The sequence below is a fragment of the Carassius auratus genome, chromosome 10 (assembly GCF_003368295.1).
Source record: "Carassius auratus strain Wakin chromosome 10, ASM336829v1, whole genome shotgun sequence".
NCBI lineage: Eukaryota > Metazoa > Chordata > Actinopteri > Cypriniformes > Cyprinidae > Carassius > Carassius auratus.
In genome coordinates, this window is record NC_039252.1 from 11,318,189 (window position 1) to 11,390,277 (window position 72,089).

At 37.8% G+C, this 72,089-nt stretch overlaps 2 protein-coding genes across 5 annotated transcripts in view; both read left to right on the forward strand.

Annotated features, from left to right (window-relative positions):
• The first annotated feature begins 1,026 nt into the window (after positions 1-1,026).
• LOC113109853 (T-lymphoma invasion and metastasis-inducing protein 1-like) lies at positions 1,027-50,516 on the forward strand. Of its 2 annotated transcripts, none has more exons than XM_026273658.1 (27): positions 1,027-1,256; positions 18,596-18,688; positions 19,866-20,808; positions 21,643-22,123; positions 22,641-22,813; positions 23,326-23,550; positions 24,216-24,401; positions 26,431-26,577; positions 26,735-26,809; positions 28,291-28,461; positions 30,157-30,261; positions 30,963-31,044; positions 31,131-31,217; positions 34,859-35,065; positions 35,985-36,112; positions 42,427-42,654; positions 42,818-42,886; positions 43,020-43,145; positions 43,281-43,389; positions 44,008-44,187; positions 45,023-45,141; positions 45,300-45,408; positions 45,802-45,860; positions 46,251-46,347; positions 46,723-46,810; positions 48,375-48,547; positions 48,853-50,516. In XM_026273658.1, the coding sequence occupies exons 3-27, from the start codon at positions 19,876-19,878 to the stop codon at positions 49,368-49,370; spliced, it is 4,875 nt and encodes a 1,624-aa protein (XP_026129443.1). In that variant the 5' UTR covers positions 1,027-1,256; positions 18,596-18,688; positions 19,866-19,875; the 3' UTR covers positions 49,371-50,516. The 2 variants fall into 2 exon arrangements, with proteins under 2 accessions (XP_026129443.1, XP_026129442.1); XM_026273657.1 differs by having other exon boundaries at positions 1,028-1,256; positions 34,859-35,071.
• A 2,403-nt stretch (positions 50,517-52,919) lies between these two features.
• Positions 52,920-72,089, forward strand: part of grik1a (glutamate receptor, ionotropic, kainate 1a) — a 51,284-nt gene continuing 32,114 nt past the window's right edge. For all 3 annotated transcript variants that reach the window (XM_026273659.1, XM_026273661.1, XM_026273660.1), the window contains exons 1-3: positions 52,920-53,506; positions 69,351-69,518; positions 69,980-70,237. In XM_026273659.1, coding sequence (XP_026129444.1) covers positions 53,422-53,506; positions 69,351-69,518; positions 69,980-70,237 — 511 coding nt within the window. In that variant the 5' untranslated portion in view covers positions 52,920-53,421. The remainder of the gene's footprint in view (positions 53,507-69,350; positions 69,519-69,979; positions 70,238-72,089) is intronic.

Genomic DNA, 72,089 nt, shown 5'->3' on the forward strand with positions numbered 1-72,089 from the left:
AGGAAGTTTCTCTCTATAGGCCTGATCTGTAATGCGTGTTATGGACTTTGGACAGGCTAGACACCTTTAATTTTACACAAATGAAAATGCGGTTTTGAGTGAGAGGTCCATTTTTTCAGTAGAATACATTGTTCTATATCTTAGTATTGATTGTTCAGTGCAACATTGAAAATACTTGTCTTTGTATAATCTGACCATTAAAAAAAAACAAAAACATTTTTTTTTTTTTATATAGATTAGACATAGACATGGGAATACTTTATTGACATTATTTTTCCACATACAGCTTTCCCAAGCATCAGTACACATACATAAAAACACGTTGCATTACAATTTAAAACTTTAACCTTTGATTTTATACTAAGCTGTACTGAAACAAATGAACAAATATTTTAAAAATGTTTGACTTTTATTTTACATTTTTTGTTATCTTTTAAAATCTTTTCTTTTTTCTTTTGTTATCTTTCAGATAATACCACAACATAATGTGTATACCTTTTTATTTGACTATTTTATATAATTCTACTCTTATTTTACCACAACATAACACACACACACACACACACACATATATATATATATATATATATATATATATATATATATATATATATATATATATATATATATATAATGTATTTTAATTTATTTTACATACATAATACCACAACTTTTTTAACAGTCATTTTAAAGTTTTTTATTTATTTATACTTTATAGTAAAATAATTAACTGCATGACATACATATATTATGTTGTGGTATTATGTGTATATGTTCTTGTGTGGGTCTTGTGTAAACAAGTATGTTATCTTAGGGGCTCACAGGCAAGCAATTTAAAAGGAAACGGGGGGTGTCTCAAAGCTTAGGGGCAAAGACCCGGGCTGCGTGCTGGCAGAGACTCTGTTGATCCAGAGGAGGTGAAATGAGAGAGAGAAGGAGAGGGGGAAGAGCGAGGGGGGAGGTGAGAAGGAGAGGGGGAGGAGAAGCAAATGGAAGAACGGGGAGGGTTGTGCAAATGGGTGAGAAAGAGAGCGGTAGAGAGTGCACACACACCCCTTTCTGCGATCTCAGCGGACAGACTCATCCTCACAGTGTGTTGTGGAGTTGTGATAGACAAGAGACACAGAGACGTGCAGGATTACAGCCAGTACTTGGAGGAAACATTACCTGTATGAACTGCACTAGAAGACATTCAAACTCCTGATATTTAGATACTTTACTAAGGAACAAAAACGGACCTAGGATTTACCTCTGAGGTATGCCACACTGCCAACTGTATTTCCATGCTGTTTTACTGTCTGGACATTTATGTCTGTCCTTTGGACTTTCTATGGGTCCCCTGGGACTGTAATCGAGTGGACGGATGACAGTGATAAATACCACACTGCTTGGTTGATAAGGTTTACTTGCCTTTGAGGCTTTAAAAGTCTGTCTTGTGTGCCTTTGTTGGACAATCAATATGCCGAGTGTATTTAGGTGTGTTTGTGCGGTTTGTTTTGAGAGGTCTCAAAAACAAACAGTTCTGTGGTCATAAAAACCCCTCATCTAGATAGAAATGCTTGTAAGCTAAGGAGGAGGATCCGTCAGGGTATTCTCTCTCACATGCTGCCTTTGTGTGTGCGTGTGAATTTTCTCACTGTACGCAGTAAATCTCCCAAGTTTGCTCTATATTTTTGCTGTTGTGCCACAAATTGCCTTCAGTGTTAATATTTTTTTGTAAGTAGAAATCTTAAGTTGACAACATGCTTTTAAAGAATATACTGTATTTGCAGTTCTGTCAACAGATCTGTGTGTAAGAGTCTGTCTGAAGTGTTTTGCAGCCTGTTTAAGTTCTTCTGTGTTATCTCATGAATAATGTGCCTCATTTAAAAGTTTTACTGTAAACCACCAGAGCAGCTCCCAGATAGTTCAGTGTGTGTTTTGTGTAGGAGTGTGTGTGTGTGTATGTGTGTGTGTGTATGTGTGTGTGTGGTCTACAGTCTACAGTGATTTATTGTGATGAGAAGACTGAAAAACCAACTGAGCTGCGATGCTGAGAAAAGATACAAAAGAGAACAGACAGCAAAGTGAAATACAAATAAGATAAAAGATGGCATTCCTTTGTATAGAAACCTAAAACGTTTTTAAGGAAGGTAAAGAGACAATCAAACCTGAAAGGAAGACCTAGATGCAGTCTGTCTGGGCTCTGGGGGTCACTGTTGCAGGTCTCAGCTGTTCAGTGTCAGACAGAAATGGCACACGGGGTGCCAGATTCCTTGGTCTCCTCAGGTCTTCCATCGGTGTAGTGGCTTTATGAATGAACTACTGTAGAGTGCACTGTGGAGGAACTCAGATTGGCCAAACAAAGACTCCTGCATACTTCAGTCTAGGAGCAAACAATGAACCCCTCTCTACCTACAACATTGTATCACTGACGTCCCTCTCAGAAACAGACTGGACAGAGACTATCTGTCTCTTCTAAGAGCTAATATCTGGACTTTATCATGCGCGTCTGTCTTGCTCCGATCAGACACTGTTTAATCTATCGATTTGACTCAATAAACACACTCCTTCCTTTAAAAAGGGTTCTCACACAGTCAAATTGATTTCCGAGCCCAGTAGTTTGGGTCTATAAGTAGCAGACAGGATTGTTCCTCAAATACTAGGCATAAGAACTGTAAAATACAGGAGATTCTCTGGGAATTGCAGACCTTGCGGTAGTTGCTGGTTATTCAAGTGAAATGGGACACGTGTGTTCAAGCATGTCAGTATCCATGTGCTTGTATTTTAAACACTTTATTAGTCTAATACTGTATTTGTGTGTTTGTGTATGTATATGAAGGCTTAGGAAGGTAATCATGTTGTTCTGCTTTGCTCTGTAAGTGTGTTAAGTGGAACTAAGTAACAGAATGGTTTCACTGTGACCCTCCAGGCTTTTCTTCCTCCTTCTGCCCCACTGAAGCAGAGGGCATCAGCATGAAACATGGGGGGTAGAGAAGCTATATGTGTGTGGGGGGTAGGAAATATAGTTTAAATGGGTCACAGCACTGCCACAGCATGTTTAGAGTATACATTAACAAAGCTAATGATTAGCTAGAGATGAGGAGATAAAGAGAGAAAGGCGAGTTTTGGTCTTCATAAAAGTGTCTGAACAAAAAAAAGGAGGGAGGTAGAGCACTACAATTTAAAAGTTTGAGTAAGATTTTTTTTTTTTGGTTTGGAAAGAAAATACTTTTTTATTTAGCAAGGCCGCATTACATTAATCAAAAGTGGAAAACAACAAACAATTAAAGTTTCAGCAAATAGAAAAAGGCATTAAGTTAACTTTGACTGGTTTCTGTTGCACCTGCATTTGTTCTTTTTTAAATAGGTTAGGAAATTGTTTTGAGAGCTTTTTTCAAGGCGTTTATCTCTAAACTTGTTACAGATACTATAAAGTAGTTTCATACTGTTTTTCTTTTCATGCTGCGATCAAACACACACAGTCATTGTTCTCACTGACAGCTCATGAATACATATAACCTAGAAACCAAATGACAGAAAGAATCAAACAAGAAATGCAGAACCATTATGGATTATCTGTGATGTTGTGTCCTCTGTAAACCCATAAGGAATAGTCTGTATTGAATGAGATATTATAATCCTTGTGTTAGATGTGTATGTGCTAGACCTGACAGATATTCCCCGTTGTCTCTTTCTAATGTCTGTTTCTTAATGCAGCGTGTCCTCCATCCATTCAGCATGTCCTCCTCTTTCAATATTAGCACTTGACTGGTTGTTTAAGCGTAGACGCACAGGAGGTGATGAGGAGGGGGTAATGGGAGACACAATGAATTAGAAACATACATTTGTGGCTTTATTTCACTAATTCTGTGTGTGTGTGGGCAGTGTAGGTTTCTAAAAATTTACAAGAAGAAAACAAAACATTAATGATGTTACCATATTTCCCATAAGGTCACAATATCTGACCTTTTACCTTTAACTTCTATAAAAGGCTGGAGAGCAATAGAACATTATTGAGTGAAGTATTTTTTTCCCCTCTAAGTACTGTAATTTTTAATAAATGCTTAAATTAAGGGTGTGTGTAAATGGTCTTTCTGACGTTTGTATATGTCATGCTTTTTATAAAGATACAAGAAACATCTCTTCTGGTCTAAATCCTGTAGAACCAGTGAAATTACATTTCTTACCCCATGGCAGGAAGACTCACACACAAATGCACTGTTTTAGAAGTCCCATTCCATAAGGAAGTGATTCCTGCAAAACCAAAAGAAAAACAAAGTGGCGGTGCAAGTTTGGATAAAGGAACTGGAAGTACGTCCATGTGTGTGTTTAAACTCTAGTAAGGTGATATTTGTGTGAGAGAGCAGGGTGCAGGAAGTTGATAATGGACTGTTAACACCTATATCAAGCATCTTTAAGACAAACAATTATATATTGAGGAAAATCCACATCTGACACATTTCAGATCACTTTAATCTTCAAAGATCTTAGGACCACAAGCCTGTTGAGACGGGCCACACAGCTGCAGGCAAACCACAGATTACTTACTCATTCACTTAATGACTTTAGTTAAACTATTGACAAGAATAATGTTACGCTTTTACGCTCAGGTAAATTTGTGTGAGTCTGAGAGTCTCAAAGAAAAGAGACACTCAGTTCTTGAAAGGACAGTTCACCCAAAAGTGAAAATTCTGTTATCATTTACCTATCCTCATGTTATTTCAAACCTGTATGACTTTCTTTCTTCTGGAGATCAGAATCAGAATCAGAATCAGAATCAGAATCAGAATGAGCTTTATTGCCAGGTATGTTTACACATACGAGGAATTTGTTTTCGTGACAGAAGCTCCGCAGTACAACAGAATGACAGCGACAGAACATAAAACACATAATAAAAGAATAAAAAATACAAATATGTAGACAGTGAATGACAATATACAAATGACAATTGTAGGCAGGTATATTACAAAGTGAAGTTATGTATGTACATATATATTGTGTGCAAAATTTAAGTGTATACTAAGTATGTGTGTTAGATAAATAAAGTGTGTGTGTATATAAATATAAAGTGTAGTGTGTTCGCCATTATTGTCAGCTGTTCATAAGATGGATTGCCTGAGGGAAGAAACTGGTCCTGTGTCTGGTCGTTCTAGTGCTCAGTGCTCTGTAGTGTCGACCAGATGGCAACAGTTCAAAGAGGGAGTGTGCTGGATGTGAGGGGTCCAGAGTGATTTTGTCAGCCCTTTTTCTCACTCTGGATAAGTACAGTTCTTGAATAGATGGGAGAGTTGAACCGATGATTCGCTCAGCAGTCCGGACTACTCTCTGTAGTCTTCTGAGGTCAGATTTAGAAGCTGAGCTGAACCAGACAGTTACTGAAGTGCAGAGGATGGATTCAATGATGGTGGAGTAGAACTGTTTCAGCAGCTCCTGTGGCAGGTTTAACTTCCTCAGCTGGCGGAGAAAGTACAACCTCTGCTGGGCCTTTTTTACGATGGAGTCAATGTGAATGTCCCACTTCAGGTCCTGAGAGATGGTGGTTCCCAGGAACCTGAATGACTCCACTGCAGTCACAGGGCTGTTCATGATGGTGAGTGGGGGGAGTGCAGGGGGGTTTCTCCTGAAGTCCACGATCATCTCCACTGTTTTGAGCGTGTTAAGCTCCAGGTTGTTGAGACTGCACCAGACAGCCAGCTCTTTTACCTCCTGTCTGTAAGCAGACTCTTCACCGTCCTGAATGAGGCCGATGAGTGTGGTGTCATCTGCAAACTTCAGGAGCTTGACAGAGGGGTCCTTCTGAAAATAAATATTATAGCCAGGATCACAAAGGAAGATCTCAGCAAAAGCTTTAAGAAGACCACTTTTATGATACTTTTGTAGTTTTATTTTTCTATTCAGTTTGGATCTTGACAGCTCTGGACTTTATTAACATTTATTGTATCAAAAGGTGTTCCATGTAAATGATGACATAATTTTAATATGAATTATCACTTTAATGCTGCTTAATCTACTTTGTTTCCATCTCTGTTTGTGACTAACATCCTTTTAGTATGAGCACAAAAGAGACTCCCTTTCAGCACAGGTTATCAACAAGAAAAGATCGGCTCTCTCAATATCCTCCACTGACCTGGAAGAGATCTGATCTCGATCTGAAAGGAGATAATGCTGTTGCATGCTGGTCTATTTTACTTTCCAAATTAGCTTTCTTTTAAGCAGAGACCTGAGTGTCTTCATTCGTGCCTTGTGGCATGTGGGTGCAGGTCTTGTTGAGCTTCTTCCACTTGTTTGTTTGGAGAGGTTATGTGGATAAAAGCAGCATCTTGCTTTCAGCAAAAGCTTTTTCTGTGATTCCAGCTCTATGCAGCACAAGTACACATGCTGGGAAGCTTCACTGTGGCTTTTACATATAGCAGGGTCAGAGGATTACAATAATATAAAGTCACACACTTGCTGCCTGGGGCATTGTGGTCCCGTTCGAGGAAGATTACACTCTTCGAAGTGAGACACACATTTTCTCTTTGTTAGCTTGATGGTGTAAGGATCCTCCAGGCAATGTGGCGTTAAAAATATCACAGATGCAATCTCTGAATCCTGGCTATAATATTTATTTTCAGCTGGACCATAACTATAACTAAGTCTATATATTCTGCTGTAGAATTTAACCCCCCACCCCCCCCCCCCCAACCGCTCCATGAGGTTCACTTATGACCAAAAGTTTAGTGAACCAAAGTAGAAATAGTAGGTTGTGACTCATTATCACTTGCGGCATACCTCATGGCTCTGTTTTGGGGCCTTTTTAGTTATTTATAGATGCTCATTTGAGAGGATCAGTTGTTTAAGCCCAAGACACACCAAGCCGATGGTCAGCCATCAGCTGCCGTCGGTGGGCGTCTGTCGGGCTAATTTGTTAGGTGTGCTCCACACATCGGCTCTCATCAGGCTCACGTCAGCAGAAGTTTGCCCGATTCAACATGGAGGTTCAGTTTAGCAAAAGAGTTACTGTCCGAGATTTAAAGCAAAAGTGAAAACAAGCATGTAAATGAAGGCGATACAAACTGAATAGAAGAAGAGTTCATATGTTAATGTTCTCCTAGATAGGGCATTAGTATTATAGCAATATCGAAATGACTAATTTTTATAAGTAATTTATGTGGACTGGGAAAGGACATTTGTACTTCTGGTGTATATTAAATGCTTAGATATGATCCTATCAATGCAAACTTCTGTTTCATGAATTGCAGGATTTTGGCAGAATGAGCAGCCTTCTCATTAGCAGTCTGGTAAAGTGTGTTCACTGCTGACGCACTTTGATGAGACACCTTCTGTGGGACATCACAGCCTGCTGAGGGGGAGAAAGTGAGATCTACAGTGTATATGGTTGGATATGTGAGTGTGAGTGGTTTTTTTTGGCTGTGTGCTGGCAGGACATGTGTGAGATGGAGGTGGATTTTAAAGGACAGGTTGGTCAGCAGCAGTAAGTCTAGTTCTGAATTGAGCCTAAATAGTGTCTGGCACTGATGTGGTAATGGGGTATTGATCTGTAGAGGTTTGGCCGATGGTGTGCTTGTGCTTCAGAAATAGCTCTATTGTGTCTTTGTGGTAAAAGGCTGAGTCTCACTAGCACACACACACAGACACACACACACACACATACAAAATATCATGATGAAGAGATAAGATTAATTGCCTTCCAACCGTGTAGAAATCATCCAGCACTGGGATCTAGCTTTTTTCACCCATAACCACAAGCCAGTATACATTCATGGAGGGCTTGGATAGTTCCTCTAAAGATAGTTCTACTTCTTGTAAAAGAGAATAGAACAATGTAGCAAAAATAACCGTATTTTCTATATTTTGCATTCAAACAATACGAATATACAATATAAGGTATAAAGAATAACTTTTTTTTTGTTTTGAACAGATCTCTCTTGGCTTTATCCAGCACTACTGGTTAGCCTCTGACTTTTAATTTGACTTTAAATTTTAGAGAGATACATAAATTGAAAAAAAGAAAGAAATGAATGAATAGTCGGAAAGCTATTCTTCTAAAGAGCTTTTATTCTGTCTTTGCTTTTGTAGTTTTTCTGTCTGTCTTCTGTTTGCGTGTGACATTCCTGTCCTTTCAGGGCCCAAAGCAAAAGCTCAAGTCTTTCAACTCCCTGCCCTTTTTTTCTCTCCCTTCATTTCTTGAAGGTGCACTTTGTTTGTGAGGTTCTGCTTGTTGACGCAGGTGCAAAAAAATGAAGCTAGAGAATAAGAGAGTGGCAGAATGAGAGAATTACAGAACCCCTGCACTCAAGATTACCCCTCCTTTCCAAATGAAGTCTCTTAAGGTCCTAAAAGATGGCTTGAGGCCTTATGAACACACTTATTTCCTTTCTCCAGACCTGTCAGGGCTTGTAGGTTGTTTTCATCAGCTGTTGAAGTTTCTGTCCGCTGGTCTCAGGTGTGCTGAGAAGGGGCTGTAGAGTACCTTGTGTGTGGCTTTCAGTGCTTCCTCCACCCCTCTTTTCCTTTCCACTGGGGCTTCCTGCCAGACGAGAAGAGCTGTTGGCTTCGAGCCAAAGTCTTATCCTACCTCTCATTCACCGTCAGCAGCAGGAATCCCAAAGCTATGAGTATGTGTGCTCGTTCTGGATGTGTGAACTGCCAGCATTAGTGGCCATTCTCTCACACAACACTTGATACAAGATACCCATGTGTGTGCTGAGAATTAGTTCAGCCTGAGCTTGCCATGGACCTACAGACTGGACATTAAGAAAACTGTGATCTTTACAATTCTTTCCACTCTGAGATATGACTTGGTGTCTTGGCATTTCAGTTAGCGGTTTGAGTCCCCGTCCACACGGAGACGGAGCTTACCCCAATCCGATCTTTTTTTTTCCTCGTCTCAAGAAATATCCGCGTCCACACGAAACCGCATAATGATGTAGTATACATGCCAGACCAGTATGTGGCGCTGTAATTCTGCCACAGAGATACACTAAAAACAGAGAAGAAGACTTGGACTATGCTCATTAACCTTGCGCGTGGTACACAAACGAACATGGAACAATACATTTATTAATCAGTGTTAATGTTAGTTAATAAAAAGACAATCGTTCAGTGTTTGTTCATGTTTTTGTTGCTGTTACGTGACGTAGAGGTGTCTGACTAGGGGGGAGACGTTGGCTGATGACGTCATCGTCTCAGAAAATATACGGATTAGCCGTCCAGACGAAAAGCAAAGACGGCGTTTTCAAATTTATCCACTCTGGGACCCGGTTTCAAAAAATAGCGGTTTCACCTGATGAAAACGCCGGATCAGTGTGGACGAAACGCCTATCCGATAAAAAATTTATTCACAGAAAATGTGGATGGGGCCTCAATCTGACCGTAGTACTCTTTTTGTAATAAAAAGCATCTTTATACATCTAATGCATTTTTTGGATGTGGTAGAAATCTGGAAAAAAATTATTTTTATTTCTTGTAGTGAATCATTTTATTTTATTGTTTTATTTTTTATTTTGTTACAGTGAACCAGTTTTTTTTGTTTTGTTTTTTTTGTTTTTTACAATAAACCATTTTTTCTTTTGTTTTGTTAGATTTCTCATTATATGTTGCAATCAATTATTTATTCAGCCTTTTTGATTTTATCATTTTATTTTGAATTTATTAAATATTTTATCCTTATTTTTTATCATGTTGCAATGAGAAATGTGAGAATTTGAGTAATGTGCATCAGTCTCAATGATCTGATCTGAAGTATTTTTTTTGTTGTTGTTAATCAGTTCATGAAGTGTATGTAAAATCACACATAAGTATCTGCAGCTGTGAACAAATCCACTATTTTCGCTCCGTCTTTCCCCATATAATGAGTTATGGGAAATTCACTTTTGTTGGAAACACTGATAGTCTGGCACAGTATATATATATGGCTGTACAAAATGCCTTGGACATTTATGATGTCTGATATGCCTCATGATTATTTTATTATATATATTAGAGTTGAAGAACATATTAGGGCTTTTCCCAGGATGACCTCAACATACATTTTAAAAACTGTCTCTTTCTATTTTGATATTTTAGCTTTGAAAAAGAAAAGAAAACACAGCAGAATCAGACATGCTCATCCACATTCATGCTTTTGTCTCTTGCCCTGTCGATTTCTCCATCTCTCTCTCTCTTTCCCCCAGACTGGCACTCTTTGTTCAAGCGTGTCATTGGAAGTGTGTAAATCGTGAGCCCTTCAGCCAAACATTTCTCCCCTCTGATCAGCGAGAGGACCCATCTGCAGCCCTCCTCCCCCTCTTCTCTTCCTGCATGTCATCACTCCATTTTCCCCAGACAGAGGACACAAATTAGCCCCATTTACACTCCATTTCCCCCAACTTCACTGCCTCTAACCTGATAATGACTGGTGCATCTAGATGAATTAGGATGATGGCGATGAATTGTGTGCTGGTGTGGTATCAGAATATAGACATGAGTGTGACCATAATGATGAATCTCACACACACCTGAAAAAATGAAGCAAAATGCCAGGAGAGGCCATGCGTTACAGTGATTTCACTGTGGGTAAGCGGTGATGTTATGAAGTGGAGGTAAAACCACTGTAACACATGGTCTCAAATGACTTGCTGCTTTGTAGAAAATGTCAGCACCTGCAAAAGGATTATAAAACACAGATGTTCTGTTAATACTGTTTACTGATGCCCAGCAACATAGCAACTCGCATTAATATGGAACTATGAATATATGGAATTTTGTAAATAACAGTCACTATATTCCCATCATATATCATATCGGTGATTTTAATTGAATAGAAAAAAACAACTATAATTATAAAGTTCCATTTATAAAATAAAATAAAAAATAAAATACAAATTCATAATAAAAATACAAAATAAAAATACATTTAAAATAAAATAAAATAACGTATTAATATCTCAGCACTTTTGCTTGAACGCTTTGCAAATGACTTTTCACTAATGCACTGTCAACAAAAGCCCAGATCAGAGAGATGAATGTGACTTCAGACATTGAGAGAAAGTGTTTTTGGGTCCCCTGAGAGTGTATGTGCTCCCCACAGTGGGTCTCGGTTAGCTTATTTTACCGGAATAATTCTGGAACAGCAGAGTCTGTCTCCCCCTCAGAGAGGTTTAAATGGGTTGAATGAGAGCAGCAGACGAGATGTGCTAAGCTCTGTGTTGGAGATGAGAAAGCCTTTGAGGAGCAGACAGTATGACCGCTGCACTTAGAGAGGGGTTTATATGAGACACGATAGGGCTAGTCCTGAGCCAACTTCATCCCCAGGTCAGCAGCCTTCTGAAAGAGAAAGATATAAAAGATACCCCCTAAGGATTTCGAAAGGAACTTAGCCACATATTATATGATGTCAACCTGAGGTTTACATTTGTAGATTACAGTACACATGTGAACCAATCCATGAACCTTTTTTTTTTTTTTTTTTACAGACTTTGATTTTAACACACCTGATCCACTTTTTGAAATCCACATTCTTTTTCATTCTTTTTCATTTTTTTTTTAATGTATTTAAAATTTAACTTTAATTTATTTATTTTTCTTTTCTTTATCTACCTTTTTTTGACAACCTGATGTCAAACTGATCAGCATGGGATGTCACTCTGCTATATTATCATTCTTTCCTCTTTGTTCATTCATCATCACTCTATCATTAACACGTCTGAAAGGCAGAGATAACATGGTGTTCCAGGTCATGGTGCGTTATTGAACAAAAGAGAGGAAACCGGTCTGGTGGTCCCAGAGGAAGCCACAATCCTCCTCCGCTCTGACCGATGGCAGACAGATTATCTATGAAGTCACATTATAGATTTAAAGCTATGAACCAATTTACTTTTTTATATAATGTTTACCACTGGCTTAAAAAAGTGTTTGCCATATTTGTTGTTGTACTTATAAAAGAAGCAATCACATTATAACATAAAAAATGACAATGCCACATTAGAAACAAACAGATGGATTGTCTGAGGTAGATGGGGGGGGGGGGGGGGCTGTCAGAGTCACAGGCGTCCGCCTCTCATTACAGGTTCATTGAGCTCTGCGGAGCACAGACACGGTCAAGAGCCGAGGGACATGATGGAGGAGTCCTGTCCTTTCATTTGGATTAATGGACAGTTCATATCTCCTGTCGTTTGGTGGTCTTAAGAACTAGTCCTATGGAAATGGTTACCGATGCTGTCATGCTGAAGGCTATACAATAGGACTTCCTTTTTTCGCTAATTGGAGAAACGTTCAACCTTTTTTGTTGTAGTTTGACATGAATGATTGAGCTATTGTAGGTATATCGGACTTTAAGGATGTTGAATATGAGATGGGTGTTAGAACTGAAAAAAAAAAAAGATTATTACATTTCGGGGGCCTTTGTGACACTGTTATGGATAGGAAAGAGGTGACAGGAAAGAATGAGGAGCAGAGGGGGGATGTGAGGAGGAAATGACCCCCGGGTCAGGCAGACGGAAGTGCCACAATTCAATAGCACTGCATTAAAAAAAAAATTCTACAAAAATGTACATATTCACTTCTCTTCAGTTTTATTTAGATATATTGTTTATGTAATATAGGATAATATACTAAATATTAAATTATGGATTTAAAAAATGGTAATCTATTTTTTCATTAAAATACAAAAACATTTGATAAATTTAAATATATCATCAATATATATAAATGTTTTAATAAACGTTTAATATTATTTAGAAATTATTATAATATAATATAACAAATAGGTATTATATTATATTATATTATATTATATTATATTATATTATATTATATTATATTATATTATATTATATTATATTATATTATATTATATTATATTATATTAATGTTTCATTGTAATATATTTTTAAAATAGAAGTTTATATAAACTTTATCAAGACGTTATTCAACACTATTTTCACGTTGAACCGATGTGAATATTTCTTGGTGCTTGTTTTTCTCCCTCTTTCCTTGAAAACGATGTTAATCTTTCCATCCTGGTGTGGATAAGGTTTCCATGCGTTGATACAAGTATCAAAACTATGTGAAGTGTACTTCGGTTCCTGTGGTGATAAGCTTCTTATGAAGTCTCCTCTTTAAACTCTTCTTAACCCCTCTCACTGTCAGGCTCTCTCTTGTTCTCTGTCACTCCTTTTTCTTTTCCATTATTCCTAAGAGTGTTTCATCGTGGCTTTCAAGTCCCTCTCATCTCAAGCTAAGTTGCTCATTCCCTGTCAGGAATCCGTGGAAAAATGTGTGAAATGGGGATAGTAGCCCGTGGGCAGGGTGGGTTTCTGGGTGCTCAGAATTTCGGGTATTGTTTAAAGAGACATACGCCAATTAGCAGTGAATGTGGATGGACTATTAGAGGGATCTTAAATTGGTTTCCCAGGCACAAAGAAAAAGGTCAACACTATTACAGCGGGAATGGATTTATGGAGCTCCCGTGAAACGCTCGAAGCACTGTTTGGAAAATGACCTGCTGGGTTTTCATCTCAAGTTCTGTTCAACATGTTTTTGTAAAATAGTTCTTAGGCGTGTTGACTAAGCAGAACTACACTTGTTATGAACAGAAAACAAAGCAGAGGAGCAGAGGGGAAGAGAGAGAATGTGTTTCCCTTGTTCAAACAAAGGTGGTTAAAGGATAAAAGAGAAAGAATAAAAGAAGTCCACCTATAGATCACACCACACAAAGGAAAAAAGAAAAAAGATGTCAGTGCAGAAATAGAGGACTTAAGGGAAAGAGGCATTATTATCTGACACCTGAGAATTTTTGTGTGTTGTTGGGTGTTGGAGGGAAGTGTGTATGGGTGGGGACTGTGTTAAAAGTGTCAAATATTTGGTGGCCGTTGTGGCAGGAACAAACAAGCTATTTTCTCTCCTATTGCTAGTCAGTCAGAAGAGACATGGTGATTGTAAATACAAACAAAACAAAGCAAAAGTTTTTGTGCTGGTGACATTCTATACTATTTTGGGATTCATTCAGCTCACAATTTCATTACAGCATTTACATGAAAACTGTGACCACAATATTCAGCGAAAACCTCTGTGGATTTCTGTAGAATATATAAAATAACTGGTCATGATTTTCGTATAATTGCATGCTGTTAGTATAGCTGTCAGTTTGAGTCGGGGGAATATGTATACATAAGATGTAGCCAGTAAAATTCTAAAATGTTTTTGAAAGAAGTTTGCTCAACAAGGTTGAGGATGAAATTATTTGATCAAAAACACCATAAATGTTTTTTTTTTTTTTAAATGTGATTAATCCAGTCATCAGTGGAACATGGTCCTTCGGAAGTCATTAATATGCTGACTCAATTATAAAGAAACATTTCTTATTATTATCATCAGTGTTGAAAACAGCTGCTTAGTATTTTTGTGGAAACAATTATATATATTTTTTCAATTGTATATATTTTTTGATCAATTTAATGCATCCTTGCTGAATAAATGTATTTAAAAAACATTACTCTATGCATCAATATCACATAACAACTCAAATCATAAAAAAAGATGTGAAAGAACTGATGAATCAAACTTTCACAAAAATATTGGAATATTTGCTACTTTTGTTGCTACTGAGATGGTCTTTAGAAAACAAATGGCCAAGTAACATCTAGTATATTATCATAGCAAAGCTGTGCTGTACTGTACGGGCCAGCACTAGTATCTATGGGGTAATCAGTCAGCAGAGACAGACAAAGAGAGTGTGGGCAGTGATTATTCTTGTGTCTTTGTCTGCGCTCTCTCAATTATACTAACAAGAGTAGATTGTGCACATGCAAAATGACAGATTCCATCTGAGGGAACAATGGAGCATTTCTAATCCAGTCTCTCCTGTGCTCTCGCTCTCCTTTTGTCTGTCTGGGTGTGCAGTTAAAAGCCCCGTAGTCTCCCTCAACTCAGCGCAGCAGTGCTGGGCTTTGGGGAGATTTTAAGCCTTGCTCTTCTGCCCCAGGCCTTAAAGACAAGCAGGAGAAACAAAAAGACTAAGTGAGAGCCTAATGGGACTAATGGGAGCAGGTTTGTGTTTGCTTCGCCCTCACTTACATTAGTCTTCACCCATTGCTTATCTTTGTCTAGTGAGCATCTTCTCTTCCATAATAAATGTCTAAGAAGAGCCTCCCAGTGCTTTTTTATATTTATATAAGAATATCTGACTGAATTAAGTTAATTAAGGCTGGGATTTGGCTGTAGTTGTTCTCAAGCTGGCCTGTCTGTGCTTTAATAATTTATAATGTGATAAAAGGAGACATTTCAGATGATTATACTTCAGTAATTGTATATTTTTTATCCACTTTTGAATTTTGTTTCAAAGAGTTTTATCCGTTTCACACCCACTTATACCTTCCTACCATCTGTCCACTCCAGGCTTACTGTGCGCTACTATAAACTGCTTTATTAGCTGCCATATTCCTCATAAAGATTGGGAGTGTGTTGTCACCTGTAGGACTGTATTGGCGAGAAGTAGCTGGAGAAAGCTAAAGACAGTAAAGCTGTGATAACATGCTTTTTTAACAGTCGACTCGTGCTGGTGATCTATTCTACAGCCTCTCTTTCTCCTCAAACAAAAGAGTGTCTGAGGGAAGAAAGCGGGACGTTCGGTAGAGTCAGTCCGTTTCATTATTCCATTACAATGCACGCCCTCCTCACGGTGTGTGTTTGTGTGTGTGTGCTTTAATAACGCAGCTCAGGCTAGCACATCCTTCACAGTGAGGGACGTGAAGTGGAGGAGGTGTCCTCCTAAGTGCCTGTGATTAAAGTTTCACAGTGAGACACTGCAAAGCCCAGCAGGCCGTTCCACCACCACACACCCTTCCTCCATCCTCTCCACCTGCCTGCGCCCTGCAGGAGACGTCCGGCTCCGAGACAAACAAAACATCTAACGCATTCACAAACAACAACAACAACACATACGAGCATCTTATCTCACGTTTTTTTTGAGTTTTACGTAGTAATCGTCACATTGTGTTTGTGCTAGCAGAGAGTATATTGTCGTCACCCTGAGATTTATCACATATTATTACCGCTGAATCCCAGCATCACGTAGGTGAGGAGAAGGAGAGAGGGAGAGAGAGTGGGTAGCAGGTCACTCGGTTCATTCGCTGACTCACGTTTGCCACTCCGCTCATCGGGATCACGGATTTCTCATCGATTTTCACTAACCTTTTGGTTATGACTGCACTGACATTTTAACTGTAGATCCCTGCTGAGATATTCCATCTGGAGTATGTTTTCAAAGCCGAAGATTCTATATTTAATGGAATCAGATCATATGGTAATAGATCTGTGTTTGATTAGCGCACATATGCGTATATACTATCACAGCCCACATTAAAAGGGGAAACAGACAGTGGAAAGGGAAGTTGGCGGCCATCATGAGCAGCTATTTCCATTTAAATACAGCTTTGATTTTCCAGAATGACTGGAATCATCAAAAAAATGCATGAAAAGTTGAATGCACATGAATGCCACCACAATGTCATAATTACAAATTTTCTTTGAGCCAGGGTTTCCAAATTGGGGGCATTTCAGTGAGAAAATATAGCAGCTAGTTTTAGATGCTGCATCTATTGTGTCTAAGTTGGATGTGCAAATAACGACAGAATTTAATAAAAACTAGTGCTGCAAAAACAATTAATCGCAATTAATCGTATTCAAAATTAAAGTTTATGTTTACATACTATATGTGTGTGAACTGTGTGTATTTATTATGTATATATAAATACACACACACACACACACACACACAGAGAGACACACATATATTTATAAAAAACATGTTAGATTAATATATAAAATATTTTTATTTATATATTATATAAATTAAATACAAGTATAAATATATACTTTTTAATATATATGTATGTGTGTGTATTTATATATACATAATAAATGTACACAGTACACACACATATAGTAGTATGTAAACAAACTTTTAGTTTGAATGCGATTAATCGCAATTAACCATTCTGCAGCCCTAATAAAACATCAAAAGGGCAAAAACATTTCACACAATTAATTTATCATTCTATTTAAGTATAGTTAAATAAAAACCTTGTTGTACATCGCCATCTTGCTCTGACCAAAGTGATTTAAACACTCCTGACCTCATAATCACAGCTTCTCAACTCATAAATACCAACTTCCCATGAGAATTTGATTGCACCCATATGCTTGCATTTCATAAAATGTGACCCAAAAAGGTCTCAAGTTGTTCTTTTTAGCTCAAATGTGGTTAAAAGACTCTGTATATTGTCATGCTAGGAAAAGGGGAACATTAAACAGTTTATGAGTAACAAAGCAGATATTGTGCAAGAAAGCATTTCCTGTAAAATATATATTTTAAATAAGGCTGACAGGATAGCAGATTTACGTAATACATGCAACTCTAAGAATAGCATGAAATGGGAGCTTAAAGCTATTGAAAAACCCATTAACTTTCCTTCGCTATTGAAGATGTTTTTTTCCACCGCAAAGTTTTACATCACACTTGAATCGCTGATATAAAGGCTTAAATATCATGTGGAGGGCAAATCTAATGGTAGCAGCATGAAGGATGAGGCTTGGATCAGGAAGAAGAGAAGGGAGGCCGGAGCTGTGAAACAAGTGAACTACAGCGAAAAATGGGGTCAACTCTAGTTTATGTAACTCTATAGCAAGGTTAAGTAGACTGCAGTGCAGTCCTGAGTTTTTCTACCACTACTTTCATGTATACAAACAAACATACACACAACAGCCAGTTGTCGTCCTGAGGATAGACATCATCAGATGGGTCTCTATCTTTCACGTTATTGGCCTTAAGGTCTTGTTGACCCTTACTGCTGGAGCTGGATGTGATCCAGAAACACACACTGACCCCAACAAACACATGCACACATGCTTCTGTTACACACAATGCTTTGAATGACAAACCCTCTGGCAGTCAGTAAAAACCAGGTTTGTGTGGTTTTTATGCATGTAAACGTTGCTAGATTTTTGCCAACGCTGTCTTAGTCAAAAGAGCTCATCTCATGATTCTAGATATGGCTTGAATATGTCCTTCTATACAAGTCCAATGTTTTGTAATGACAGGGAATCCTTTTCCTTTTTTTCTATCTCCTGCTTAGTGGAACAGTGACCGTGCCATTCTGAGACTAATCCATAAAGTGTGCTTCAAGTGTGTAGTCTGAACCATCGTCTCATATTTATACCTGCTGCAGTATGGATATGAGACTTTCTCTCTGCTCTTCTCTCTGGATTAGACTAAATTAGGTCAGACTAGCATTGAAGAACATATAACTGGGTTCAGCTTTAAGAATTCTGCTGGGAAGCCATAATTACTGTATTGTTGGCTAAAGGAAATGAGACGAATCTCAGAAAATGATTCCTCTTGTTCAGCAGAGAGGGTGTGAGAAGTATTGTTGTATTAATGTTATGCATGTTTTTGTGACCGCACCTTGGAACAGGTGAGCTGTCATGTTCTCATATGTGTCTTGTAATCCACCCTTTGCATACTTAGAAACCCAAAACTTTATTTATGAACAGCTATCCAAGCTATCCTTGTGTCTAGACTTAATCTTCCACTGTTCCTTTGTTTAAAATCTGTGTTATGTTTCTTTTCCAGAGAAAACTGCCTTAAGGCTGATCAGGACCATGAGGTCAATAAATAGGAACATGGCTGTCTTGAAATGCATCTGATCCACTGGTTCTGCCTCAGGTACTACTGCCGATCTTATATACAATGATGTCATGTACTAACACAATGGAATCATGGTTTTGAGGCAGCTCAAAAACTTGTGAGCTACCTCGCTGCCAACTGCAGCAATTTAGTTCATTAGCATGTTGCTAAGTTAACGATATGATATTCTAAAAAGCACTCATAAATATTGGGCAAAATGATCCAATTAATTACTACTTTCAGTAACATAATTTGGTTAAAACATCATTGAATCAAGTATTTAAAGTTATTAGTAATCAGTGTTTCTCTCACCTAGCTTAGCATCTGGAATAATTTTTTTTCCCAAACTCATCACAGTGGGAATTAGAACAAGAACATTGTGGGATTGGCTGTTATTGCTTGTGCAAACTAGGTATCGTGAGAAATTACGAGGCCGGATGATTAACTCTGGGCAGCTTTCATGTCAGGAGTGTGCCCACGATGCCTAAAAATGCTGCTTCTAAAAGTTTTGGAACAGACCAAATATCTTTCATGACTATTTTTTTTTTTTTTACGTGCCACAGTGATTTAATAAAAATAACGCTATAAACTGTACACAGTGGATTTCTATAATGATTTCCTGTTTCTTTCTTAGGACTAATTTGTCTGAATGTTGCCCTAATTGAACCGTTCCAACAATTTCAAGAGGTTATAGCTGAGATACACAAATGGTGAACTCTCTAATGGAGGTCATTTTAAAAATCCTCTGATGCTCCCACCACAGGGGGTTGAGAGGTTTCACATCTCACTCCTTTACTCACTCTCTCGCTTTGTGTCTTTGTGTGCGTCAGAGATATTTCTGGCATTAGGCTCTGGGCACATGCTATTCAGCTCTCACTTTTAGAGATGGTGAGACTAAATTTCTCTTCTGTAGGCAGATCAGCTTTTATTTGGTTACTTTGTCTTTCAGCAATGTAAATACATTTACCCCCTTATATGAACTTAGCAGGTATGTTGCTTTGGAGCTGCATGAGTCTTTTATGGTCTCTAAAGTAAAAAGCATATCTGGAAGTATGTGGTGTTTGCTGGTCTGTCAGGTTTGAGAGCCCCAATACTTGCTAATCTATCTTTTAAATGTCACACAGGCATGTACAGGCATCTTGCTAGTGATTGGTAGTTCTTCATCTGTGTAGACAGTGACATGTCCTGTTTCTAACCCATGTTGTGTCTTCCACAGACGTTAAACAATGGGAAACATAGAGAGCCAAAATGGTGACCACGCCTACTACGGTGAGGGGCAGGGCCATCTCTCACGAAAGCACATGACCCGATCACTTCGCATCTCTAACAAGCAGTCTCGACGATCACGTCATGCCTCATCCAGCAAGGCTGAACACCGCAACTCTGAGACCAGCACAAAATCAAGCAGCACCCCTTCCATTCCACAATCCCTGAGTGAAAATGGCCTGGAGCCTTTCAATGAGAAGAATGCGTTGGAGGGCTATAGAGGCACCATTTGGGTGGATAAGATGGCCATGAACTTGCGGCCGATGTCCTTCCACGACAACATGGGGGATCCTACCACCACACCAGGCTCTGAAGACGGAGTGGAGTTGGACACAGTGGTGGCAGACAATTGTGATTATGAAGGACTTTTCACAGGTGAGGACACGTATCTTCAGAGGACCAGAGATGGTCCTCGGGAAGGCGGCAGCTTTATGAAGAAGCGCTCCAAATCTGCTGACATGTGGAGAGAGGATTCCATGGAGTTTTCCTTGTCGGATCTAAGCCAAGAGCATCTGACAAGCACAGAGGAGATTATAGGGACAAATGAGGAAGAAGACAAAGGCTTCACCAACTGTGGAGGTCGCCGTCGCACCTCCAGCCCACGGACACTTGAGAGTCACTCAGGAGAGAGAGCCAACTCTTTAGACGAACTTTGCACACAGAGGCTACCTCCTCTTCGGGGCTCCCACCATCTCTATAATGGTCACAATCCTGAGAGGAAGCAGGGGGGTGTAATGAACGGTGAGATCTTGTCTCCTGCGGAGGAGGAAGGGAACGCATATGGAGCATACACTCTTCCTTGTCGTCGTTCTCACTGCCTGTCGGAAGGACGGTCCAATCACCAGATTACCATCTGCTCACGTATGCAGGGACGGCGGGCACAAACAACACATGTGAGTTATGCTCTGACTCATGGTTTTTCCAAATCATCTGAAAATAAAGACAGGCAGTGATTTATCTGCAGTACCTCCAGATTATTAAGAATCATGTTTTTTGACCACTTTGCCTACTTCCGAGCTTCTCAATTTATCTATTGTCGTCCATTTATTTTAGAACCTAGTTGGTAGTTTTTAAGTAGCTAACCCAACAAATGGACAAAGAGCAATAGAATTATGGGATTCTCTAAGAAAACTCTTTTAATTTAAAATCTCCTCTACTTTTAGCTCTAATAAAATGTGAAAGATAAAACCCTCTAGGGTCTCTAAAACTAAATTCAGATAGCTTTTAACTTTCGTGATTTTGCATTATTGATGTGATCTGAACTGTCTGTGTTTGCCAAAGAGCTTCCGACTTTGAATGGTCTCACAGGACAATTCAGATGTTCCCTGAGTCATGTTCATACCTTTTGACAGCTACATTGGACACCTGCTCAGTGTTTTTAAAATATGATACTCTGCATGATCTACCTGTGAGGAACTTCAGTGTTTCTGTGTCGGCAAAGGGAAGCTGCACTTTCTGGTCTTCCTCTTTCTGTTCCTCTTTTATGCACAGGTAAACAAGTAGAGAAAAGTACAGATTAGTTTCTTTCTTTGTACCTGTCAAAAGAAGAAAGAAAAAGAGCCATTTAGCAGCTCAATGGAAGATAGTTTCCATTACAGTTTTTATGAAATGTCACACTATTGTTTAGGGTGAAATTCTGAGAGGGAATTCTTGTTTGGAGGATGTAGCCGTAACTGTAGAGGGAGTGACGTCTTTCATCTCCAGTAACCTATTCTGTTTGCATGAAGGATATCACGGCCGGTGAGGGCAGCGAGTATGGAGACAGCGGTATTGACGGTGGCGCAGCTGAAGTCGAGCATTCCTCACGCCGTTGCAAGGCTATGTCTGCGTCCTTCTCTGTCTACTCTACTGCTAGCGGAAGCATCTTTGCGGGAAGTGACAGCGGCAGTAGCAGCGGAGGTGGAGGAGACCGGGAACGTCAACCGGGTGGAGATCAAGGCGTTTACGAGAACTTCCGTCAGGAGCTGGACTTGAACTCCCGGCAGACGTGGGATTGCCTCGAAGAGGCAGTTTCGGCTGCTAGCGATGAGAGGAGCAGTGGAACGCTAAGCTCCATTTACCCCTCAGACATTCTAATTAGCACGGTGCAGGGCACTGTGCGGAAGGCTGGCCTGCTGGCTGTGAAGAACTTCCTGGGCCACAAAAAGAATAAGAGGGTGGAGCCAGCAGCGAAAAGGAAATGGAAACAGTACTGGGTATCACTCAAAGGTGATATGTTTGGAATAGCATAGTGCTACTCTTGCTATTTCTGATTTATCCTTAAAGTCTTTCCATGTTACTCAGAAAAAGGTGGAAATAATGAATACGTTGTGCATTGTTAACCTGGATGGCCTCTTACATTTGAATGTGATGCATTTTACATTTTGCAACTCCTTGACCCCGCACCAGTTACAAAATATCATGCACCTGCTATTTCTCATCAGGGTAAACACATCAAACCCTAATACATTTATTTTCATATTCTGAGCTTTTGATTCAGACGGTTTGATGTTCGTAGTCTTGCCATGGGTATTCAATCACAATCTAATTTTATGCTCTGGGCAGTTTCTTACTGAAATTGTTAATGTAAAAAGAACACAGAATAGCATCTGAGACAATACAGTTTACAAAAAATTTGTCATCAAACTTTCCTATTTTTATTGGTGTAGATTAATCAAATCCTTAAACTTGTTTTACATTCACAGTTCCATGTTTTCTTATCTTCCTTTTCACTTTATCCTCCAAGGATGCACTCTGTTTTTTTACGAAACGGATGGACGTTCAGGGATTGACCACAACAGCATCCACAAACATGCAGTCTGGGTGGAGAACAGCATTGTTCAGGCTGTCCCAGAACATCCCAAGAAAGACTTTGTGTTTTGTCTGAGCAATGCACTGGGAGATGCCTTCCTCTTCCAGGTAGGACAGTCTGAATCTCGAAAGATTAATATTAAAGTGATTCCAGTGACTCCTATCAACTTGAATTCTTCAGGGCAGCATTTAAAGCCATTGATTATTTTTTTGTCCTCACATTTATGACAACAGTTGATATAGAATTGTACCGCACCAATGCTCATGGTCCAATGTATCATTCAAAACTGCTGAACAGTGTTTCTGAATTTCTGTGTGTCTCAGTGACATTTTATTCTGTGACAGCTGACAACATCCTGCTTACCAGGTGACATTCTTAAAGGTTAACGCGTCAGGCCCAACAGTCAAATCTACGTGATTGTCATTTGGTGCTGAAAGAATCTCCGTGTTGCTATTTTGTTTAAATTATATTATATTAATAGTGATGTTTATAACCTTACGTATATATAAGGAGTACCAGTTTTTAAATACTTTGCCTTCACGTTTTGCTCATTGTGGACAAACTTCCATTGGGCATTCTATAGTGATAAGAACTAATGTTCTCTTTCACTTCTTTTTAGACATCAGGTCAAACCGAGCTGGAAAACTGGATAACCGCGATCCACTCAGCCTGCGCCGCAGCCGTCGCCCGTCAGCACCACCGCGAGGACACCGTACGATTGCTGCGCTCAGAGATCAAGAAGCTTGAACAAAAGATCGACATGGATGAGAAAATGAAGAAGATGGGCGAAATGCAGCTCTCTGCCGTCACTGATGGGAAGAAGAGGAAGACTATCCTAGAGCAGGTATGAACATGCTGCATATGCATTTCTGATTTTCTGATGATTTTAAATCGTGCTCATTATCAGAGAGTCAGTGGTGTCTAGAATTATGTTTAAGTACTGGTGAGACTTGTTTGCCACTGGTTCCTCCAAAAATAATGCCATAAATAAAGCAAGCTTTGCCTTAGGACTTTTAACTTATTCAACTTCACCTATAAACACACCCTGATGAAATTGTCATTCAATAATTGCTTAATTTGTTTACTAGGACACGTCTCACAGATTTGGTGTTTCTGACATGTCTGATGCTACCGTGTATTTTTGCATTGTCTGTTTAATCTCTAACTGACGTGATTTGATTGATATTACATAAAAGTTGAGTGTAAGTATGTGTCTGTTCACTTATTGTGTATGTGATGTACTCGTCTGTTTGTGCGGAGGTGGGCTTACTCCTCCATGGTCTCTGAATAGACTCAGGTCATGCTGGCTTGGAGGAGGCCTGCTGACTAATGATTTATCCCAGCGTCCTCCACCAGTAAACAAAACTGTATTAAAAACACTGCCCACACTCTAATAGTCAGCAGCTTTGGGGCCGTCATCAGTGTGCGAACGCAGAAAACAACAAGTGCAGAGCATGTTAAAATACTGACAAAACAGACGATTTTAGATCTTTCTTTCTTGTTGTTCAGATATTCCTCTGGGAGCAGAATTTGGAGCAGTTTCATATGGACTTGTTCCGGTATCGCTGTTACCTGTCCAGCCTGCAAGGCGGCGAGCTTCCAAATCCAAAACGCCTACTCGCCGTTGCTTCCCGCCCCACCAAACTGTCCATGGGTCGTCTTGGCATTTTTTCAGTATCATCATTCCATGCCCTGGTATGAAATACACACATACATACAAACCTCCACGCTCTCAAAACACTCAATATCAGTGCATTATTCCCTATTTCTCTCTGTTTCGCACACTTACTCCTTTCATTCACACTCTCAAGCATGTTTAGTTAATATCCACTTCATTTTAATCCACTCCACGAGAACCGGGTGAGCTTTGAGCCGCCTGCCAGCCTGTTCTTGGCCTGAGTCCTAACAGAAACTGCATAACAAAACATGCTGTCACCATCGTGTTTTTCTCATTCCTGTGGTTCAGCAGAGAATGTACAGAATGGCGTAATATGCAGCCAGAGGAGTGCAACTGTCACCTCGAGAGTCACAGTGAGGCGTGGAAATAAAACTTCCATTTAATTGCGTAACTCATTGAGTTCCAAAAATCAAAACCAAGATTGACGGAAAATCTTTGACGTTTTAAGTCATGAAAAAGGGAGTGTTTCGTCAATGGCACTCAAGCAGTTCAATAACTGTCTTTGTGAAACTTCCTTTTAGCTATTTTGACACTTAGTCACTAACCTTAAACATTAAATGTCTTTATAAAAGTTCATTTCTATTTTCTTCTGTGTTCTAAAATATAATACAATTCACAGAGTTTTGTCTTGTTCTGCAGATGTCCCCTAAACTTTTAAGATTTTATGTCTATGCAAACATGTGGTCTGATTACTAAGGATATCCTTTATGAATTTTGTGGCACTAACATTTATTATCCCAGAAATGAGAATGTGGTTTCATGTTGGCATGTGAACAGAACATTTTCACACCATGGCAGTTGAGAAGCAGTATACTGCTTCTGAAATGAGTCATGGGGTCTGACCCCATCTTTCCCATCACTGATCTTTATTTGAAACCTAAAGGCAAAGGGATGTATTTCCCCCCTTCTCTTTCCTGATCTTTTCTCACAGTGTCACTGAGGGCATTTGTAATCAATGAAAGCTAAAACCTCTAAGCATAATAAAGGTCTGTTCACAACAACAACAATAACTATAATTGTATCAGCATCTACACCACTGTGAGCTGCAGTTATGAGAAAAACATTGATGAAAAAAAAAAAAACATTGTGAGAGCAATTCCAACAGTTATTATAGTTGTGGATATATTCTCAAAGAATTATAGAAATACTTACAATTATTAAAACTTTATAGTAGTGCTGTCAAACGATAAATCACATAAAAAATAACAGTTTTAGTTTATATAGTATATATGTGTATTGTGTATATTTATAACATATTTATAAAATATTTAATAATAATTAAATAATATTTTGTAAATTAAAACCTTCAATTTGAATTTGATTAATTGTTTGACAGCACTTTAAAGCTATCCTTAATGTGAATGGCCCTCAGGAGTTATTCATTTAATTAAATCTATGTTTCGTGTGTCACTTAAATGTTAAGAAAGTGAAGTGACATTCAGCCAAGTATGGTGACCCATACTCAGAATTTGTGCTCTGCATTTAACCCATCCGAAATGCACACACACAGAGCAGTGAACACACACACACACACTGTGAGCACACACCCGGAGCAGTGGGCAGCCATTTATGCTGCAGCGCCCGGGGAGCAGTTGGGGGTTCGATGCCTTGCTCAAGGGCACCTAAGTCATGGTATTGAAGGTAGAGAGAGAACTGTACATGCACTCCCCCCACCCACAATTCCATCCGGCCCGAGACTAGAACCCACAACCCTTCGATTGGGAGTCCAACCCTCTAACCATTAGGCCACGACTTCCCCATTTTTAAATATTAATGTTTATTGTACAATCATGGGATTAGTGAAATATTTAAAGGTACTGTTCATTTACTCACTCTCATGTTGCTCCAAAGCCAGACAAATCCAAAAGGAGATGTTTTGAACAATGTTCATGCTGCACTTTTCCCATTTTCATTTTTGGGTGAGCTATTCCTTTAAAGGTTTCCTCCATAGTGACAAATGCTAAATGGTTTAAAATTATCATCACATGTGCTTGAAACTATCTTAGATGTTTATTGACTTTGTGTATGCGGGTTTGTGTCGGACAGGTGGCAGCAAGGACGGATGGGGGAATTCAGAGACGTACCCAGGCCCTGTCACGTTCCTCCAGTAAACGAAAGAGCCGGTTCTCCTCTCTATGGGGTCTGGACACTACCTCAAAAAAGAAAACCAAAGGCAGACCCAGCATCAACCAGGTTCACATCAACCAGACATTATATACATGTGTTCAATAGAACAAATCACTCTTTATTTTTCATACAATTTGCAATGGTTATTTTTTTATGTGCTATAAGTGCATTAAAATAACTTCATATATGGTGGGTTCCGACTGAAGGTTTTGTCTCACCTCAGGTGTTCGTAGACGGTGAAGAGTCGATTAAGAGGAATCTCGAGCACATGTTTGAGGACTCTGGAAAGGAGATGCTGGTGAGGAGGACACTAACACTTCCCAGCATGCTTTGCATAATTAAAACTGTCAAAGAGAATCCTTACAGAGGCAGATCACTTAAGAACTGAGATGTAAGGGCTGTATGGAGCTCCCAAAGGGAGCTGGAAAGAGCTAGAGAGAGTTAAGACACCCAAGCTGGGCTGTAGGGCCTCTGGGAGAAGCGGCGGGAGGCCCGGGCTCCTCTTCCATTAAGAGCCAGCAGAGGAGGCAGATGGCGGGTGTTTTGGGAGGGGAGCGTATGCACGTGTGAGTGACAGAATGTTGGAGTGTTTAATGTATTGTCTGCATGTGTTTGCCAGTATGTGAGTGTTTAAGTCCCTCTGACCCATTTCCCGCTCTCCTTCACCATGTGTGGGCTTGCTGTCTCTCCATGATGGGGGACCACCATCGCAGCTACTCTGCGGGCAGATTGTTGAGGGGAAGGGGGGGTACTAGGCTGTCACCCGATAGTGTGGGATAAGCTATCTGAGCCAGGCAGCATGCCGTCACTGACAGCAGGCCAGACCCGCTGACAGACCCAAGAGCCCTCGAAAGACCCACAATGAACAGCCCAGCCGGTACACGTCAGCTCATCGATCACCCGCCAGACGTCTAACAGTGCCGTTGTCAGACAGAGGCGCTGAGTATTGTGTGGGGCTTGCACATTGCTGTGCTTGGATGCCAGGTTAATTAGTCTCTGATTAGATATCATCACAGTGTCTGCTGCATCGATCCAGACAGCTCTGCTTAAGTGTGATAAGGCCGATTTGTGCAAATATAACCGCAAAACTGACACCTTTAAATCTGCATTTAGTGGTTTGTCTAAAATCTTCTTGTGGTATTCATTTTTCTTACACATTTACATTCTTGATGTACATTCCTGGTTTGATTGTGCATGCTTCATTAGTAGAGATAATTTAAAGCTATTTGGCTTCTTGTTATTATTAACCAGAGTTGGGTATAACATGTTACAAAGAAACACATTACTGTAATCTAATTACTTTTCCTGGTAACGCAGTAAAGTAATGCGTTGCATTTTAAATGTAATTTGATTACAGTTACAGTTACAGTTATGTTACGTTTTTGATACTGAAAGTATAGGTTATAAAAATAATACTTTTTTTTCTGTCAATATTAAATTAATTAAAGAACTATGAGTTTCTCTTTGTAGTGCATTTTTGTAGGTTTGATAATTTAAAAGTGAAGTAAACTTGAAAGTAAAGTAATTAGTAATCTGATTACTTTTTAAATGCAGTAATCAGTAATGTAATGGAAAAACTATTTTAAAGAAGTCATTAGTCATTTGTAGTGGATTGCTTTTTTTTAAGTAACTTACCCAACACTGATATTAACCAATCAATCCAAGATTAAAATATTAGTAAAAATATTAGTAAAACATTTTAATGGAATGGTATTTTAATACCAATGCATGTTATGCTGACACTAAGTACCTTCCTAAATAATTTGTTTCTTTTAACAGAAGGACCAAGAAGGTTTGGTGAAAAGTCTTGACCAACACAAGACGGACAGTGACGTTTGGGTACCTGACTATCTCACGCCATCCTGGGTCTCTTTACCTGATGATCGGCCTGTGTTGGCTATCATACAGCCAGGCGATTCAGCCATGGAGGCCCTGGAGGCACTGTGCAGGGTAAATATCATGTATACAAACCTATTCAAATCAAATACATTTCATTGAGAATAATTAAATCCAGTCAAGTTCAGCTAACTAAATTGTTTATTCTTCATATTGTCCATTCAATGTCACATCGAACCACATTGCTGTGACAAGATTAGCATAATATGACCACACCCACTTAAACTTTCCCTCCAAAAAGTTTAATTACAGAAATATATATCAATCCAGAAAAAGTAGTTCCCACATGATTTGTTTTTGAACCCTGATATAATGGTCATCTGAAACTTGTTGACTGGTGGTTGTCTGTCACCTTGCATGTGTCATCTTTTGTTCTGAGGCGGTAGCTCACATTAGCCACAGATACGTCAGCTGTGCCCTGTGTTTCTTTAGCAAACAATATCCCAGTTTCACTATGCCATCATCTTGCAGCCCACTAGCAACAATGAACAGGAAATGTAACACCTTAAACACACTTCGATATCATAAAAGAGTAATCTTATGATTTGTCCACGGCTAACATCTCATGTAACTCATTTCTTGAAAACACAAAGCTCACCCTCCCATCCTTTCAGGTTTGAAAGTTCTAGAACTTACTATTTCCCAAGGCAAACGGCTAAAGTGTCTAAAATTATTTCTTCTTGCGGTTATCTTCCTGTTATCATTCTACTGTAGTAGCTCTAGGCCTCTTTCCTTGTCCGTTCTCAGCTGCTATCACTGCAGGGTGTTCTAGAATGCTCTTATCCACCGTTCTCATAAATTTGTCCTCAAGTATTTGTGTAGAGAACACAGACATCACTTCCTGTTCACACTTGGATGCCAGTGGAGCAATCACACTGCAGTTACTCTGTCCGGTGTTTCAATTTATGAGTCGTCTACATGCATATTTTTAGATAGTCTGTAACAGCATATAATGAAACATATAGAATTATAAATAAATGATCCTGTAAAGTGGCCAAACTAAATCACAGAAGTGGTTTTCTGTCAAGTCTTGAAATAAAATATGAACCAATTCACACTGGCAAACATAACATTTAATGTCCTTTGTCATGGATTTTCTTAGCATTTAAAACTGGTCGTAAGTAACTTCAGCTGATTAAATGCTGAGGTTTATTGCTGAATGTAAATAGTTTTTTGATATTTATTCAGACATCCTTGTTTGTTAATCTTCTTTTTATACAGCTCTCTGGAATACTTTATTCCGGTTGGTCAGCAGCATTCTGTAGTCAAATATATTTGTATAATAAATTCTAAACAGCACTGTATACATTATATGACAATTACATAAGTGCACTAGCTTCATGTCTTGTATCAACTCATGGTCTATTTCTTCTCACACACCATAATTTAATTTCAAATCAATATTTTATGATGTTTTGTTTATTACTTATTTAGTAAGTAACCCTCTTGTAAGTTGGATATTGTACAGTCAGCCATTCAAAAATACATACAGAGCATATATTTGTTTAGTGCTAAGTATAATATAATTTCCGTATTTTTCAGTGTTTAATATTTTATATATATTTTATAGAAAGCATCTATAAACATAATGCATAATTTTGTTAATATTATATTTTATTTGTTAATGTTTTTATTTATTTTAAGTAACTAAATTAACTAAATATTTGTACAGTTTAATTTTAGTTAACTATAATGATCCTAAGCAATTTTATACATTTTCCTCTCTTTTTTTCCTTTTTTTTTTTACAGACTTACAGACTGGATCTTTCCAAGCACTATATACGGCTGAAGTTCCTCATTGAGAATCAAGTGCAATTGTACGTCCCCAAGCCTGAGGAGGACCTCTGTGACCTGGTAAGTCCAGCAAAAAAGGCCTGTCAGCGGCCACACGTGTCCTGGACAGCTAAGAGCGTTTAGCGGTCACAGACGCAGCATGGGGTGAATTTATTAGACTGTGACTCTGCAATGCGCTGCAGATAGAATACAATTTTGAGTTCTGACTGCGATGTAGGTTAAAGTGAGTCTAAACTCTCAGACCGCATTGAGGAGAGGCTGCTGCATATGTTATGAATTATGTAGAAGATGCATGTACTGCATAATGCAGTCTGAATAGTTCTTTTACCCCTTAGCTGTATGTGTGTGTGTGTGTGTGTGTGTGTGTGTGTGTGTGTGTGTCTGGGGAAAACCACCTTTGCAACAACTGCAACCTCAAAAGCTAATTTACTTTGCTGGTTTTTTTCACGGCCGTTCTTCTAAAATGACAGAGAGTCTTTGTGTTTTCCATGTCTCCTCTCATCTTTTCTCTTCCTCTCTGTAGAGACTTGACTTTCTCAAACTTCTACTCTCCCTGAAATGATCAAAGCCCCAGTTTTGTCTCAGGCTCTCTTAAGAATGAGCTGATTTTTATTTAGCTTATATATCAACACCATAAATTTCAGCTGACTAAGACATTTTCCATGATGTATGTGAGCTCTTTCTGAAGTCACACTGTAAATGAACTGTACATCCATAGAGTGCAATCAATATGAACTCCCCCTCTCTCTTCCTTTGTTCAGCTCTACAAAGAAATTGAAATTTGTGCCAAGACAACCAAAGTCATCCAGTTTGACAGAGATGAGTCCTGTGCCATAGGCTATGGTAACAATGCTGTTCAGTTTATATCTGATTTCTTCCTCTTCTTTGTTTCTTTTTTAGTTATTTATGTCTCTTTCTCTCTTCTCCAGGTTTTTCAGTGGTGGTAGTAGAGGAGGACGGAGGCCAGCAGCTTCATATCACTGATGTCAAAGCTGGAGGTCTGGCATTTGCCAAAGGTGTGTGACGGAACTCATTTGATAGCAGTTCTTCATTACAGTTCAGTTATTATACAGTGTTGGGGAAGATACTTCGAAACTGTAACTTTTCATAATTTAAAGCCACACAACTTCAAGTCAAGTTACTTAAAATCCTATACACACACGTGCGCACACACACAAATATACACATACACAGTAGTGCAAAAACTGCAAAATCTCCACAACACAACAGAAATAAACTTGACACAACAGTAATAATAAACAATAATAATAAAGTATAGCGTTTTCTTTACTCAAAATCACAGCCACATTCTATCAACACTTTAAAGACAAAGTATTTTTAAGATATTTAAAAATGTTTGTTGCATTGTTAAAAGAAAAAAAAAAACACTTGTTAAGAAAAGGTCGCCGCTCACCGAGCAGTTATTAGCCCTATTACTTCCGAAACAATGAAGGCTAAAATACCTGTAGTCTAAAGCAAAATGTTTAAAAACATTATAAAAACAGTTATTAGTTTCTCTCTAAAAACAAATCCTCTAAAGTTTTGGCTATAAAAACGTCAATCCAAAAAACAAACTAATTTAAGCTGAAGCTGATGCCTACATCTCTCATTCTGCACGAATCCAAATGTTTCCATATTCCCGACGTATCTGGATGTTAAAATGTTATTTAATATAAAGAATATATAATAATAGCAAATGTGTAATAAGAAACGCTGTATATGCGTCCGAAAGTCGGACTCCAACTTTCATTCTAATAGTTATTTTGAGGTTAATATAGCAAATGAAAACTGTTCAGCTTCCGGGAAATTTGAGAAAATCCGCTAGGCTATTTGAGTTCCCCTCACTCCACAACAAATCATTTGAATTAACAGTATTTAGAAAAGAACAAGAATTACAAATGTAAGAAGCTATAGCAATATTAACGACAAATCAAAACTAATTAATTTAGGCTAAAACGAAATTGAACCAATGTTGGGTCTCTCATTCGACACAAAATCAAATGTTTCCGTATTCACGATGTATTTGAATGCCAAATTATTATATAAATAGCCTAGCTATGTTAACAGTGTATATTATAGCCAAGCCTAATGTTTGTAAACATTTTGTGGCTGCATTATGTCTGTTTCTGAATGAAATCATAATTTGTACAAGTTCTCTCTCTCTCTCTCTCTCTCTCTCTCTCTCTCTCTCTCTCTCTCTCTCTCTATATATATATATATATATATATATATACACGTGTAGCGTATTTTAACCATGCAGCAAACCTTTTTAAATATTTTAATAATTTACTGAAAATAAATAAATGACTTTTTAAACCATTTAACTGATTATTAAAATTAGTTGATACAGTTTGCTGCATTCATGCAATAATCAAAGGAGAGCTGCGGTCCTCAGTTGCGTAGGAAAGGCTAAGCATGCTGCCGCTTGAGTGTCGAATGCACATGCACCAACGCAGAGAACAAAAGGCCCTTTTTGCGCTGCGTTATCAGGTCTGATTTGGTCTTAATACGGCCCTGAAGGCGGTGCATTGCCATTGAGACGTACCTATGATGAGTTCACAGCTGAACGGACATTTCACTCGTTGGCTTCAGCGTCACATTTGCATATGCCGTACTGCTGGAATCTGTGATTGGTTGGCAGCATATTTCAAATATTAAATGGAACTATACAATAACGTTATTAATGGCCATTTCAAATTTTCGGAACTATAAAATTTGATTTTGTTTCTGGTTCTGGTTCTGTTCCTTTCAAAATTCCGTTCGTTTCCGGTTTTCGTTTTCATTCATTGATCTAGTTCAGAGCCCTGGTTAACACCACACAAAAGAAACAAGCCACACCACAATGGAAACAAGTCACAGCATGCAATGACCAAAACATGTCAAATCACAGTTTCACATTGGTCTGTGAAAACACTGTATACAGGTTTTTTTTTTTTAAGTTTTGTAGTTTACACAGAGGCGATTAAAGTAAAAACATTGCATTTTGCCCCAAAATGCTGTTGTCATGTAAATAAACAGCCAAAATGCAAAAAAACTTTTCCTTTTTAGTAGAAAACAACACTGTGTAAATGCCTCATAAAAAAGTTCCTAGATTCCTTTACTGCCTCTATTTGGCAGCTCTTACAGGCCCAAATCAAAACCTTATGCCTCACCTGTAATAGTCTATAAAACTGCTGAGAAATTAGCAGGGGGATATGCAGGAGTCTGAACTGTGAGGACTGACCCAAATCTCCACCGGACTGGAGGAAAATCATTTTAAAAAGCCCTCACATGAGCACAGGCTTACCAAGAGGAGCAAATTAAAACCATTCCGCCCTGCCAATGATATCTGTGCCAAGTGAGTGCATTCATTAAGAGCAGCCTCAGAACGGCTTCAGATACTCTCTGTTCCAGTAAGTCCAGTTATTGAGTGTCAGAGTATTTTTATTAGTGGTGCTCACTAAAATAAGCATCGCTATTATTATTATTGCTCATACTAAGGGTCAGGGATTTGTGCTAAACCCCAAACTATTAAACTTGACTGTGCTGAATGTACAGCACACACTCTGCTTAGACTTTCCTTGCTGCAAAAACCCATTTGAATCAGACTAATACATGTCTTAGCTGGTTTAAGATGGCCAGACTGACTAGGGCTGTGTTTCCCAAAAGCATCTTAAGCCTAAGTTAACCGTGGCTCCACTGGTGTCAATGGGTCTACAATGTACTTAGCTTACAATGCTTTCGGGAAACACAGCCCAGGCTGGTTTTATCAAGGTTTTGTTTCGGTTTCATTAGTAATTCTACCCAGAAGGCCTTGCAAAAGTGGAAGTGTACAAGAAAAGGCTTGTCTTGATGAATAGTAAGGCAGATGGATACAAACCCAAGTGGACAGCTCCAGAAGGATTTTTTTGGTGGGGGTGTGGTGGGGTGTCCCAACAAAGCACTGGCTCGTTAAGACCATGTGCTGTCCAAACTGAATGAAGAGAATGTGTGTGAAATACACACGGACAAAATTTGCTGGAGGTAATACTCAAATTCAGGACAGTTTGGACTCACAGCACTGGGGGCGCTTGTTGATGACATCACCCCAACATTCATCATCACTCTATTGCCAGAGGCAGAGCCGAGCCATCCAATAAAAAAAGCTTTATTACAGCTGACATTTCACTTCATGTAAAACTGGGTCACACTTCAGGCAATGTGTGCAGGCATGCATGTGTGTAAACCCATACAGCATTCATAAAAGCTCAGGAACAGAGCAAAAACTTCAGTTCCTGCTGAACATAGGCATCAATAATCAATTAAACTGGGCAGTCCCGTCTAATGAGCGTTAACTGAGCTATTGGAGTTTAACTGAGCAGCTGATGAGTTAGTAATTGATAATTAAGAGAGAGAGGGAGTCAAGTGGTTGGGGGAGGAGCAGATAAGCTTCATGTACATGTAGATGTAGATTTACTTTAAAACATTTGAATAGTAAAGAAATATTTTCTTAATGTGGTTTGTATAAATAATTAACTTTATGCATTAATGATGAACCTCTGACAGCATAGTCGACAAGAAAACACGGTTTTTAAATGTTTTAAGAGAAACGTATTAGCTTTTATCCGTTGACTGTATGTTTGAGTGATGTAATTACGTTTTGGGGTTACAAACTGGATTTGTTTAACATTGTGTTCAGGTCTGCGAGCAGGTGATGAGATTCTGAAACTGAACAGTAAGCCAGCGAGTGTGTTGGAGCTGGCTGATATGCAGGCTGCGTTTTCTTTGCCCTCTCTCACCCTGACCGTCAGCACGCTGCCTGCTACTGATCTGCACCAGCTGTGCCAGATGCCTCCCCGCCGATCGGACGGGGCACAGGACCTCTGCACTGACATCTTCTCCCAAAGTCAGGGTAAACTTCATCATTATCGGTTTTATTTGCCATTGCTACTAGAAGAGAGATTGCTTCACCTTTTAAATCATTCTGTTTCAACGTTTGAGATTCATAAATTATAAAAATCAGTGCTAGAAGTTGACTATCAACAACATACAGTACTACTAGAAATACACTATAGTTCAAGAGTTTGATAAGATGATTTTAATGTTTTTGAAAGAAGTCTCTTATGCTCATTAAGACTGGATTGCTAATTATAAATGCAATAAAAACAGTATTTTGGAATATTATTGCAATTTAGTAAGTAATTGATTTCTATTTTCAATATATATTTAACATGAAATGTATTCCTGTCATGGCGAAGATGAATCTTCAGCGGTACTCCAGTGTTATTTATTTTAATTTTTTTGTATAATTGACTTGCTATTGTAGTTTTTTTAGGAATATTTTGAATACATCTCATTATTATTAATACACATTTGTATGGTTTTTCTTTCAGTTAATGATAATATATTTTAGAAACCATTCTTATATGCTGATTTGTTTCTCAAGAAATCTCTTGTCTTGAAAAACCATTGTGCTGCTTAATTTATTTATTTATTTTTGTAGAAAGCGGGATAATTTTTTTCAGGAATCTTTGATTGATAGAAAGTTTTAAAAAAAGAGAGAATTTATTTAAAACCGAAATAATTTATAATATTACAAATGTTTTTTACTGTCAGTTTCGATCAAATAAATGCATCCTTGCTGAATTTTTATATATATATATATATATTTTTATAAATTTATATTAGAATTATTTGTAGATTATCAAAAAAAGTTCAGAAGTGTCAGGAGACTATGAAATATCAGTAAGTACCCTGTGATAGCTTGTGTCTTGTACAGTCCTGTAGCTCATCCCGTCCCTGTCTGTCTCCTTTGCTCCCTCTAGAGGACATCCTGGATGAAGGTCTTGGCCTGGTGCTGCACAGCCCTGATGACACAGGCGAAGACGGGGTAAACCTATTGGCGGAGAGCCCTGCTGACAGCCTGGAGGATGAAACGGACTCGCCACACAAGGTTAGAGACCACCTGCTATGAAGATTCATCAAAAATCTCTGCTTGAACAGTTTGTCTGGCTGATTTACAGTAGAATGAGCTTCTGGTTTTGATTTATAGAGCTTGGCATCCTAGTGTATTGTGTAGCTGGGCCTTTTTAGTGGTGTTTTGTGGCCTCTGCTTTTGTTTGGGGTGGGTAAATATAGACTCTTTATTTTCTGATATTGTCTTGGAGTCAGAGGCTGACTGGAATCAGATGGCTGGTTAAGAGCTTTGTGTCATGTGATCTAAGTGACCTTTGATTTTAAGGCTGTGTTCAGAGACGACAGCAGATGGGAAGACAGGTTGTCTTGCCTTGCGGTTCTTCACACATAGACACACTCATACTATCACACAGACTGGAAGTGATGACATAGTCTGCCTAATGAAGGTCAAGATCAGCCATTACTGTGTAACCACTTACACAAGGAAGAATGAAACCTGTCAACACACACTCGTGCATGTACTTGAGGATCCAAATGTTTGAGACCACTAGTGAATGTGCTCCTAACCACCTTATTTTACAACCTGGAACTGAGCTATTTTCTGTGCATGCTCGAGAATTGATTCATTGCTGCTATTGATAAATGACTAGGAGGACAATCACAAAGTGCCGTAAACAGTCAAAATATTTGAGCTACACATCAGTGTGTTTTGATTACAATTTAAAAAAAATTAGATTTATGATGCCAAATAACAGTTCATCAATATCAAGCAGCATAACTAACTGCTTCTGTACACTTGAAATGCCTTGCACATGGCTGCACCCACTTTTACATTAAAACTACAAAAATCTTATTTTTAGTTGAATATTTAATCAGCAGAACAAATTGAGTGGAAAGAACTGAAATATTTGCTTTAATGTGCGCAGCACCCAAGCTGCATGAACCCTAGAAAGTTTAAAACTTAATAGTGATTCAGTATGATTTTAAAATGACCCAAAGAGCACCTTGTACTTCATTAGACAAGTATCCGACCGTTTGTATAAAGTAATTTGATCAGTTTAGGAAATTTCCTGATAAGTGATCTAGAAATAATTCATTATAATAATTCATATTTTCAAATTATTTTGCAATGCATTTTGCATTTTAATCACAATTGTTTCCAGGTTTAAATTGTATTTTGAATTCCAGGTTTTCAGTGTGGTCTCAAATGTTTGGACTCACACACTTCCACTCCAAACTGTAGTGTTTTTTTCCTCAGTTTAAATGTTATGAAGTCATTCTCAGCATTGATTTGTCTCTTTCACGATTTCTTTTCCCCTTCTATAGCCTGTGTTCACTGTAGAACTATTTACTGATCTGATATCTGGCCTCCTTTTTTTGCCCTGTTTTTTTGTCTTTGTATGTTTTGTCTCCGTGCCCTTGTCTGTCACACCGACACTGTCAGCCGGCCACAGTCTCTCTGGCCTGTTCTCCAGCACACCATCTGTTGCAGAAACACATTTAGCCCTAATAATTCACCCAATAAACACCACATTCTGTCAGCACTTGCGTGTTTGTTTCGTCCCATTCCACTGTTTGTCCCGTCCATGTGTCATGTTGCTGAATCAGTTGTCAAGACATTAATATTGTGCACATAACCTACCAAATACATATGCTCTTTTTGGACACAGAGAAACATGCTTGCTCTAGTCGGTATCTTCTCTTGTACTGTGCTGTCTATTGTTCTGTCAGAAATGTGTATTTGTATATGTTTTTACACAATCATAGGGAGAGAGGAGCTGATTCAGCTGGGCATAATTTGAGATTCATTTTCTCTCATTCTCTCTCCCCGTATTAATCACACGGTTGGTTATCATTATTATCTCACATCGCTTATGTTTTCTTTTCTTGCTTTGAGATGAGGGAGAAAGAGAGAGGGGGACATCTTCTTTAATTAGCTCTGCATTCTAATTGCTTGATTATGCACATCGATTTGAATCGCTTAACGCCGATGAATTATGGAGAAACCCGCCGGAGGAAACAGACTACCTAGAAGACAAAGGACAGGAGGACTTCATTATTTTTCCAAGCTTGATAATGACAACATGTATCTCACAGAAGGTGGTGCAACATCCTGCAAACCCCAAAAACGTCTTCCCCTGCCACTCTCCAGACTTATTTACAATGCAAGTTCAACCATCCGAGCAGTTCTTCTCTCGAGTTATCTCTCTGGAGAAGACGAATGCATGCTCATGGATTTGGGCTGTTAACTGTCTAAATATTGACTTTTCACATCAGCCTGGATTAGGTGTGTGTGTGTGTGTGTGTGTGTGTGTGTGTGTGTGTGTGTGTGTGTGTGTGTGTGTGTGTGTGTGTGTGTGTGTGTGTGTGTGTGTGTGTGTGTGTGTGTGTGTGTGTGTGTGTGTGTGTGTGTGTGTGTGTGTGTGTGTGTGTGTGTGGAAAAAGGAAAGGAGAGGGAGGTTTGTACTACAGAATTCTTTTAATCGTGATTGGTTTGAGGATGCACACGATGTGGAGCTTTATGCTTGTTACGACATGCATCCCATGAAATCTCCTGAGAAATTTATGGATTTGCATGTTTTTCCAGTCGTAAATGCTCTGAGGTACTTCAAAGCCGATAAGCTTGTCTAAGGTGAGTTTTGAGAGAAAGCGAGAGAAACTGTATAAGCAAAGGAGTTTCTCGGCTTACTTGTTGTAAACCAATGATGTTCTGCCATTTTAAGCAGGTCTGTACTTTCTTATTTGAGCCCATGAGCTTTAGTAGCATGCGTGTAAAATTTACTTTCGAGTTTCAAGGTTAAAACGTAAATGCGAAGATGTTTAGATGACCATGGATGGAATTCAAGACCGTTTTGAAAGTGAAAGCTCCTCTAAGAAACTGAGCCCTGTTTCATGTGTGCAGTTGTGAAGTCAGTTTGAGCGCCTGATAAGGGCATTTCATTGCTTTCCAGGGAAGGAAACAATTCTTCTTCCTGCCTTCTGTGAGTCTCTGCATTGATAAGAAGAGTTAACAAGCCATTAAAGGCTCCTGTCAAGTGTGTGACTGGGTCTGACAACATTTTCTGTTCTGTGTTTTTGCTTAAAGATAGTAATTAGCTTCTCTAATAGAGGAAGTAGGTTGGGGAGTCATGACCAAAAATACTGGCTGAATGGGTTAAGGTATGATTGTAGTATAGTGGGTTCTTTTTTTTTTTTTTTTTTTTTTTTGCAGTTCATGGTTTTGAAACTTAGTAATTTTCATAAATATAAGCAACTTCATAGTGACATCGAACATAGAAACATGAGCACTTGTGTGAGCAGTGTTGACTTAAATTAAAAAGTGTATTCCTCTCTAAAACACTATAAAACTAAAAATAGTGTTTATTCAAAATAAAGCAGAAATTACATATAAAATGAAAAATGAATATTTAAACTAAGATTTAAACAAATTAAAATAAGTAAACAAATGTTGCCTATATAAACTAATTGAATCATAATAAAATTACTAAACGAAAAGGTGAGTAATTTAGGACCTGTTGCAAGCCAGACTCAAACCTGTATCCCCAGTGTGAGTACCTCAGCATATCTGAAACCTGTGCACTAATAGCTGCACTGCAGCTCTGACAAGACCCTCTTTGTCTACGGTCATTATTTTCCACACTTTCATCATAACAAAGACACACACTGTGCCACACCTGTCGTCTTTGTTCTCGGCATGTTGACATTTTCGTCTGAGAGCTGTGCTTTTCCCAGCTGTGGTATAATGTGATGTTTGTGGCTGTCCCAGTGTCCCCCTCCTCATCCTGCTGCCGCCAAGATTATTACTATTATTATTATTATTATTTTCTCTCTCGTTCTCTCCCTCTCTCTGTGTTTACTGTACTACCACAGCTGTCAGAGCCCCATTCCATCCATCCGGCTAGAAACCAGCTCAGACAAGCAGAAACGTAGGGAGAAATACTAGGAAAGGAGGGAGGAGGCTGTGTGTACAGGGAAGCTATCGTGCTATGTAGAGTTCATAGTGAAGAAGACACACTCTGCGTATCTGTTTCTGGTCAGAGTAGCTGGGTTCTCGCTCTCACGGTCGGGTCGTGACATTTCTGTGCATAAAGATAAGCTGGAGGTGGAGGCGCTTCCTGTGGTTTTACTGCGGGTCTGCATTGGTGTGAAATCGGTGACCTTTGAGAGGAAGAATGTCTGTGCTGTGGAGGCACAGGAGCTCCAAACGCTCCTCAGAGTCCATCTATGACATGCTGCAACTGGTGAGCTGGAGGGTTTTCTTTTGGGTGTGTGTGTGATGTACTTAGTTCATGAGCTCTGTTTAATAACACTCTAGTGTCTGTCAGATTTAGTGGATTAGTATGTTATGTGTAGATGTATAATATTGGACAGATTGGTTTGCAAACTTTTTTCAAACTGGTTTTTAAACTGATGTATAATGACCACAATTACGCCTTGAAATGATCTGTTACAAAAACAAATTAATAAAGTTTTTTTAATAGCATAACTGTAGCACATACATTGCATGCGTTAGGATGAGACTGATGTGAAGTCCTTTACCAACCGTCTCTGTGTAAACTTAAATGGTATCTAGCCTTTTTAATCATGTTATGACTAAATAAAAAGTTACTTCCAGCTACTTTTGCGTGGTTTTTGGTGTAACTTTTGTGTTGTAACCATCCATAAAGTAACACTGTTTACACAGTGCAGATTTCACCCATTGGAATTATGCCAATAGTGTGTAAACAGAAATTCATCCACCTAGGAAAGTAGTACCCCCTCCCCCATATACAGTAGTATGCATTGTTACTGGAAAAATTATAATTCTCAGCAGAATTATAAATCAATGTTTCTGCAATAAAACCTGCTGGAACACTTGAGCTTTCTGACCCTGCATAGACCGCAACGCAACTACCACATTTAAGGCCCAGAAAGGTAGTAAGGACATCTTTAAAGTCACATTAACAAAACTTTGGTAAGATTTCATGGGTAGCACCACTCACAGAAGTCACTTTGAAACCAAGAAACTTTATGTTGGTCAACGTGGTGAATTCGTATGACTAACTCGAACCCATGGCGAAAAATGTGCAGGGAACTGTTCCACCTCTTACTGTTAAACCACCGATGTCACACGGACCATTTTAAAACAGTACAACACATCCTGAAATTCATCCACCTAGAAAAGTAGTATTTTTACACCTTGTCCACTTGTTTAGTGAATTGTTGTGGGCACAATCCAGTCATTTAATTGTGAATCCACGCGATAAATAGTGCAAAAAAGAAAATTGCAGATTTTGCACAGGTTTCAGGTTGGTCACACTCATTCACCACACGAACAGAAAGCTGCTAGGTTCAAACCTGCTGAAACACTTCCCCAAAAGGCTTCCACTCCAAGAACATTAATATATATATCTGTGTTTTTTTGTTTGTTTTGTTTATAGAACAAGGGAAAGTTTTCTCATTTTTGTCCAAAGCATACCACAGATGTTGTTGATAAACCTTAAATGGCTTTTAACCCGGGAAAAAACGATAGCGCTCATTACTTTTATCTCTACATCGCACCACCTCTCTCCGGGCTGTCCAGGCTGGTTAAGGCATGTTGGGGTTTGCGGGCTTTTTGTCAGTCCGTCACTGTGTTTATCAGAGAGGAATTCATGCTGCTGGAAGCCCCATCTGTCCTCTGTTCCTCCTGTCTGTTTGAATCTGTTCCACTTCTTCCTGAACACTATCCTGAGTCTGAGTTCTTGTTGTAGTGCTGTGACCACATGAGATGTGACAATGAGGTTGAAGATCTTTGGATTGGAAACTGTCTGATGCGTACATGTTGTGTAATGTTTGTCAGTGGCGTCAAAAAAATGCATTACACTAAGTAAGTAGTACAAAGGGGATGAGGTTTTTAGATGTGATTTGTGGATGTTTATAGAAATATGAGGGTGTTTTCAATAGTGGGAAGCCCAAGTAATCTTGGCTAAGGGCAGGGTGTACTCTTTGAAAACTTGTTGACAAGTTCCTAGATGGAAAATCCACCCAGTGCCAGATTTCCCAAGGAGACAAACTGTTCGGTACTAAATTACAAGAGTTCTTTCAAAGATCTGACATAGACCATCTTAAAGTTATTTATCGCACAGACACTTGTAATTACACTTCAGCCAAGGCATGATGTGCCTTGTCTGTGGAGTTCAGCCAGAATATCGCTGAATGTGTGTTTGGAGCTGGAAATGCATCTTTCTGAATCTTAAATGCTCTGAATACCTGTGTGTGTTTGTTGCTGGTGAACATTGGGTTATTTGGGGTTCAAATTTAAGTCATGTAGTGTACCTCAGCATTTGATTGCTCCTGGTGTTAAAATTGACATTTTGTTTGCCTTCACAGAGTACAGAGCAGGTGACTGCCTTCTGTCGCAACCTTCATGATATGAACACCACCGAGGGTCCTGTTTCGTGTTCCTCATCTTCCTCTGGATCTTCCTCCTCTTCATCCTGTGTGCCCAGCCCCATCTCACCCCTACCAGTTCTCTTCACCCCTCGCCAGCTCTCCGATGCTGACAAACTGCGTAAAGTCATCAGTGAGCTGGTGGACACTGAGAGGACCTATGTTAAGGTCAGTATTTGCTGTGCTTTTAAAGCGTTGTTTCGATTTTTAACATGCTAGATTTGATCATGATAAGCCTGCTAGATGAAAATTACTCCTGGTTTACAACTTCTAATATAAAAGCTCCACTGAAACCAAACATGAACAAGTCTTTGACTCTCTCCATCTACAGGACCTGAACATTTTGATAGAGCGCTACCTGAACCCCCTGCAGAAGGAGAGCTTCCTCTCACAGGATGAGGTGAGAATTTTTTTTTATATTTACCATTTATTAATTCTATATTTTACAATATAGAATTAATCATTTAATTTACTTCTTAAAATATTGTTGATAAATAAGATTTACGCATCTCTTACTCCCTCTACACTCATAGCTGGATGTGCTTTTTGGAAACTTGGCGGAGATGGTGGAATTCCAAGTGGAGTTTCTGAAAACTCTGGAAGATGGAACCAGATTGGTTCCAGATTTAGACAAACTGGAGAGAGTGGATCAATTCAAGGTGCGGTGAAATTAGTCCATTTTGTATTACATAATTTTGGAACATCTGAGTAGATGCTAAATACAATTGGCACCATAAGAAGGTCACTATTGTCTCCTAATCTAATTTTCTAATTTATTATCTTCTAACTTCCAGAAAGTTCTGTTTTCTCTTGGTGGATCCTTCCTGTACTATGCAGATCGTTTTAAGATCTACAGTGCTTTTTGCGCCAGCCACACAAAGGTCCCAAAGGTCCTTACCAAAGGTAATGCCACTGCACTTTCAGAGGCTGGTTTACAAGCATTAGCACAATTATCAATGTTTTAAAGTGCAGGGGAGCCCTTGGTTCTTTGAGAACCATTCCTTGTCATTTAATTGCCATGTTCATTGACTGCTTTACGTTGGTTAGTTTTATAAGTTGTTGTTCTGAAGACCTACCAACTGCCAAAGGCCAGTTTTCATAGTTTACTCAAAGCTAGAGGGGTGTTTTTACTCTCTCACAAGCAAATGATGTAGCTCAAAGCATGTTACTGTGGAATGATGACCCTTTGTAGGGGTCTACTGTGAAAAATTGCCATTTCCCAAGGCACCAAAGCTATTTTGCTGATGTATGTGAATGAAGATGTTTCCTGTGGAAAGAGTGGATAAAGTTTTTACTTGATTGTCTGAAATTGTAATGGATAAATGTTGGAGTATAAACTTTTTCTGAAATGTCAGGCTGGCAGAACATTCTGGAGGTTGAGAATGTTGAAAGATGATTTACTCAAATGTAATTGTCTTTATATCAAGTTAAGACCCCTGTCCAAGTTAAAGTCTAGTTTACGGATGCAGCTGATTAGAAATTCTTGTGCCATCTCATAACTTCACCACACTTTTGGTGCAGCTAAAACAGACCCGGAGTTCAAGGCATTCCTGTCTGAGAGGAACCCCAGGCAACAGCACTCTTCCACGCTGGAGTCCTACCTGATCAAACCCATTCAGAGAGTCTTAAAATACCCTCTACTCCTGAGGGAGCTTCACTCCCTTACCAGCCCTGACAGCGAGGAACATTACCATCTGGATGGTAAATATGAAGATTTAGATACTAATTGAGCATAATCTTAGGCCATGGCAGATCTGTTTGTAGTGTAATATGATGCAGCTCCTCTTCTGAGCTAGATAAGCAGGTTTTGAAAAGACCACGTCATTGATAACAGAATTTTGCTTGCTCTTGAAATTTGTTTGCTGTTGCAGTTCATTCAGACTGTTTATCAAGGCTATAGTAGTCTTTACCTGTAAAATGATTAGTCAGTCAGTAGAGCTGCATGATTTATCATAATAATACTCATGATATGGCTACTTTATAGTGTACTTTATCAAATCACACAATTTATTTAAATGTGTGCTGCGTGTTTCGGAGTGAAGCACGTCACTGTGTTGATTTACACCAGAGCAGCTCATGACCCAGTGTCTCAGAGTAGATGCAAAATGAACTGAGGTGCTCTGAGTTTGGGTGACTCATGCATTTGAGAACACCAAACATCTTTCTTAACTTGTAATGAGAAGCGTTGTCCGAAGCTTTAACAAAGAGTCCTTGCGGTTTTTCTCCAAATTAAATAGCTTGGTTAAATGTTTGAAAATGCAGTCCTTAAGACAACCATAAATAATAGTATCGCTATTGTACAAATGTACTCTAAAATGATAATTATATTTTCTTCAGAAAAATCACAATCACATTTCTGCCCTAAATCATGCAGCCCTAATCAGAATAGAGGTCATTTGCACACATTCTTAAAGCTACAGTAACAATTCTATTGGATTAAGAAAGATGGTGTATTTCTAAAGGCAAAATGCTCCAAATGGCTTTAAAAAAACTGAATTCTTTAGTTGCAGTTTATTAAGTCTTCATCTTTTTGTAGTTGCAATGAAAGCCATGAACAAAGTGGCCAGTCACATAAATGAAATGCAGAAGATTCATGAGGAGTATGGAGCTGTGTTTGACCAACTCATCAGCGATCAGAGCTCTGACAAAAAAGAGGTACTGTTCCACTAGTCTCTCTTAAGTCTTTGTAACTCTAAAATTCACATTTGTTGATACTAGATACTTGCAACAAATATTGTAATGCCACCATCAAATGTTATGATTTGTGCACCGATGTCTTCTAACATCTACAACATTGTCTACTCTTATTCCAGGTTGCTGACCTGTCAATGGGTGACCTCTTGTTACATGACACTGTGGTTTGGATCAACCCACCCTCTTCTCTCATGAAGGGAAAGAGGGACCCAGAACTGGCTGCGTTCGGTGAGTGTTTGTAAAATGCTTCTTCCCGAAATAGAATCCTGTTGTCTTATTCATTAGTCTGTTCCCTACAGTAATGGTTTCCTGCATCAGTAAAGGCCAGCTGTATCTTTGGGCACAATGGCATTAGAGGAGCCACCTTGTCCTTGGCTCTTAAGACATTAAAGTTGCATTTATACACAAGGCTTTATTCCCCTTTGGCTAAGACATTTTTGAAGAAGAAACTCTTCAGAGGCTTTAAAAATGGGTCAGTTTGCCATTGAAGTTGGCAGTATTTCACCGGGTCACGTTTTTACTCCAACTCTTCTGAAAAGAGCCCCAAGCATCTCTATTGTGAATGTTAAGTGTTGTATGGTTTTGTGTGTCTTAATGTTTTATTTCATTTTTTTCCATCAGTTTTCAGAACAGCAGTTGTTTTTGTGTATAAGGACTGCTCCAAGCACAAGAAAAAAATCGTAAGTGCTTTATCCCTTTCTTCATTATTCATTAATAGAGGTCTGACATGGGCTCGAAGTGCTTGCAGACTAGCGCTTTTAAGAGGTGTAGTTTTTGAGTTTTATTGAAGGGCACATTGTCGAGTGTGAAGTGAGGATTCCCTTGTACTCGATTCACTTCTGTCATCTCTTTGGTTCATTTCACATGGCCAACAAAACTCAGACCATTGACTCTGAGACCTTTCACTTGTTTGCGATATTATAAAACCATGTGACGTAGAGAATACATTACTCCCCTAATTTCCTGTCTTTTAGTGTGTCAGGTGGTGGATGCCAATAAAGATAAATTTTAAATGTTTTCTTGATTCTCACAAACCCCCAAAAATGTGTTTTGCTGTTATTTTGTCTCAGGGTGGATCTCACAGAGCATCAATCCTTGATGAGAGAGACCCATTTAGGTTTAGACACATGATCTCTACAGATGCTCTCCAAGTTCGCAACCTCCCTAGTAAGTATTGGTCTATTGGTCTCATTCTTCTCCAACAAACCTATTGAGAGCGTGGTATATTAACTTCATGCTTTAGATTAACTCTGACAATGGATGTAATGGATTTTACATCCCTGTGCCCTGATGACACTTGATAAGCATAGTAAATTTGGCTCAACTGGCTCAGGCCAGAATGTTGATATTCCCTATCGTTGGTTAGGGGTTAAAAGGTCATCCTGCAGGATCTTGGGGTCTGCACTTTGGTTCATTGTCCCATGGTCTGTGTCTTCCATGAGGTTCATTAACCCTGTGCTGTTCTGGGAGGGTTTGTACTTTACAGGGTTTCCCACAGTCCTTTTACCAGCATATTGTTAACCTTTCCATTTTTCATTTCAGATTCAGAGGGGTCTGCAATGTGTGAGATTGTTCACATGAGGTCAGAATCTGAGGGGAGACCCGAGAGGACCTTCCACATCTGCTGCAGGTAAGATGAGGTCCAGAATGGCAATTCATAATTCTCAAACTTCTTTGCACTTTTACTATATTAAAATACCATGGTTAAACTATGGTTAGTTTAGCAAAACCATGGTGGTTTTTGAAACTCTGGCTCCATTTCTCAAAACTCTACACACAAAACACACATGCAAAATGTCACACACATTTGGTGAGTGCAGTGGAGCACAGGAGTTTGTCACAGCACTCGCACATACTGTATATGCATATGCACATACACTGTATATATAGTATGTACGACCAATTAATTTTACAGATATGCAACTGAACTGACTTGAGCTGAGCTGTAGAATGACATTATTGATTTGTTAGAGCTGCTTTATAGCAGAATGAGAATTTTATATTATTGTGAAGCAATCTATATTGTATAAAGTACTTTAGAAATAAAGCTGACTGTCTGACTTGGCTAGTAGGCATGTTCTAGGTGGATGGATGGATGATTTATTGTGTGTAGGTCATCAGTAAATGAGTGTGCCATTAAAATGGCAGTGTTTCCTAAATTAAACAAAAGAGCTGTTAGTTTCAAATGATGTGTGTAATGTAGGGAACGGTGTTTAGAGTTTTGCAAAAAGTTTGTTTTACAATATCAAACAGTTTTAAGCATGCAATGTGCTTGTAGTTTTGCAGACTTGGTCTAAAGATTGGGTATATGAGTGAATGGTTCGACTAAGTGGGCCTCAAGTATCACTTTTGCCCCCAGTTTCACAGACAAGGCTTAAATTTAGTCCCAGACTAAAGTGCAAGTCTGAGCTGTTTTAAATGAAAGAAACTTGCACTGACTGATGTTAAAATATATCAGTTCCTTTGTTTTTGTCTCAAGATGCACACCAGTTATTTTATTTTTTTCCCAAGGCATGTTAATAAAAATTACTTAAATGTTCTAATTGTACTTAGCCCTAATCCTGGCTTAGTCTAAGCCCTGTCTGTAAAACTGGGCCTTAGTGTCTAGGCAGTGGATACCATGGTTTAACTATAGTAACATAGATGAAGTAAAACCATGATTCATTCTTAAGGCTGTTTTGTTTGAGAAGTGTCTTATCCTTTTTAAGTAATTGGCTGTCAAAACCAACATGCTAATCTACTATTTAATCTTATTATGCTTTAACTGTAACTTGTTTCTTTAAAACTATAGGACATTTTAATATGGTTAATGTGTTAGCAATATCCTAAAAGATGCAATGAATATATTGAAACAGGCTAAAACATGCTAACAATACTCCAAAACATGTTTAAACATGCTAAGTGTTAGCTGCACACTAAAACAATGTTAACAATATGTTCAGTCATGCTATTGCTGGCTTTTTTTTTTTTTATTTAAAAAGTACTGTCTTTAACCAAACATTTGTATCATTAATTTGTAATAATACCAACTTGTAAGTTTGTCGTGATTAACTTCTGTAGTTAATATAATGCAGTTGCATTCATATTTAAGTTTGGTTTAAGGGTACAAAAAATATTTTTTGGGGCCACTGTAAAACCGAATATTTCTGTTCTGTTCCTGACTAAAATATTTGAATTTATTTTTATATCTTTAGCTCTCCAGAGAGTAAAAAAGACTTCCTGAAGACAGTTCATTCTATCCTGAGGGACAAACAACGCCGGCAGTTAATGAAGACTGAGAGTTTGCCTCCAAATCAGCAGTATATTCCCTTCGGAGGGAAGCGGCTTTGTGCGCTAAAGGGTTCACGACCCACAGTGAACAGAGCGGGTATGTTGGGGACATCTGACACAAATTGAACATTGATTACTTTTTTTCTGCAACATTCCCCTTCTCTCTGCTCCTCTCCCAATATTCCTTCTAACTCTCCCACTGTGTCTCTTTCCATCTTACTCTCGTTAACATGATTAACACTGCAGTTTTGTTTCAGGCTTTAGGGTGAGCTGATTATTACATAACAAATTGAAATCCTAGTGTCCACCAGACAATATTGTTGCTTTCTTTCCTAAAGCAGAAAACTGTCTGCTGTTTAAAGAAAAAATTATATTCGGCATTCATGCTTGCTTCTCTTCCAGTTTCAGCCCCATCTCGAACCCTCGGCCGCCGGAAGCTGATCCGTAATCGTTTCACCATAGACATGAGTGTGGTTTTCGACGACGGCACGTCCCAGGAGCTTTCACCCATCCCCCCCACAGAGCCCCCGCTGTCTTCGCTCCAGAGACCCCAGCAGCCCATCCGGGACACAGACCGCTGGGTGGAGGATCAGTTCGACCTGCAGCACTACGAAAACCAGGATGACGTGAAGGAGACGGACATCCTCAGTGACGACGATGAGTACTGCCAATCCGTCCGGGCCCCTTCCTCTGAGCCGAGTCTGGAGGAGTCTTTAGAGGCCCTTTCAGTAGAAGGAGATGAAGACAAGGGTCTCAACGGACTTTCGGATGACAAACCTCCGAAATCCCACGCCCCACTGAAGCTGACCCTCCTGAGAAAGCAGTGCGCGGTGGAGGGTGTCGCTTCTGAGAGGGACTGCGAGGTTATTTGGGTTCGCAGGGATGATTTTAAAAACAGCTGCAACAGCGACATCTTCTGAGTGTTGAGGGAATGTGTGAGCTGCGATGTTTTATCGATTTGTGCAAGAATAAGAGAGAGTCCATGTCTTCACGGACACGATGCACTGACAATCCTACTGAAAGCCAGAACTGAAGAACTTGCGCCATAGAAAAACTTCTTGATGTTTCAAGCCACTCCACCCTTATATCAATGCAGACTTCCTGCTATTTCTGTACAGCCAGTGTGTTCTAGAGGCTTCATACTGACAGACAGGCAGCTACATGTCCTTTCAGTTGATCCTTTTTGTTTGAAACACAAGACTGTGGTCGATCCGTTCAGTTCATGTCCTCATTTTTATTCAGGGATTTGTGACTTGATGCTTTATATAACTTTGCTAGTTCTTCGTGATGGCTACACGCATTTCCCTGAAAATGTCATGACGGTTCAGCTAGCTGTTTAATACCATTCCTGTTACAAACCCAACAGTTCCTTGCTTGCTGTTTTTGTTCCCTTTTGCTCGTAGGTCACCAGCAACCCAGTATTAACGATCACTGTACACCGAACACACAGAGAAGTAATGTTCTACTTGAATATATTCGGAAGAACTGCAATAATGTAATTTCATTTATTTGTTAGGAAATCAAAATGCCCATAATCCTCGCTCAGTGGGATATGGTGTGCTGGGGAATTCAACAGCCAGACTTTTAGGTGCATAAATAAGGTATTTTAATTCAAAGCACCCTTACAAAGTGATGAAATGTAGCAGATTTGTCCTGTTAATACTGAATTTGTCCCAGTGAGAATGAGATTTTTGAAGATTTTGGGTCTTTCGTGGTATTTTGTACAATGGTAAAGGTAAAGATGCACATGTTACACCCTGCACATGTATTTTAAAATAAGAGATGCCCTTCCCCGTGAAAAACAATCATTGCACCTTCAGCCATGGATCCTTTTTAGTGGACCGGATTAAGACAAAAGTGTAAAAACTCCTTGCTTTTATCATCTGCCTTGTTGAGACTGTGTATGTTCATACTGTGGAAATAATTATTAACCTAAAATAAATTTTCCTAATTTATATTTGCAGTTTTATCTTAAAAAACTTTGTATGTGCTATGTTCTTTGTCAACGCGGCACCTGTTTGCTGTGTTTTAAATAAAGTTTTTTTTTGGTACTTATTAAAAATAAATTCAGCAGATTATGACTCCAAATGAAAAAAAGGTGTTGTACTGAAATATTAATGTGAAAATTTGACTTCTGATTCGTTTATTCAGTTTACGCATGCTAAAAACCAAAACCCACCCTCACACCTAATCTTAACCCTGAAAGAGAGAAGCAGGGAAATCAAAATCTCACTCAGATTTTGATGCCACAATGCAATGTCTATGACATCGTCATGTCCGGTGCAAGCACAAGGTGGCAGGGAAGTGCTGCACCAAGCTGAAGACAAACTGAAGCTTTTTTCTCCATAAAAATACATCATTAACGGCTTTAATAACCACAAAACAGAACGCTGACAATATCTTTGCTGCATTTTCCACCCGCAGAAGTGTACAAATGAGTCATATTTAATGGTCACTGAGCCAGACCCTGCATTTCCTCTTCTCCTCTCCTGCAGGTTGTTTTTGTCCTTGTATGTGGTATAAGTTTGTTCAAGCAAAGTAGTTGCTATTTGTAGTTCCTGCTCTTGATACATTATTATATCAAGAACAGTTTGAATCATTGAATGAAAAATAAATAGGAGGTTTCATTTGCTAAATGGCACATCGTATTTCAATTTCAGGCAGCTGCCAGGCCATTAGAGCCTGAGGGAAGAAGAAAGTTACCAAAACTACAAACTAAGGGACAGTTGTCCCACATTAATTTTGGAAATGCATGCTTAATAAAAACGTTCTAACACTCCCAGAGCCCTTATCAGTCCTGCTCTGATTCCATGCAATGTCTTGGAGAAATGTAATTGCATTGCTTTGACTCTGTAGTTCTATTTCCTATTCACTGAACTGTTTTATTATGGGTTGTGAAATGATTTGTTGTGGTCGATCTGCTTTATGGATTGTAATTTTTTTTTTCACCTCTTGAAACATTTTTATTCATTCTGCACACTTCTGCCTGCTGACTAGTCAATTTCAGTTAATAATACATCATAAGCATGTCAATAAATGCACTCAGGTAAAGATGTGACCGTGCATTATTTGGTATGCTTCAGGATTGAAACTGAAATTCTTCTTTACTTCTCTCCTACCAGCCACAGTTGATCATCAATATTAACTTTGCCACTTGCAGACACCATCAACGGAAGTTTTAAAAAAATAGAGCTTTGAGAAGAAGAAATCATGGATGAGTTTCTGAATCAAAATAATGAAACATTCATCAGACTGTGGAGAGCAAGAATCCTATGTGTTGATATAGTAGTTATGATTTGTGCTATTTCAGTTTTCTCTGTGATCACAGGGTTACCGAGGTTGAAGCTCACTGTACGCTCTGAATCATGAACAGAATATGAAGGGCTTTGGACTAAATGTTCTTTTATACATGATGCCAGTTCATTAACATGCAAAGCCAATTTAGATCCAACCCCATGGTCAACTCGTTACTTGTTACTCTCTCTTTTGTTCTGGCTGCGGCTGCATAGATCGGTTCACTCATGAGCATCCAGTGCACCCGTCCTGACAGTGCCAGGTGCTGCCTGATTATAGCAGCCTATTTGCACCTGCTCGCTTCACTCACTGCTCTCACCCCTGTGTCCTGGACGGCACTCAGCATCTTCCATGCCGATCGTGGTCTGAGCTCCATTCAGTTCCACATGGGGTGGCTCTGTTTGTAGGCTGGCTGGCCTTATGTTTGCTATGCACAGCTGGGTTGTAGCAGTGCTGTTCTGTGCCCCTCATCAGGGCAGGAGAAGAAACAAGCTTTGCTGAATGCTCCAGCCATAGCGACATCAGTTTAAACACACTGTTTAAACACCTCAGCCATCCTAGACTGTCTTGTAAAAATGGTTAAGTTGGTAACAGTATTGTCTTTTTTAAATTCACTTTCAAATAAGGAAAATAAAACTGAAGGGATATTTCAATATGTGCTACAACTGATGATTGTGCATCACATTAAGGTGTTAATTCACATTAATTCAGTCAAATAAATAAAATTTTATATTTATCTTATAAATATTTATAAATATATATTTTTATGATAATTTATATCATTTTACATAGCATTTTATTATTATTATATCCTGCTTCTTCCTTTGCTGTTATAATATTTGTCCAACAGGTGGGGCTGTGTGCCGCCGTTTTGCAAAAAAGCAAGCTTTTTAACTTTATTTAGCAAAAAAAAAAAAAAAGTATATATATATATATATATATATATATATATATATATATATATATTATAAAGTTAATTTGCAGCCGTGTGATCTAACGCTTTATTAATGATTTCGACCGAATCAATCAATCAAGAATTGGTTCAAAAGAACATTTCCTGCGAACAAGACATCATTGCTATTTCTGTGGACTGTCCCATGCACGCATATATTTTGAGCATGAACTAATTATGAGGACTTATTTAACTTTCCATGAAAGGATTCAGCTCAGTTTGTCTAAAACGGTTTGTAACTAAATATGTGGCTAGTTTGAAAAATAAAACTAGAAACAGAACCCTAAACAGAATTTTAGACCCTGCAAACTTATCTTCAATCTGTGTGAATTTATACATGAAGATAAGATCTTGAAGAAAGCCAAACGCTTAGCAGATTTAGCTTTAATCCTGCGTCCGGATCATGAGTCGGTCAGTCGCACGCGCTCTTTACTATTCTCGCGGTGCGCGTGCAGAGAGCTACAAGTATTTGAAGCGATGAACAAAGGCTATCAGCACAGAATCCTACCTGAAATATCTTGAAGAGTTCGTTACATCGTGGATTTTTGGAGAAAGGATGATAACGTGTTGTTTTTGAGGCAATAACCGGCTTTTTCGAGGAGCTGTTTCCATTGCGCGCGATGGGAGGTGAAGGGAAGTTGATGAGCGCGCGCTATGGTTCCTTAAATCCATTGTTATGACATGAAGTTTATTTTTATTTTTTTACCTCCTTTGATTACAGAGCCATGGAGAAGCGCAGAAGACTGTTATTTTTCCTTTTTTACTTGATGTCAAAGTTTTACCTTGGTGACCAGCAGGTCATACGAATTGGTAAGTGATTGTTTATCACGACTTGTCATTGTCACCTGCGATTATTGTTAATTCATCAACTTTCAATGTTTGTTCAGCATCGAGTGTATTTGTTGTCACGTCACGGCTCTTTAAGCGACTTGAAGTGTTATTGCTTGTTTAAAGATATACCATCTATCTGATGTTTTCATGACCTCTAAATGCATATAGTTTATTTGTCGTATCTGCATATCGATGTTGAATTTGGTCTTCATATTCACTTAAATGATCAGCATTGTCATTGATATAGCTACTGTACTAATCTATTTGTGTTTCAAGTCTAACTAATGGTTAAAACTTTATCAAATTGGGATGAAATCATTAACAAAGAATATCAGTCACTTGTACTATTGGTAATGTGTTGACCTGTCTTTAAATAAGAAGGTTAGTTGGCAGGTCATCTTGAAAGTAAATAAGCCATAAATGCATTCCTCATTTAATATTAAACCATCAGCATCATTGAAATGAGATTTGAGAGATTTGATCACTGGCTCTCCTCTGTGTGTTATTGAGATAAAGCGTCCTGTAGTCACATAGAGGACACAGTAGGGTCTTATGATTGCTGGTGTCTGACTTTGCCATCACGGTAAATCCCCAAAGCGGGTTTTAACAACCTACATTAATCCTCTTTCCTACCCAAGTCTGATTTGATGTTCCTCTCCATATGATGGGACTTCAGTTGAAACAGAAAGCTTGGTGTATTGCTTCTGTGGGATGGATTGGTCAAATACTATACTATAAATAATATTTCACATGGACATGCATCATCATAAATAAACTAGGCATTGAAATGATCTATATATTAAGTTTACTGTATATATCTACTTTTGATTTGTGTCATTCCTCCTAGGACTTGTGTATAGAGCAGAACGAAAGGGTACTTTAGCCCCAGATGTAAGGTTCTGACTGCCCTATTGATTCCACAGGTATTTTATCAATTCTCATCCAGAGGGGACTTGTTTCGCCCACACCATGTTTGGACCCTCTTTATCGGAGACATTTGTCAAAGTTTATCAGATATTGCTGGTTTACAGATGTTCTGTCATCTTGAACACACGGTGATCTGTCTTTAAGATGGATGTGTGTTGGAGCAATGAATCATTTTATTAGATAAACTCACACCCTTACACATACACATCGATTTGGTAGGACATTGTATATCAGGCTGGAGATACAGGAGACTGTCCCTATGTTCTCTTGAAAATATAGGTGCATCCAACTGCCATCTGTCATCTGAATGTTATGATTGCCATCTAAAGCGTAAGTCGCTGGAGACTTGGAGGGATGGTGGGCTTAGTTTGCATAATCGTGAGCCATAATGGATGCACTGACATTCCTCAGCTTTTCACAAATGTTTATGTCAACATTGCTCGACAGGGTACAGCTAGTGCTTCTTTTTTACAGATTATGGGCAAAATGTAAAAATAGATGTTGAATTATACAGAACAAAACAAAATTTGCATGGTTTGTTTTTAAAAAATAATTAATTTTCACTTTCAATTACTCTAAATTGATTGTATAGACCATTTTGAGGGATGTAAAACACTCAAAATGGCGTTAAATAACACTAAAAGTGGATAATCAGCTTATAATCATAAGGAAACCACCTTTATAGGTGCTACACAGCACTTTGGGCAAACAGTGCCATGTAGAACCATAAGAGGAACACACTCTTATATGTTTGCTATGAAAGGGAATTAATTACAATAGCAAAAGCTGTTTTGAATCATTTTAATGCTGGTCAGAAAGTCCAGTGAGTTAGAGAACCTTTGTACAACTATATGTGACCTGGACCACAAACTCAGTCATAAGGGTAATTTTTTATACATCATCTGACAGCTGAATAAATAGCGTCTCCATTCATGTATAGTTTGTTAGGATAGGACACTATTTGGCTAAAATACAAATCTAAATATGGATGGTGTTGCAGGTGCCATACCACACAGTGATGCAGCTAGTCAGGATGCTCTGCGATGGTGCCTCTGTAGAAGATGCACATGATGGGGCCGGGGCTCTGGCTCTTCTCAGTTTGCGGAGGAAGTAGAGATGCTGCTGTGCTTTCTTGGCCAGTGCTGCGGTGTTGTCAGTCCAGGAGAGGTCCTTTGTGATGTGCACACAAAGGAACTTGGTGCCGCGGGATAGGTTGGAATCATCTTCGTTCATCTTTTGAAATCCAAGAGCTTTCACAGACAGCAATGCAACTGACATGTTCAAGGTCCAGAAAGTAAGTAAGGACATGATTAAAATAATGTGACATCAGTGGTTCAACAATAATTTTATAAGCAATTTGAATACTTTATGTAAAATTTGTATCATTTGTAAAAAAAAAATATAATTTGTCTTAATCTAAAATCAGAATTTGTTTTCTGAAGAACAAAGTTCTTATGCGTTTGGAATGACATGAGGTTGAGTAATTAATAAAATATTTTTAATTTTTGGGTGAACTAACCCTACAGGTTCTTTTGTATGGCAGTGGTGCTATATTAACCAATCCAAAGAACTGCAGAAGAGCCCAATTGTGTGTGTGTGTGTGTGTGTGTGTTTGTGTTTGTGCAGCGACCTAATAAAAGCTGTTTTAATTCACATGGAGTATGGCAGGCAGCTTAAATCTTTTTTGAGAACACATGACAAGCTAAATACTATTTGCTTTATCTAACCACTATATTATCAGATACTATCAAATACTAAATAATTTAAGGCTTTATCATAGCTTTAATTAATAATCACATTTCTACAATAGCACAGTAATTTTAAACTGCGTTTAAGTGATGCCAGTGAGTCCAAGACGATGTGAATTCAAGTAAGTGGTTTGATACAATCATCTAAAAGTTTCAGCATGAAGGAAAAAAACTACATTTGTTTACTCGTCTACCCTGAAAATTAAATCATAAATGTGTCCTATATAGGATATCTGCTGAATGCCATTTATCATCCCACTGGTTACTAGAACAGATTTTGTGACTGTACGGCAGCAATTTTGTTAGTGTCGGGCTTTGGTCCAACTGTGGCGGGCAAGACCACGTGTTCTTGTTAAAGATCTCTATAAATCTTTTAATTATTTTTTCAGCTCTGCTCAAATTATGGTTTTTAAAATCTTAGAGAATATTTTGTTGTGAATACACAGCTGCATCAGCTCATTCCTGAGAGTGGTTTAAAATAATCTCTGGGCTCTGGAAGTATCACAGTGTTGAATGAGGGAATGTGCAGTGCTGGTGAAAGTATTTCACAGTCTATGAGGGGAAATTAATCCTTTTAGATTTGGATCCGTGTGGCCTCAGATGTATGTTCAGCACTGTGAAATGGCACTGCTCTTTGACCGTCAGCAGAATTTCCCTAAAAGTCTTTATGGCTATGGTGAATTAGGAACCTGATTTCCAAAGTCCTGTCTTTTTGAACACTTTATGAAGTATTTGTTAAATAATTAACAACTAATGTAGGTTGTAAATATTTGCATCAGAACATACTCACTTTTATTTGCCTCCTATAGATTGAGCTTGAAATAACAATAAACAAATTTTAGTGTTTAGAATGGGCCCCATGAGAAAATCAAAGGGTTCGATCACAGTGGCGGAGAGAATGGAGAATAGCTAATGTCTTTGGCTCTTTCTCTGCGAGAGCATTGGTATGCATGCTGCCTCCTTATCCCTTTGTGTTTTCTTGTGTTTGTCAGAAGGGATGTGTTTGAACAAGATTTCATGAATTTGAATGAGAAAGAAGGTTTCTTCTTAGATGATGCATTTGGCCTGTGTGTTTGCAGAAATCATTGTGATGTCTTTATGAGGAGTGTGTGGAATAAATCATAGAAAGTGACAGAAATGTTGAAAAGAAGAACCTAGAGAAAGAAAAAGACTGTGTCCGAGATGACCTGAGTATTCAGCAGTCACTTGTGTGCAGGTTTGTGTATGTGTCTGTCTGTGTGCATGCATGCATTTGTTGTTGTAGGCATTTGTGTATTAGAAAGAAGGTTCAAGACTCATGACCTTGATTAATCAAGAACTGTGTGCATTAAATTTATTCAGCTGTCAGATGCTTTTATCCAAAGTAACTTACAAGTGAGGAACATTTTAATCATTTCATCACAAGAGCCACAATATTTGTAGCAAAGTGCTGAACTTTTTGAAATTTTTTAACTTTTTGAAGATTTGACAGAAAGTATTATATTAACTGAAGTAATTTAAAGATGCACTAAAACAGATTTTTTTTTGAGAAACCTAATATTATTCTATTCTATTAAAGTTAATGTACAAATGTAATTTTTAACATGAAATTAATATTATCCGTATTTTTCAAACTTGTAAATAAAACAGCTTATTGGAGTTTTACCAGAAAAACACCGTCTTTCAAAATCAATGCATTAATTACCAATTTTTGTAATTGTATGTGGATGGGATAAATTCAGAGCATTAATACTGAGTAAAGGTCACCATACTTAGCTGTATGTCACTTTACTTTTTCAAACCATAAATTGTAGAGACTAGAAACTTGAAGGGAAGGTAGTACTCTTACCACCTACAACATCACCAAGGCTCGGCCCAATTGGCCTGATGGGGATACTACAATGATCAAAGGTGCAAAATCACTAAGAACTTCTAAATCATCAGATCGCAGACTCAAGTGTCTTATGTCATTGGAATCCTTGGCTCACCTTGGACAAAATGCACGCAATGCAGATCTGCCCTTGGCCAAATGTATGCATATTTTGGATTTTCTTTAAAAACTTACTTTTGTGAACTAGTCCTTGTTTTTTTGCCCGATCGAAGCCTAACCAGTGCAGAAAGATTCTTTGAAGAGTGAATATCAACAATTATCAAAAAAGTTGAACATTCGACTTGCATTCACAAAGGGACACCAAAGATGTTCCAAAGAGGCAGGGCCACTTTTAGTAAAATGTCTTTAACTCCTGAATGAGAAAGAGAATCTATTTTGAATGAGATATATTTGCTAAACTCAGAACACTTATGTAAGAGCTCAATCTGAGGTCACAGGAAACAAATTGCAGAGCTTGGCCACAGAAAAAAACATGAAAATGGCCATAACTGCACAACCATTTGCTCTATCAACATGAAAATCACTGTGAAAATCAACTCCGTTAATCACTGCTTGCAGCTATTTTTCTTCTTGTTAAAGTTACAAAAGTGATCTAGTCAAAAAAAAGTGAAAGATTTTCTCTTACCAGGTACCAGGTTTCTTTAAGTACTGGTGGTACCGAGTTTCCAGGGTCAACCTGGTTCTTGACGCATAAAGCGCTGTGATTTCTGCGAAGCAGAAAATGTGGACAGAATCTCAAATCCAGTCATGAAAATGAAACTTACATTTTAATATGGACAGTCACGGAAGTTGTCAAAGTTGGCATAAATTTAATCAAATCAAATCTCCATATGGACTAGTATCTGCCGCAAAAGTTGGTTGAAATCTGAATCCTGCATGTTCTGCATGTCTCTGTGTTAATTATTTTTTTTACTACATAGACTTAAACATGTGAGGCTTCCAGTCATTTCAGCATCTGCTGTCTCAGTGAGGACATAAATAAATAAACATCTCCAGAACTGTTCTGAGTCACTTCACAAGCATTTTACCGTTTCATTTGAGTAAAACCTGTGTCAATTTAAAGGTATTCATGGTAGCCCGTCAAAATAAAAGTTCATTTTTACATAAAGGCATTGTGCTAGAAATATTACTGTTATTTAGTAGAACGTATATGATACTGCTACTACTGTAAAAAAAAAAAAAAAAAAAAACTTTTTAAAGAAATAAATCACAATATTTCTTCCATGATTTAATTTTAATTGCAAATCCCCTTTATTTACCAAAAAATGTAATGTGTTTACATTTCATTAATTAAACGACAAATTAAATTTGGGTGAAACTTATTTACTGTTTTTCATAATTATATTACTAGGATGCACCAGTTGACTGGCCATAAATCGGAACCAAAATTTTGGTCTTTTTTCAGCCAATTTTTTCGGAAGTAGTAAACAAGAGTAGACCGTGAAGAGATGTTCAGATCAACTTCTCACGTGTTGGATAAGAAACGGACTAAACTGTGACAAAACTGAAATGTTTTTTTAAAACTTTCATACACGTTTGAAAAGACAGAAGTAAACGTCAGTTCTGCATTAGGATGATTATTTTTATTTTACCTTATAATGACATCGACTTAATTTGATTTAGAAATCACCTGCTGTAGCACACTGAAAAAAAGTGTTTCATTCATCCAATTAAAAAATATTGGTGTAATGATTCACATCTATATTTTTTTACTTGAGACAATAGTTATTTATGTTTCATTGTCTCAAGTAAAAAAATATAGATGTAAATCATTACCCTAATTTTTTTTAATTGCATACTTTTATTTACTCTCAATGGTAAAGACCTTTTTTTATTTAAAACCAAATTTAAAAACTAAAACAAAACTGTTTGTTTGGACTGTAGAACTATGCAGTTATTGCCTTTCTTGTTTGTTGCTTAAAGATAAAAAAAAATTTGGAAATCGGTATCGTAATCGGCCAGTTTGCTTGTAAAATATCGGTATCGGAATCGGCAATGAAAAATCATGATCGTGCATCCCTACTTTAAACACAATTGAAAATAAGTATAAAAAATGGCACTGGTTTTATTTTTAGTGATAAAAAGTTTTTTTTTTTTTTATTAGCATATTTTTGTGTTTTGCTTTGGTACCGAAACTGGTACCAAGAACCGTAGATTTTCACTGGTATCGGTACCGAATACTGAAATTTTGGTACCGGGACAACACTAATCTGGATGTATGTCACAACATGAAAGAAAAAATTTGGTGCTACTTCTTTTTTATTGTGAATATGTCATATCAGTAGGAAACCAGTTTTATTCTATGTGGAGTGGGTCACTCCCTTATTAAGATCACAAACCATGTCATGCAATTAACAAGTTGCTAATCATACTTCATATAGTGCTTTCAGCGAGTGCTCTTAACAAACAACTAAAAAAAACAAGCAAACCAAGTGGAGAAATTAAATATCAGAAATAGGAAGCCTCTACTGGAATGACGAAACAAACCATGACACACAAAATGCCTCTGTGTTCATCCAAAATCCAGTTGTGACAGCAAGACAGCTAGCGGTCACAGTGCAGTGCAGCATGAAATAGAGATAAACGAACTAAAAGGATCACAACAAGATATACAAACGGTTTCATTTAGCCGTTAGTAAACAAAAAATCCATGTATCCAGGCCATCAGGTCTCCATTACAACTGTGATGAAGATCCAGATAATTTTTTTACAAAAATGTACTTATCTTGAACTCATCGTGATTAATTATCTGATTCAAATATGAATAATTACATTGAGTGGAGCAAAAGGGAAACTCATCATCAACATTAAGTACTGATTTTAATCATATAACAATTCATTATATTAATCAGCCAGGTACTGCCCTCTGCATTTGTGATTTTTTTTTATTTATTTTTTTTATAAACTGTTGAAAATGGTTGTTCTTTTGCCAAAAAAGTGGATGCTGGATATCATGACATGTGTTCTTACTGTAATGTTTCATTCTAGGACTGATCGTTGAGTGGATCATTCTGTCTGGGTAAGGGCAGTGCAGTTGATATGTTGTTAGAGCTGACAGATATGTAACATTGAAAAACATCAATCGAACATCTCCCGGAATGATCCGGGGTGGGGAATGAAAAACAGTACCTAACTGAAACCACAGAGAAAAGTTTGAGATCCTTCATGGAATTACAAGGTCAAATGCACTTTAGAAGTCTCAAAAAAAGACACTGAATATTCTTATTTTGTGCCAAAAGATTTGGGCTACATCCATGACCGTGTACACTATTTCCATACACTATTTCCCTACTATATAACAGTCAACAAACAGCATGTGAAAAAATAGTATGTCTAAATTTACAGTATTTAGGGAAAAGTGCCCAGATCGCCTACTATTTCTTGAGATCTTCATGATAGTGTGTATCTGAGTTGTGAATAGCAGCATGACTAATGTTGTAGGTCACAGGACTATAACAACATGATGAATATAGTATGTCCGGATTACATTTATATGATACTCTTTCAAACTATATGGAAATGTTTTAATGGTGACAAAGTATGTACTTATTTTAAAAAAGTTACTTACTCGGAGAGAATGAGTTTTAGACGTGGTGTCACTTTCAGTGCCATTTTGTTTTTTATTAAATGTCTTAGGGTTTAATCATCTTCAGTTCATTGAAGTTCATTGAACTCAGTAATAGAGGGAAAATGAAGGCACTTAAACACCAAGAGCATTTCAGGGCTGCATGCAGACATAATCTCCAAAAGGCCTCTGAGATTTTAATTTTGATACAATTTTTAAGAAATGCGTTTGACTATAAAGAAATGTTAAAGAAAATCTTTTGACTATAATTGCACACATTTTTTATTAGGGTATATATTACAGTATTTTATGAATGAAAAGACCTGCTGTTTCCTTCATCATCCAGTTCCAAGGGGAAATGAGAATGCATAAATTTGCAAGAATAAGAGACACAAAAACCTTGTGAGCTAAAAAAGAAAAAAAGACAATGCATCCAGTAGCACAGTCGGGTAATGGTGACAACTAATCATAATTTAGCTAATTTACGTCAATTTAAATGTGAAAACTGCCTTTGTAGGATTGTTATTTATGTGTGCAGAATTTTAATGAATGAAAAAATCTGAAGCAAATATTTCCACTCAAGCATTTGTTGACAGTAAAATTAGGCCTTTAAAAGTTACTTGCATGTTTAAAATTAATACTGTGATATCTGTGGTCCACACTATGTTGACTGTTGATGGGGTTTTCAAACTGGGGTCTGTGAAAAATGTTTAGATATACTGTAAAATAAATGGCATAAAATAAATTGCAATAAATTGTAAATTGTTATAGTAAGATTAGACTAAAATACAATAACTGATTAAGGTAAATAAAATGGATTAAAATAAAAAAGCAAAAAATTATTCAAATAAATACAGACATAAGGAATACTTCTAACAACAGGGTACTACTATTAGTAAAAAAAAAGTAATAATGTATAATAAGTAATAATAGTTATAAAGAAGAAAATGTAATAGAAACTAAATATTTTCCAAAAATTTGTTTACACATTATTACCTATTTATAGTGTTATTTTTGCTCAGTATCAATTGGTTCTTTATGTAATTTTTATATGGTAAATATTTGGTAATACTTTTTATGGAAATTTGTATATGGTTAATTTTAGAATGCAGGTCCCTCGTGCATATTTGCGAGTCTATGGCATCTATAAAATTAAAATCCTGGCCTATAGCAGAAGCTACTTCTTGTAGCCAACCAGTTTGTGTTGCCTGCTAAAACATGCTTACCATCTTACCATTTGAGAGCAGTGGCACCAGCGCCACTAAAGTTCTAGAGATGGTGGCGTCAGGAGCAGATTTGGTAGCGCTGGGGGATGATGTGTGGGGGTACTGAAAATAAAGATAATTTGGGTCATTTAATCATAAAATTACCATTGTTTTGCATTAATAAGTGCAGTTACTAATAATATTTAATGTTACTTTTTTGTTTATTTTTATTTTGTTTATTGTTTATACAGATTTGACAGTAAAGCACTAAGCTAAAGTCACTGTAAAGTGCTTGAATTTCTCTCTCAAAAGGTTGTACAAACCCTGAAAATGATATAATGCATTCGACTATTTCTACCACAACACCATGGTTACAGTTAGTGTTACCGCTTCTGGATTCCTGAGGTATGTCAACTCGGTTTATAACAGAGATTATAACAGTGTCGCAAAATCAACTTTGGCTCCTGAGTAAAGCAGTTATGAGCTTGGACAAGTTTGTTTGTGTCACGGTCCGATCTGATAAATGCTTTGCTTTCAATTGCCGTTTGATGTTTCTCAAATGCAACCGAAATGGAATAGCTTATGAGTTGGGCAACGTGGTGGTCACACCAGTGCGTCCGCTCACAAAAATTAGTCGCACCAGCAGAGAAAATGGTCACAGTCTGGAGCCCTGTTTAGCTTTTGCTAGGACCAGCACTGGGAGTCTTTGAACTGTCTGCTGGTCAAAGCCAGAGGGGAGGCTTTGCATACTGCATTCTGCGTGTGTCACCTGTCACCAACACAGGTTCTGGGAGGAGACAGGAAATATTCCATGTTATGTACATGAACTGCAAATGAATTGTCCACTGGTAAAAGTTTGAGCTGTTGTGAAGTATATGCTGTATACTCTTTCCCAGACTATAAATTTAACTGAGGTAGTGATAAAATATTGACAAAAAAGCTAATAATCGCTAATAGATACAAAGGTGGAAATCCCCCAATCTGAGGATTGTCCCCCCTAAAATTATGATTAAAAACCTAGCTGTGTATTGTAAACAACAATGTTTTGTACTTTAAATAATTGTTTAATTAGCAAAACAACACAAAAGGAGCAAAAATATATTTTAAGTTTAGAAACATTTTGAGTCTCTCCCTCCCTTACATCAAAGTGATTTGGTCCAAATGCCTGCTTTCCTCTTAAGTTCTACTAAATTGAGTGTTGTCAATTTAGCAATTTTGTTGCTAAGTTTAGCAGCTTTTCAGATTACCCTAGCAACTTTTTCTTCCAAAAGCACCTAGTAACAAATTTGGTTATTTTTAAAATAGCAATTTAGCAAATAGCATTGCAGTAGTCCAGCTTTAGAAATGACAAGGGCCTGGACAAGACGTTGTGCAGCATGCTCCGTTAGTAAGGGCCTAATCTTTCTGATGTTGTGCAATGCAAACCTTCAAGAGAATAATAACGGATGATTTGGAATCAGCCTTTGCAATCCGCAATGTATCCATGACTGACAGTAGCACAGTCTGCCTGGGAAGGTTCCTGGGAGAAGAGATGTTGATGATGTGTGTGAGTGGTGGTAAGAGTGTAGGAGAGATTGCTTGAAGAAGGTGTGAGGGGATTGGGTCTAGAAGGCATGTTGTAGGATGGCTGGAGAGGAGAAGTTTTGATACTTCTGCCTCAGTGAGGGGACAGAAGGAGAAGATGGGAGTTTTAACAGTGGGTTTGGTTGGTTTGTGGTCTAATGTGTGTGGGGCTACAGGGGGATACAGAAGAGAGAATTTAATGTTTTAAAGAGATTACATATGTCTGGAACACTGTTGATCTTGTTGTGGAAGTTTGAAGATTTGGAAGTTTGGTCTTCGGCAAAGAAAGATTAAAGCAAAGACTGATACAAACTCAGGTCTGACAGATCTTTTGATTTGCACCCTTTTCTTTCTGCTACCCTGAGTTTGGTCCGATGCTCACAAAGAACATCGGATATCCACAACTACAAATGGTAACGATAAGAAGGCACACAATTACCATCTAAATTACACAAACAGAGGAAACCAAAGATGCCTAGCAAGACAATCATTATGTAAATTAAGTTGCTGCTATTTGCAATTGTTTAATTTTATTACAATAATAATAATTGAATAATTGTTCATTTATGATACACTTTGTAGCTACACTGTACAAAAAATATTTAGAAAAATGTAAAGGTACTAGTCATTTTGTACTAGTACAGGGTTATCCGTTGTAACCCTGTAACCTGAAAACACTAAATACAATGTGTAATTAAAAATGCAGGTAAAATAAAAACTGTGAAAAATCTATATGGAAAATTCCTTCATAATAACATAGTAGATTGTGGCCTATTTTTACAGACTTCTCTTAGAGTGTAGCATACTAACTAACTACTAATACTCTGCTTAAAACTATAATTATTCAGAATTTTGTTTTACTAGTTTACTAGCTAATAAAAAAACTTAAATTGTTCAAAAATGTGTTCAATAACTCAATAATTATTTGTATATAAATATTATATTATGCATTTATATTATTTTACGGAAAAAAAATCTAAATGAACACATAAAATATCTGTTTTGCTAAGATTTAAAGAAGTGACAATTTTTCATAGTGATTATGCGATGAAATTATCATATAATGACATTAAAACATCATCTAGCAACTTTTAGCTACAAATCGAGCTTCCTTTAGCTACTACCTCTGAAAAATGAAAAATCACCTACATACACACAAGTGAGATAACAAGCATCAAAGTTTGATTTCAAACATCAATTTCACTATGATTTATATATTTGACATGTCCTTACTCAGTCAATATTAAAACCTGTTAACTGTCACTCACGTTTTTGAAGATAGACTTGAATGTGCATGATACAAACCTAAATTTTTATAATTCATGACTGAAAACATTTTCTAAGATGATTTTGATGTGCCATTTACATGGTAATGCAATGTCTGATTTTAAAATGGGTTTTAAAGGATGAATTTTGAGATTTTATGTTTTCAAGTGATATATAACTTCTGATGATTTCTAAAATGTGATAGAGAAAAAGGCAACGAGGAAGTCTTTTTTTTAAAACAAAGGTCAAAGCTCCTTTTGTAATGTAGATTTCTGAGGGTGCACTCTTGTCATAAATTCATCTATTACTTTTCCTACATAATTTTAACAAAAAATATTGGTAAAATATATATTTGGGAGTCTTAGACCTTTCCAACGATATATAGTTTGTCAAGATTAGATTAGATTTCATTGTAATATAGTATAGTCAACGTAGGCGTCCCGTATACGGGACGGGGTGACAATTAACAGGTTAAAAATATCAAGGTTACATTTTCACAGAATGTTGTTTACCTTTTGAAGGATGATTTTATGTAGAAAACAGTAAATCACAAAAAATGACTTAAGCTGGTTTTGCACAGCCAGAGTCACATATGTTTTAGTATAAATGTTGTTTTAGTATAAGTGAGATACTATTCTAGTTTTTATTATTATTATTTTAAATAAGATGTTTCAAAGTTTTAGTATTTTTTTTTTGTTGTGTTCCCGATCATTTTTTTTAAATGTCTGTATAGAATGTTTTTGTAATTTTTAAATATGTCTATAGTTTTTATTCATATTCATTAAGTTTTAGATATTTTAGTACATCAAGTTAAACTAAATGAGAAATGATAAATGTTGCCTTGTTACATACCTGTATTAAATTAAGTATTTTATTTTAGTCAACTATAATAACTATCATGCATTTATATTTTTTTTCTTTTTGTTACCGTTTGAGAAGAACATGGTCCTTGATATGAAATAAAGTATTAACAAAATATTTTTGAAATCATAAAAATATGCAAAACTCTGTCTCAACATAAAAGCATATAGAGCCAAAGCCCATTACTTTCTTGTTAACTTATTGTTTATCACAAGGGCGAAATGCGTGTAATGACACAAACATAATGATAGAAAATGGATTCATTAAAGTTGCTGTCACCAAGGTGAAAGGCAGAGGCTTTGGACATCTCTAGGGGACCATTTTCCAATGAATAGAAATAAAGCATTAAAGGATGCTCAAGTAACCATCGCAGCTCCTACACACAAATACAAAAGTGTTTATATGCCACTCTGTCGGCTTTTTCATTCAAATCTAATGCCGCCTAATGTCTTAAAGACACTGTAAATCTATTCGGTTCCAATGGCTGACTCTTAATGTTCCAATTAAAGAAACAGTTAAGCTAGATGGATTTGTTGTTTCCAAGATAATAAAAGATCAATGAGGGATCAGACTTCTTAGTCATAGTGGAAAAAGAGTAAATAAACACAGCAAAACTGTAGATTTGATACTTCCACAAAAATGAACCGAGACTTGTTGGCTGCCAGACTCATTGTTATCAACTCTCCTTCATGTAAGTGCATCTGCCTCGTCTAGAAAAGCTTCAGGCTTCATTCTCATCTCCAGCCTCCCAATCCGACCCAGTCTGACCATCTCCCTCTATATGAAAGCAATCAGTTTTTCACAGACAAAATCTCCTCTCCTTTCTCCCTGTGTGGAACGCTCGGTCCACGCTCTTCCCAAGGGACTATCTGAACATCAGACGGTGTTATCCACAGCAGGACTTTCTGGCTAGGCATTAAGTCCTGCTCATTCCAATTCAGCTTTCAGAAAGCCAAAACAAGCCACTGAGACCGGGTTTCACAGAAGCTTGTATCTACACTCTGATGAGCTTCATCTCATACACATTAACATTTCCATTTAATTATTCTTATCTTCATTCACAGTCTTTTCATTAAAGAGCCAATCTGTCACTTTCACTGTTGGAGGTTGGCTGTTTATTGGCAAGTTAATGGCCCATTATTTCCTGCTGAGACCTGTTTGCTGGCCGTCTATGAATAGAGTCTGATCTCAGGTGGATGCCCTCCAGATGGATCTCACCATTTTGCATTGTATTCGTATGATGTGTAGTTCTAGTATCTGCAGCCTTACATGTAATATGACATAACAATGTGTGTGGTACCAGATGCTCATGCATAATTCTGGAGATATACTCCACATAAAGTCTTGGCCACTTACTCCAGACATTTATGCATGTTGACTTTGCACCCAACTGAGTTAAATTGGTTCCTGAGTGGCATATTCAGTAACAAAGTCTGATGTTTTGGCCATGATCATTTGCTGATTCAGGTGTGAACAGTCTGTTTTGATCTTCTGATTTGCATGTGATCATTGAGAAGAGATGATGTTGATTAACCTTGTGCAGTTTTGAGAATAAGCTTCACTGCCAGCAAGGGAAGTGATTTAAAAATGGCATGTTAAAGGTCAAACACGGTGTTGGCCAATTAGTCTGAATTTCTTAAGCGGGGAAATCTGCATGAGTCGAGATTTTCTAAATGTGATGGGAGCGCTAGAAACCTGTATGCAAATGACATCACATATTGGTATTGCCATTTAGATGCATCATATCATACTAGGTTAAACAGCTATTGTAATCTGCTGTGTGCTTTTTCTTATGAAAATTGTTGGTTTAATTTCTAACGTGCTTGTTAGCAAGCCACTGTCTTTTATATTCTTAATTATAAGTTGCAACATTATTAAAAATGCTCACTGCTTTTATAATTTTGTAAATCCTCTATAGTTAGATACAATTTTGAGCACTCTTTGTTCTTTTGCTTGTAATCGATTTCTTTGTTCGTCATTATATTACAGACTTTACTGACAATGTTTTCTTAAGTGAAAAATACTCAAAGGCTACCTGACTTTTTGAGTGGTGTCAATCACTCAAGGGGCTGTTATTTAATAAAGAGCAGAAGACCTCTGCCTTTGCCTGTTGTTGCAATCCTAAATTGTCAACTTGTGTCAAACGTCAGTGTGGTCTGGACTGGGGGAGTATGAACTTTACCAACTGTTTGACAAATTATATCATTCATGAATAGTTTTCAGCACAGTATAAAAAAAATTGTTGCGCTGAATAGTGTATCCCTCTCGCTGTGTTCTGTCTGTTTAACGCGTGCGTCCTCCGCACCGGCGCTCTTTCAGTAAAGATTTCAGTTTAACACAGACTGTCAGGACGGGCCTTTATGCAAAAATGGAAAGGCTTGCGTGAATTGGGAACATTTACAGATAAGGATACAGATAAGGACATTTACAAATACGTTTTTTTTGCGCTGAGGATGCACACACATATCTGTAAAAGTGCCTGTCAGGGCAAGCCATTACACTAATGCACCAGCCTGAAGTTTAAAATAAAGATGTATCATGTTTTGGGCACCTTGGATCACATACTTTCCCTGCAGGAGCTCATTCTGTTTCCTCCAGTATTTGTAGATGCATTTGTCCATAAAAATGCTGTAATTTGATGCGACCGGTTGCCGATGTACATGCACTGTGGGCACATCTGAATAATCGATAATGAGAATCGTTTTCAATGATTTACTGGTTTTTAAATGTGTTTGTCTTAATAAGAACATCTTTAGATGTCTACTGTACTTGGAAGCAGTTTTACTTAATGCTGTTTGTCTCTCTATTTTGATTAAAGGAGGCATCTTTGAGACGCGGGAGAATGAACCAGTCAGCATGGATGAACTCGCCTTTAAATTTGCAATTACAAGTATCAACCGAAACAGAACCTTGATGCCAAACACCACACTGACCTACGACATCCAGAGAGTAAACCTTTTCGACAGCTTTGAAGCCTCCCGAAGGGGTATGACTATATTTATATTTTTATTGATTTTCCGATTTTATTCTATAAAAATTGCCTAGATAGTGACAAATATACTAAATATGTACATTTTTTTGTTTTTCTCGGTTCGTAGTTATTTATTAAACATAAATCTTTTATATTATTATATAACTATCAATTAAATACAGTTGAAAAAGTCAGTGAATCTGATGTTAGCCAGTCCAAATTAACCATTTTAAGGGGCAGATGTAAAATATTTAATTCAACACATCTTGTAGGTCTCACAAAAAAAAGAAAGAAAGAAAAGATCTTTTGTACCTCTAATTATACACTTCAATTTCCATGGAAAATGCCATTATGAGCTAATGTAATGAGACTATTGCTTTTATAATGTGCACGCTTTGTTCTGTGCTTTTCTCTTCTCTTTTTTTCATACCACCACTTATTTTTTCATGTCACATGTTTTTCTTTCCCTGTCTTAGTATGTGACCAGCTGGCCCTGGGGGTCGCGGCGGTCTTCGGTCCCTCACACAGCTCCTCGGTCAGTGCCGTCCAATCCATTTGCAATGCCCTAGAGGTGCCGCACATCCAGACGCGCTGGAAACACCCGTCTGTGGACAATAAGGACAATTTTTACATTAACCTCTACCCTGAGTACACCTCCATAAGCAGGGCTATCCTGGACATAGTCATTTTCTACAAATGGAAGTCTGTTACTGTGGTTTACGAGGACAGCACAGGTGAGTGACTGTTATGGTTTAGAAAAGGGGTTTTTGAAGGCAACCTCAATGTGCTTTTTTGAGGATTTGTTGAGAGGCTTTTTAAAGAGGGATTTTTATACCTTTGAGCTTGAAAATGAGACACTATAGGCCACAACATTTATATTGAAATCCTCTTTTCTGCTGGAAAGAGTAACTGATGTGCACATATATTTACATTCTATTATATTCGAAACAAGTGGGAATTCAATCTGATTTCAACAGGAACTCCAGCACTGCTTATGGCATCATATGTTTTGAATGCTGGTTCTCAAACATGGGCTTGCTGTACATGCACTCATGCATTTCATATATTTTTGCTGTCAGCTTGCATTATCTGTTCTGGTGATGTTTGATATAGGACAATTCTGTAACTGGTTTGCTAGTAGCAAATTTATACATGACAAATTTGCACACAGTCAGCCTGTGAATGTTGGTTTTACTTTAATTAGCAGAGCGCTGTCACCCACAGAATTGAAATTCAGTTTCTTTGCTTTAAATCCCTGCTTTGAAATGCACAGTGGTGAAGCGTTTTAGATGTGGCATTGGCAAGTTTAATGTGATTTCAGGTGGCAAGTGTTCATTTGTTTTTTTCTAGGTCAGTCTGGTTTAACTCGCCCTTGACCTTATCAGTTTATTTCCTTTTGACAGCATCATTTCCAATACCATATTTCATTTTCTCTACATTCTGACTTTGTGACCTTTTCTAAACCAAAAGTTTTTGAAAAGGTTTTGAAAACAGTGAAATATTGACTGAATATTGAACATCTTCTCTCACGTTGTTATCACAGCCATTTATTTCACAGGCCTTGGCTCATATTCAAGAAATGTTTTCATTGTGACTGTTAATCAGGTTATTAATTATTATTATTTTTCTCAATTAGATGATAAAATATGTAAACTTCTCACACTCCATCAAAAATCAGAATCAAACAATAGAAATATATAAATCACCTTAACATTAGTTAAGTGTGACTCTGTATGCATTTGAATAAATTGTGCCTGGTCATTATTGTGCATACTTTATCAAATCAAACATCAAAAAGATCAAACATCAAAAAAGTTGTTATCAAATCTATCATCAAATTGTAATAACTTTCTCTGTCTGTGAGATTACTTCTTTTTGATGTAATCAGGGGCACACAGAGGGGGATAATATAATATTAACCAATAAAATATCATTGTATATGATCCACAAAATCATGTCAGCCATTGCATTATGTCCAACTAGACAATCTGTTTTAAATGTTGTAAATGCTGTTTTAGGATTGAAAATCTGAGAAAATGTGGCTTTTGTCACATCCTGATCCAAATCCCCTCTCCCTCAATTAAAAAAAAAGCAGCAAAAAGACAACACAATGTATCAAAATAATCATATTATATGCAAATTCTGCATAATGATGTAGTTCACTAACACACTTCAAGAGATCCCCTGATGGCAACAAACTAATTTGGAGAGCAAATCAAATGCAGACAAACAAATCCAGAGTTTAATAACACATAAAAACAAATAACCTCAAAACAAATGGAAAATTACACTGCAAATACTTATATTTCTACAGCTTAAAATGAGCATGGTGACACTGTAGCCAGTGTCTTTGCAGAAATTGTTAAAATTAGTGTCGGATTGACCAGTTTCAAAATGATTAGTGTGTCTGATTCATAGCCAGTGACTTGGATCGAAATCATTAGGGGAGCTCAGGGAACAGATGCCAGCGCAAATTTACCCTAGTACTTACAAATCACACCGTCTCTGCTGTAGTGTGATTTGTCTGGAATTCCTGTGAGCCATCTGTTTGAAAACACTAACTACACACTACTTTCGGTGTGTTTA

Excerpts from the sequence above, each read along its gene's own strand:
- LOC113109853 (XM_026273657.1), top strand. The coding sequence starts at position 19,876 with ATGGGAAACATAGAGAGCCAAAATGGTGACCACGCCTACTACGGTGAG. Across the intron at positions 42,655-42,817 it reads CTGAGAGGACCTATGTTAAG|GACCTGAACATTTTGATAGA; the intron begins GTCAGTATTTGC and ends CTCCATCTACAG. Across the intron at positions 43,146-43,280 it reads AGAGAGTGGATCAATTCAAG|AAAGTTCTGTTTTCTCTTGG; the intron begins GTGCGGTGAAAT and ends TCTAACTTCCAG.